At 36.3% G+C, this 60,728-nt stretch overlaps 11 protein-coding genes and 1 non-coding gene across 14 annotated transcripts; 9 read left to right on the top strand and 3 right to left on the bottom strand.

The window, feature by feature from the left end:
• Positions 1-3,498: 3,498 nt before the first annotated feature.
• Positions 3,499-8,941, top strand: LOC113707729 (glycosyltransferase BC10). The gene is made up of 10 exons (XM_027230031.2): positions 3,499-4,107; positions 4,592-4,708; positions 5,343-5,443; positions 6,125-6,196; positions 6,343-6,424; positions 7,114-7,194; positions 7,410-7,451; positions 7,613-7,672; positions 7,862-8,008; positions 8,214-8,941. Exons 1-10 carry the CDS (start codon positions 3,793-3,795, stop codon positions 8,397-8,399), a joined length of 1,203 nt encoding a protein of 400 aa, XP_027085832.1. The 5' UTR covers positions 3,499-3,792; the 3' UTR covers positions 8,400-8,941.
• Positions 8,942-9,634: 693 nt separating this feature from the next.
• On the bottom strand, positions 9,635-11,350 carry LOC113707665 (uncharacterized). Its single transcript, XM_027229947.2, has 3 exons — positions 11,082-11,350; positions 10,665-10,688; positions 9,635-10,096 (listed from the first exon to the last, which is right to left on the bottom strand). The coding sequence occupies exons 1-3, from the start codon at positions 11,344-11,346 to the stop codon at positions 9,789-9,791; spliced, it is 597 nt and encodes a 198-aa protein (XP_027085748.2). The 5' UTR covers positions 11,347-11,350; the 3' UTR covers positions 9,635-9,788.
• A 962-nt stretch (positions 11,351-12,312) lies between these two features.
• On the bottom strand, positions 12,313-15,698 carry LOC113707838 (uncharacterized). Its single transcript, XM_027230179.2, has 7 exons — positions 15,328-15,698; positions 14,897-14,963; positions 14,054-14,100; positions 13,386-13,473; positions 13,051-13,184; positions 12,856-12,954; positions 12,313-12,657 (listed from the first exon to the last, which is right to left on the bottom strand). The coding sequence occupies exons 1-7, from the start codon at positions 15,655-15,657 to the stop codon at positions 12,577-12,579; spliced, it is 846 nt and encodes a 281-aa protein (XP_027085980.1). The 5' UTR covers positions 15,658-15,698; the 3' UTR covers positions 12,313-12,576.
• Positions 15,699-18,353: 2,655 nt separating this feature from the next.
• Positions 18,354-20,068, bottom strand: LOC113708088 (uncharacterized). 3 transcript variants are annotated; one of them, XR_011821164.1, is made up of 3 exons: positions 19,813-20,068; positions 18,793-19,047; positions 18,354-18,697 (listed from the first exon to the last, which is right to left on the bottom strand). It is a non-coding gene; the product is annotated as an uncharacterized protein (transcript). The 3 variants fall into 3 exon arrangements; XR_011821166.1 differs by having other exon boundaries at positions 18,354-18,687; XR_011821165.1 differs by having other exon boundaries at positions 18,354-18,684.
• A 1,149-nt stretch (positions 20,069-21,217) lies between these two features.
• On the top strand, positions 21,218-22,290 carry LOC113707636 (uncharacterized). Its single transcript, XM_027229899.2, has one exon. The coding sequence runs from the start codon at positions 21,243-21,245 to the stop codon at positions 22,035-22,037; it is 795 nt and encodes a 264-aa protein (XP_027085700.1). The 5' UTR covers positions 21,218-21,242; the 3' UTR covers positions 22,038-22,290.
• A 5,320-nt stretch (positions 22,291-27,610) lies between these two features.
• On the top strand, positions 27,611-28,453 carry LOC113709011 (uncharacterized). The gene has a single exon (XM_027231763.2). The coding sequence runs from the start codon at positions 27,676-27,678 to the stop codon at positions 28,147-28,149; it is 474 nt and encodes a 157-aa protein (XP_027087564.2). The 5' UTR covers positions 27,611-27,675; the 3' UTR covers positions 28,150-28,453.
• A 3,916-nt stretch (positions 28,454-32,369) lies between these two features.
• Positions 32,370-35,154, top strand: LOC140014255 (uncharacterized). Its single transcript, XM_072064698.1, has 3 exons — positions 32,370-32,721; positions 33,016-33,705; positions 34,481-35,154. The coding sequence occupies exons 1-3, from the start codon at positions 32,370-32,372 to the stop codon at positions 35,152-35,154; spliced, it is 1,716 nt and encodes a 571-aa protein (XP_071920799.1).
• Positions 35,155-38,145: 2,991 nt separating this feature from the next.
• Positions 38,146-39,844, top strand: LOC113709013 (putative pectate lyase 2). The gene is made up of 4 exons (XM_027231764.1): positions 38,146-38,883; positions 39,092-39,195; positions 39,343-39,481; positions 39,617-39,844. The coding sequence occupies exons 1-4, from the start codon at positions 38,146-38,148 to the stop codon at positions 39,842-39,844; spliced, it is 1,209 nt and encodes a 402-aa protein (XP_027087565.1).
• Positions 39,845-40,638: 794 nt separating this feature from the next.
• LOC113707713 (putative pectate lyase 2) lies at positions 40,639-42,329 on the top strand. Its single transcript, XM_027230003.1, has 4 exons — positions 40,639-41,373; positions 41,645-41,748; positions 41,867-42,005; positions 42,102-42,329. The coding sequence occupies exons 1-4, from the start codon at positions 40,639-40,641 to the stop codon at positions 42,327-42,329; spliced, it is 1,206 nt and encodes a 401-aa protein (XP_027085804.1).
• A 2,830-nt stretch (positions 42,330-45,159) lies between these two features.
• LOC113709014 (putative pectate lyase 2) lies at positions 45,160-46,796 on the top strand. Its single transcript, XM_027231765.2, has 4 exons — positions 45,160-45,858; positions 45,995-46,098; positions 46,191-46,329; positions 46,578-46,796. Exons 1-4 carry the CDS (start codon positions 45,160-45,162, stop codon positions 46,794-46,796), a joined length of 1,161 nt encoding a protein of 386 aa, XP_027087566.1.
• A 1,616-nt stretch (positions 46,797-48,412) lies between these two features.
• Positions 48,413-50,155, top strand: LOC113707688 (putative pectate lyase 2). Its single transcript, XM_027229974.2, has 4 exons — positions 48,413-49,223; positions 49,366-49,469; positions 49,611-49,749; positions 49,886-50,155. Exons 1-4 carry the CDS (start codon positions 48,432-48,434, stop codon positions 50,084-50,086), a joined length of 1,236 nt encoding a protein of 411 aa, XP_027085775.2. The 5' UTR covers positions 48,413-48,431; the 3' UTR covers positions 50,087-50,155.
• Positions 50,156-52,245: 2,090 nt separating this feature from the next.
• On the top strand, positions 52,246-54,318 carry LOC113709015 (probable pectate lyase 4). The gene is made up of 4 exons (XM_027231766.2): positions 52,246-52,960; positions 53,097-53,200; positions 53,806-53,944; positions 54,088-54,318. The coding sequence occupies exons 1-4, from the start codon at positions 52,265-52,267 to the stop codon at positions 54,316-54,318; spliced, it is 1,170 nt and encodes a 389-aa protein (XP_027087567.1). The 5' UTR covers positions 52,246-52,264.
• The last annotated feature ends 6,410 nt before the right edge of the window (positions 54,319-60,728 follow it).

Here is a 60,728-nt window from a genome sequence, read left to right as displayed (position 1 = left end):
GGGAGATAAGTGCTAGTGTCAGAAACCTTAGGAGAGGTTTCTGCAATTATCCCCATATATGACTAGTATATTGTTCTTTTGTCAAGATTTTCAGTGCAACGGAGAGAAAGGTGTAATCAGTTGGCGCCACGTCCTGCCCCTTGCTTGCACAGGTGTGAAGTATTTGAAAAGATTAGTCGGTCAAACCATGTGGCGATTGATGTAGGTGTAACGCAACATGTGGGGAGTTGACATGGAGGGACGATTGGGGAATTAGGTAAAAGGTCCATAAGGAAGGGAAGATTGGCAAATTAGGTAGAAAACACACCAGAAGAACACAAATCACACAAATTTTTTTTTTTTTTTTTGGTCAATTCCCTTCAAAACGAAACCGGTGCTTTGCCTTGGCTTGGAATGCCCATTATTCTTTCTTTCTTTAAACTTTTATGTACTATCATTTTGACGCCTTCTTCAAGTCTCACGTTCTTGCTGGTGCAATGTCTCGTTTAATTATTGCGCCTATGACATTTCTCTACTTTCAATGGTTTTTTTTTTTTTTTTAAAAACAATTTTGCATCACGACCAGAACACTCAGTTAATGGTTGGAGTTAGGAGACCCAATACCAAGAATAAACATCTGGTAAATTACGCGTTCTAACGATCTTTTTTTTTTGGGCTCTCTTTTCAAGGGAGGATTATTAGATATTTTTCACTTACCCATATTTTGATGATTCAAATCGTAACCTATTTAGTCATCGGCGAAGCATCTTACCAATGAAGTAACAATGATGCATTAAACAGAACATAGTAGCAAAGAAATCAACTGATTAGCATTGGTTTGGACTCTTGGATTCTTCATAACTTGTTATGCTTTCTTTTGTTTCATCATCGTTGCTGTCCTTAGCCTTTGAGGTACATTACAATGAAATCAACTACTGTCGTGCTTTTCCAAATAGAGAATAGTCCAATCGATATTAGTGTCTTTCTTTTCCAAATGCTAATAAACATATAGGGTGCCAACTGCCAACAAACAAGTAATTGATTTTTTTTAAAAAAAACATTTAAACTCATAAATCATACTAATTCTTTCTTAAAAACAAAAAAGAAATAATTAGTGATGGCATATTGAAATATATGAGTGAAAATTTGAAAACAAAGCTTCTTTTTTCATAATGAAACTTTTTTTTTTTGGTTTTATGCACAAGTTACAGCTGGTAAAGTGAGCTTTATTCCTATTTTGGAAGTTGGCATGGCCCCTTGATCACCCATACATCTAAATCAATATGTACAATTTCCAATTTTGGTAAATCATTTCCATTAATCAAGTAACAAATTACCAATAAACAACCTGTTTGATCATGGCAAATAGACAATTTATAGAAAGAAAAAAAAATCCTATGGTACGTTCCCTATTACTATTTAACTATACCCACAGTACAAAATGCATTACTACTTGTAGTGTTTGGATAGGAGATTATTTAAAATATTATTTGAAATACTTAGTGTAGCGCTCTTTGTAATGTGGTGTATGTGAGATAAAAAAATGATTGAAAAGATAAAAAGATATGTTAAAAATTGTATTTATAATGCAAGCAAATAATTTTTGCCAAATAATGGCTAAATGTTAATGACAAATGGTCCACCCCTCTCTCTTCAGTTGCAATATAGTATCCGTAACAATTAATAGAATAATAACTACTATCGATATTGAGGTATGTTAATTTCATTTTGGTCCTCCAACGTGAATCAAAATGCCAATCCGGTCCTTCAAACTAAAAAGGTCTCAATTTGGTTCCCTACATCTATTTGGTCCCTCAAATAGAGAAAATATCAATTTAGCCCTTCAAAGTAGTATGAAATTTTAATTTGATCCATCAAAGTTAAAAATCTCAATTTGTTCCTCCAAACTCAGAAGGATGTTCTACATTGATATTCCAACCATATTTTAGTGAAGGCATTAAATATTCATTGATTATAAAAAAAATATACAAAATTCAAAGTTTGTTTTACAAGTCTGATAAGCATCCACACCATAATTTGTGGATGATAAAGGTGCAATTTTTTTCATGTTATTTTGATGTGAATAAGAGCAATTCATAGGCTTCATCAACGGTAAAAAAGAAATAAGTGCACAAAACCTTAGTTGAGTGTAAAAAGACATTAATCATTAAAACCTCTAAAATCGGAAAAACTTTTAATAGAGTGTTGAATAAATCCTCCTTAGTTTTTCTTTTTTTTTTTTTCTGTTCTTCTCTACTTATCGATCCATCATCATAACAATTTTGTAGGACCAAATTGGAACGATTTCCACGAGTTGGACCATTAACATAATCGAGGGATTTGATGAAAAATTTGAAATTTTCTCAAATCCCTCTAGATGTTTATATTATTTAGAATGTACTTGAATCTTTAAATTACCAATTATTCTAATATTTAAAATATATTTTAATAGTTGATATACTATTACGAATCCAAATGCCTAAGATTCTTTGTCAATTTAAGGGATCAAATTGAGACCATTTGCACCTTTGATGAACCAAATTGAGACCTTTTCAGTTTGAGAGAACAAATTGAGTTTTTGAGCGATTTTTAGAGGACCAAAATAAAACTAAGGGTTAATTACACTTTACCCCCCTAAACTTGATGGTAAGTAACACTTTACCCCTGAACTTAAAATATATAAAGTTTACCCCCTACTGACATCAAATTTTAGAATTTCATACAAAAATTTAGTAAAAAGTGACATTAATGCCCACATATATTGTTTGTATGGATAACTTTGTCCATTGGGTCGGAATATTGGTGCCTAAATAACAAAGCCTCATGTAACGTTAAAAAAGAAAACAAAAAAGACTAGATAATCTTAAATGTCGTCGGCAACAACTTAAAAACTTCTAAAACTCTTCCAAAACTACTACTCCTTCCTATCTTGGGCATATCACGATTCATCTCGTAAAATTATAATTGATGGCCTTTAATGGATGAAACATCAAAAAGATTCAAGATGGATGTAGATCTTTATCTCTTGAAATATTTCCCTTCTTGATTGAGCATAGTGATGAAATATGAGATAAGCATGAGGCTTTTTATGGATCTCATGCTATCCAGTTGCTTTTCTAATTTGCGTATTTTGTTTGGATTCTTAGATGTTTATCAAATTGTACAATGATTGAATGGCGTGCTTCTTTTGGTTGCTCTTTTATAGCCAAATTTGTAGAGAATATTGAGCAATAATTGAGAAAGTGATGGTTGGAATAGTAGTGTATTACAGATTGTGCTCCACGTGAAAAAATTGAGTTGGGGTTAGTTTTGGAATGAAAATTGATGATGTCATTCAGAACCCTCAAGATGTTAGTACGGGGGTAAAGTGTATATTTCCTAAGTACAAAGGGGTGAAGTGTTACTCACCCCCAAGTTCAGGCGGGCAAAGTGTAATTAACCCAAAACTGACCATGTTGCGGTGGTTCCGCAGCCATCCCCTGATTTAAATACCACCAGTAATGACTGAGTGCACATTTGAACTTTCGATTGTCAGATTCAGAACAAGCTATAGAGTTCACGAAATCCACCAAACGACAGCGTTCCGTTTCGGAGTCGGCATCTCTTCTCTCCCTCACCAGCTGTATGCTTTCCGCCATTCCGCATGTCATAACCAGAAAAAGAAAAAAAGAAAAGAGGCAGCAACCAACCAGCAAAGCACACGCCACATCTGAACCTGAAGACTTTCTACAATTTTTCAACCTTTTTCACGTCTTCCGTTGTTAAATGATTCAAAATTGATGAGAAATTTTTTTGAAATATTGAGGAGGACGTATGATGAAGAAGGCGGTGGCAGGTGGCGGAGGAGCAACGGCGGCGCCGGGGATACCGGTGAGGTACATGCTGCGGTTAAGCTGGAAACTGGTGATTGGAGTGTGCATTATTCTTTGTTTAATGGCTTTTCTCAGACTGCAATATTCTCTGTCTTACTCCGACTCGGAGCCGGGTTTGTCGCCCCCCACTTCCTTTGTTCGTCATCGGTCGAGATTTATGAGCAGTTATGAGTTTGAAGGCAATGCCAAGATTGCGTTTTTATTTCTTGCTCGGAGAAATTTACCGCTGGATTTTCTTTGGGGAAGCTTTTTCGAGGTAAATCAATCTTCCTTGTCGCAAGTGCTATTAGTACTTTATATCATTTTCTTTTTTCCTTATTTATTACTCTTTTCAACTAGTATTCTTTTGAGATGATGACAAAATTCTTCAAAACGTAGCCGTTTCTTTTTTCTCTTTGAAAATTTTATTTTACAATTGCTGATTTCTTCGATTCATTTTGTGCAATTAATGACAATTGAAGTAAAGATTCAGTTTTTTTCCCCGTCTGGTTAAATTTTCTCCGGCTGGTTCCGTTGAAAATGACTGGAAGTTGGGAACTTGTGAGTTCTGGCGTTTGTGCTATTGGCTACGCTACTTGGTTCTTAAATTGTCCTTTTTTTTGGGTTATTAACAAATATCTTTTCGTTTATTTATTCAAAAGAATGGAGGAGCATGGTTTAACTAAGTGTTTTATGCCTAGCTGCCGAATTTACAGCTTGGCATTTATTTTTTTAATTTAATTTTTTCCTCTTATTTGCAGAATGCTGATGTGGGAAATTTTTCGGTGTATATACATGCGGAACCTGGGTTTGTGTTTGATGAATCAACTACGAAGTCATCTTTCTTTTATAATCGTCAGTTAAAGAATAGCATTAAGGTAAATAGAATTGTATTCACTAGCTCACCATTTAGTTGCTTGGATGGCAGGGTATTAGTCTGCGCTTAATTTGATCAGAGAGCAGCAAATGTGAGGGATGATAGATGCCGGTATATTTTGCATGAACCAATATAAAAATGAAAAGACATCTGAAGGAAAAAGGACTTCTTTTGATAGTCAGGACAGCAGGTTTATCTGATTGTCAGTAAACGAACATCTAAACTTGGTTCATCTTTTCTATGGATATTTTACTATTATGACAGGGATGACCGAATAATATACATACATTACCCACAAAAAAATGAGTCCTTAGGAGAAAAGTCAGAGAATAGACAACAACATTTTAGTCAAAAAAGGAAGAGCGTTATATGGTCATAAACAAATGGATTACCCAGGCAGACTGGCTTTTGTTCTCTTTGATTTCTCCTGCATGTCACTGTGAACATGTTGCACATTGGATGTTCAAATACCTAAGTGTGGGTTGCAATGTTTTGATAAGCATTCATGGCAGAAGAAAAATGGAGGACTTAATTTGGAATTTAAATTATATTTTCCCATCTTCTTTTCTGTTTAAATAAATTGTCTAAGTAAGTTCTGTCTTTTCCACTGATTGACATGAAAGATGATGGTGTAGGTAGCATGGGGAGAATCTAGCATGATTGAAGCTGAGAGGTTGCTACTTGGAGCAGCTCTGGAAGATCCAGCTAACCAGAGATTTGTTCTCTTATCAGAAAGGTTCTTCTGTTTTGCCTTCAAATTAGCCTCTGTTTAGTAATTCTTGAGACTCTGTATGATGAAGTTTTGGGGTTCTTATGTAGTTTGTGATGGCTATATTGTGTACTTGGATTTTTGACCTACATGGGGTGGTCAATCCTTTATATGTACAAGTTAGCAGGAATGTTCTTCTTAGATGCATAAATCACAATGCAAAAAGTGGGACTGATACATGGAAAAACAGTAACTGTGTTTGGATCCCCTGTTTTTGGGGTGTTTTTCAAAAACTAGTTTTTCAAATACAACAAAAATTTTTAAAAAGTATCTCAAAATATATTCTAGAAACTCTTCTACTCTTAAATATCCCAAAATATTTTCTAAAAATATTCCAAAATATATTCTAAAAACTCTGCTACAGCAAAGTTTTACAAAAAACACCCCGACCTTTTTAGCTTATCAAGTCAGTTGATTCTCTCTGTCATATTTATCAGCAGCACCTTTTAGCTCATTTAATTTTTGTTTAAATTATTTTTACTTGCTAATTCATAAAATTCCTCCTAGAGACATTGGGTATAGGTAACTTGGATGTCACAGAGTGATTGAGCTGGGTGTTTTATTATTGATGACTAGAGGTTTTTACTCTCTTTGAATACAGCCCTTCTCCTGTTGCTTCTGACTGAATCTACCATTTTCGTTTTGCAGTTGTGTTCCATTGTACAACTTCAGCTATATCTACAACTATCTTATGGCTTCTCCAAGGAGTTTCGTGGACAGGTAAGTGGATATACTTGATCTGCTAGGATAAATGCTGTGTGATTGCAGATTGACTCTTGGGTTTTCTAAATCACATGAGCCTTGTCAAATCTTTTAGGCTGTCTGCCACATAACAGAACTTCCTGAGTTTCTCTTCCATCTTGCAGTTTTCTTGATAACAAGGAAGGACGCTATAATCAGAAGATGGCACCGGTTATACCTAAGAACAAATGGCGGAAAGGATCACAGGTAATTCCCTTCAATCCTGATTTTATGTTTTTCTATCTTTGACACGATTTCCATTAGTATGTTAATTGTGTACTATTTTCCGTGTTTTTTGGATGATTAGGAGAAGCAAATTATGGCTGCTTCATTCTTGTTTTTCAAGTAAGGTAGTCTGATTGATTTAGGATAACGGTTTATCTACTTCATAATAGTCAGTTGTTTCATTTATGTATTGAATTATGATAATAAGGTGGCATTTATGTTCTTGATTGCCAAATTTGCCACTGCAAAACGGACCCGTCTTCTAAGGTGGCTTCTATAGAAATACACGAATATGCTGGGTGACATCTACTGGTTCCTTCAATCTGTGGAGCTAGGAAACTGTTGTTGTACTAATTGCTAATTTTAGATATAGACTTTTTCTGTGTGTGGCTGTGTTCATATGAAACGTTTTTGCTAATTTGTTAGAACTCTCTCTCTCTCTCTCTCTCTCTCTATGAAGAAGCCAATTCCCTCTGCGGGAAAAAAAATTGAAAAGTCATATAAAAGATGAGAATGATTTCTCTTAAAGAATTAAAGGGTTGATACTTGGAAAGAATACTTCATTTTCAAGGGTAATCTGGCAGTACTAGCTGATAGCTTTCTTTTCATGATTGAGTACTTGGGTCAAATGGTTTGCAAGTAGAACTAATTAACGTGATGGATAATTGCAGTGGATTACTGTGATCCGGAAGCATGCAGAAGTTATTGTAGATGATCAAGTCATCTTTCCAACCTTTCAAAAGTTCTGCAAGGTATGTGAGAGAGAAACCACTTTATTTTATCTTCTCCAGATTTCAATTACCTTTTTTTTTTTTCTTTAAAAAATAAGCTTCTGACTTCAAATTACAAGTGCTTGAGCTACAGTGTCTTTTACATAAATTTTTTTTGCAAAATTGGTGTAATATTCTAATTTTAAGGGATTCCAATTACATGCTAGCTCACTGTGATTTTCCTATGATTTGTTCAGAGACGTCCTATGGTGGATGCCAGTAAGGGAAAGCTGAACCTTGTAAGTTAAAGAATTTTTGTAATAGCCTGCTCTAAAATGGAGAAGTGCTTCCAGTTCATTTTGGAATTTGGGTCTGAAAAACAGGCCTAGCTGCTTGTTTGCCAGCATTTGTGTCTATGTTTCTAACCTATTTCATTAACGTTTCGCAATAACCATTACAGAAGCTTCAGAAGCAGCACAACTGTATCCCCGATGAACATTACGTGCCGACGTTACTTGCTGTAAGTTATGATTGCTCTTCAATCTATTCTCTTTCACATTTATTGTTTTTGTTTCCGTACAGTATTACTACATTCTTGGTTGTCCGCTCCCTTTCTTTGTCAAGATTTGTTTCTTTGGTTTTAAAATGTTTGCTCCTGATGCTTTGGTTTCCTATAGTTTATTGGCAATCACCTTCTTATTCTGGGCAGATGAATGATCTTGAAGATGAAATTGAACAAAGGCCGGTGACTTATACTTTGTGGAACCAATCTATGAGCAACATGGAAACGAAGGGCTGGCACCCTATAACATTTAGACATGCAGATGCTGGACCTCAACAAATCCGAAGAATAAAGGTTTAATCTTGCGGCCTTTCTGCTTCTGATGGGGTGCTTGACATTTAAGCTTATGGTTAAATGAATGTTTAAACTACTGATAGACAGTTTACATGACGCGTACTCATCACTGAACTGTTTCATCCTTCAATCACTCTTTAAGACATCCATATCAAGTCCCTGTTTTTGAGTGGAGAGCTGACTCTTCTCCTATGGATGTTTACAGGGTATTAACCACGTATACTACGACACAGAATTTAGGACAGAGTGGTGCAGCAATAATGGTACACTGGTTCCTTGCTTTCTATTTGCCAGGAAGTTCTCTCAAGGAGCTGCCATGCGCCTTTTAAGTGAAGGGGTGGTTGGCCAATCTGGTACCCCCTTCATTGCCGGACACTTCGCTCTGAGTTAATTGTACTCCTGTTACTAACATCTCAGGCGTCTCAACCTCACCAAACCATCCAGCTAGTTGCTATCTTATGTAAAATGCTGATGCTACCCAGCGAGGATATACAAAGATTGATAGATATCATACATACAGATAAAAATATATAGCAAGCAGAGATGTTTTTTGGTAGTTGATACTGATATTTAGGGGCTGCCTGTAGATCGTTGTTGATACAAAGCCCAATTACATACTTAGCTGTATGTCCATACTGACATGCGCATGAATTGCCCAAAGCATATGTAGACATTAGAGTTGTTTTAAGGAGACCCACTCCAATTCGTCCACGAATGAACGGGTTTGGGTGTGTAATGAATCTTGTTTAGGTCTAAATGAGTGGTTCAAGTAGGTTTATTTAATTAGTGGGTGTTAGATGATAGCTTGACTTGGATCACCAGTGTGGACCCATTTTATTTTAAAACTAATTGTAAATTCAAACTCATTTATTAGTGGGTGTTAGGTGGAAAATTTTAGATTTTTCATCAATTCAATAACTATTTTTCATCAAAGTTTATCCATCATGTTTACTATTATATTTGTTTTCTTTGATTTTTCTTTTATTTTTGCCTTCTCTTTCTCTCCTCCGCTTCTAAAATTCAAATAAACTCTTCAACTATTGTGTTAATTGATTTCTCTTGCTATACTTTAATATTTCAACTCTTATAGTCTGCCATCATTTGAAGCTCACCATGATCATTATTTTTAGTATGTACAATTTTCATTGATTTTTTTTTTTGCTTTTTATTGGATAAAAGGATTTATTTACTAACCTTGATACTATATGTCTTTGATTTTTTCTTACCGTAATAAAATATTATCATTTCTTGTCGAACGAAAAAATTGTAAGTAAAATTTTAAATAGGTCATAAGTAGGTAAACAGGTAATTCCTATCCATTCAAGGTCATATTCATTTATGATCCGTTTATTTTGATAGGTTGACTTAACTATATCTATCACCCAATTATCACCCAATTATGACTTGTTCGAAACAGAATCACCCAATTATGACCATTCTTATACTCATTCAGGTTGTAAAGAACTTGGAAAGTTCAAAGGTGCAATTTATACTTGTAATTTGTTGGCTAATGAGTTTTATAACCATATATATACACACAATCCTTTACTCCTGCATCCAACTTCTGCAATCCATCATTCCTGCTTTTGGGGGGAAAAAAAAAAAGGAAAGAAGTGGTGTTGCAAATGAAGAAGGCTTTGTGATTTGATAATCTGGGGGATCAAATTGAAGCTCTGACATTTGATTAACTTAAATTTAGTAGGATCACAGTTCCCAACTCAATCGGGGCATTGCTATAAGCTTTGCACCATGACTCCACAATGAGCCTAAGATGATATGATCAGATGGTGGCTTCCTTCCATCCTCTTTGCCTAGCCCGCATCTCCCACATTTCACTGAGCTCTTTTTGCACTTCCAAAGCTGCTTCTGCCTTCTCCCTGGCCTCCTCACAAGTTTCCATCCCGGAATTGCACTTTTCTGCTTCCTTCTGATACTGTGACGTTACTTTTTTAGCCTCCAGCAGTGCCATGTCGGCGCGGTACTGATTTTCCAGAGCTACAGCTTCCCTCTGCTTCAACTCGTCAGACAACGAATCCACATAACTCTTCTCCGTCTCTTCACTCATTTCGGGATCATGTTTCATGCAATCTGAGTGGGGAAATAATCAGCTATTAGTAAGAATAGAAAACCATCATGTTAATCAGCAAAGGGGCACCCTAAAATGTCCTGTTCCTGTGTAAACTGATTTTCTTCCCCCGAAGGAAAGTTCTTTAAAGACGCACTTAATCAACTATGCAAGGGAATGTCAAAGCCTTCTTTCCTAGCATTGCTGCAGAACATGCGAAGTTCCGAGGCGCGGCCTCAAAGGAAATGGATTTTAATTACTGTTGAAAGCACCAAGTTGATATCAGCTAATTCAGCCGGTGATTCTGCTGTATGATGTTGCAAGGAACAGACTGGTATTTAAGTCCTCTGATTCGTTGAATTATCTCCAATCAAGAAGAACAAAGGAGGCCATCTTACACCAAGAATATATAATGATAAAATTTTAATGACAGTGCATCTTCTTCGATCAAAAAAGAATCCTAGGTCAATAATGGTCTCGCAGCAAATTGAGAGCTTGCATCTTTTAAAGTAGACTTCAATCATTCATGGCGCCAGAAATATTATCCTAGACTGCGTTCATGATACTTCATAGGGGAATTGAAGAACTAACCTGTAAAGAAACTGAAGTTCAACCCTGCATGGTAAACAACGAAACCACGTACGTTTAGATCTGCTCATCGCTATAAATACTGCAATGCCTCTAGCAAATTAATCAGACACGTATGTTCAACAAATTATTTCCACACATGGCCGACGACTGTAAACCAAATTATTTCAACAAATTTTTAATGGTTTCATCCGACTATACTCTAGGATGAACCCAGAATAAAAATTCCATTGCACGTGATAGTACCAAAAATTATTTCCAGATGACCAAATAAAAATGGCATTTACGTTCATCATACCCTGAGGTTAAAAAAATTCACTGTCCAATGGCGAAATAACTGTTGGATTTTCACATATTTATAAGATAAACAACCATCATCATTGAGGGATAATTGGTAACATGCTGTACATTTTTGTCTACCTTGTGAGCTGGAGAAAAGGGGTTGATCAGGGCAATCGCAGTCGCAAGGGGGACAAGAAAAGTGGCCTACGGAAGTCAGTGTCTCGGAGAGGTGCCAATAAATTGGCGGGACAGCTATGTAACCGGCAAGGCACATACCCATCAGCCCTGTAGCTAACCTCATCATCTTGGGACTGCATGTTCCCTGTTGTTTGTGCTGTAGATTCATCTGTGTTTCTGGAGTTATACTCGTTAGTTTGTTCCTTTTGCCTATATGTCTTTGCATGGAGATCTTTTGGGATCTGGAATAACGGCGGTTGAGTATGTTACGCTCTGTTATTCTTTACTCTTTATTGTCATCCCATCTAAGCATCTTATTTGGTTTTTATCCCTAGAATTTTGTCTCGGAGCGTAGACACCAAAATTTTACCTTTTATTTTTACTTCATTTTTATTTCTAGTTTTACTAAAAGATCATCTGAGTACCTTACCTCAGTCGCTTGAATAATGGTAAGTCCTATAATCATCATTGATCTTTTTCTTTTTTTTTTCTTTGAATAAAAAAATATCATTTCATTCATAAATCTGCACTAATGACAAAAAAATAATCATAGAATGTATCATAGAAACAACAGATTTGAAAGATTTACATATATACCAGATTGCGAAAATTATAAATAAATCTCCAACCTATTCCAAATGATATCAATCTCTTCGAACTCAATTGTTTTCTAAGCTCGATATCAAGGGACGACTCTTATTTTTCGTTAAAAACCCTTCTTAGACTATTATTTTGGGTCAAAATCGTCGCACTTTTTAAGTCTCATTTTGGGCCCTCCTTTTTTATTTTCTAAAATAAAACCAATTTCAAAATAAAAATTTTCAAATAAAATACATTTTTTCTAACACCAAAATAAATCATTTATTTATTTTTTAAAAAAATGAGAAGCGACACGGAGCAGATTTCGGAAAATTATTGCGAGGAACAAGTCACCAGGAGACGGCTGGCCAGGATAAAATAATACTCCTAAGTGATCGTCTATTTGCTTGCTGGGAAAGAACAGAGGAAGCTAAATATCACTTTTGACTAATTTAAATTGGGAAACCAAGAAAAGCCAGTCCAATAATGCAGAGAAGGAAATGTAGAATGGAGTGCCAAATTGCTAGTATAGGCTCCTCGAAAATACACTGTTGTGTATGTTGAAAGCCATAAGAAGGAAGAAAAAAGGAGAGCCAGTTTTAAGAATTGAAGATAAAAAAGAAAAAATGCACAACTCATCAAGTGCTTTGCATGCAATTTGATACATCAGCGGATATAAGTGATTAAAAACTGTCAAGAGGGCTCAAATATAAGCAACCTCAAAATCAGAGGGCTCAGTCTAGCTGCAAGAGCCTGCATGATATTAAAAAATACAACATAAATCTTGGGCAAGCTAATCAAGCAGCTGCTGGGGGCAAACGGTCTGTGATTTCTCTAATTAAACTTGCCAAGGGTGGCGATGCTGATATTTGCATTGCTAATTCGACTGCCTCTTTGGATACTCCCTCGCTCCAAATATGGTGGATCCAATTCGAACATTTGTACTACCCATTTCAATCTGCCAAAAAAAAAAAAAAACACCACACACAAGATACTTCCCGTAAGCCATGCAGGCGATGAGTAGGAAAGCCTAATACTCCAACCCAAAGACGCGAATGGGGAAAACCAACAAGAAATATGGTACATTCACTTCAAGAAATATATCTCAGTTGCAAATGAGATGCTAACAGCGAGTCACAAGCGAAAATTAACTTACAGCAAGCTCAAAGTCGCCAGACATGCCCATTGACAGTTCACATTGCTCTTCTGTAATTCCAAGTGCCTTGCAGACCTCAGTTCTGCAATCTGCCAAATTCTGCAAGTAAATCACTGCCATCATCAGAAAAATTTAAATGGCACTAGAATAAGAGCAATCCGAGACAACAATTACCGATTTAAGCAAAATTACCACCTTGAAATTTTCTGGGGTGGAAGTATAATCAGCCATTCCTATTGTCATTAGGCCACAAAATTCAAGGTTTGGGCAGCGCAAAGTAACATGTTTGACAAGCTCCACACAACCGGCAGGTTCAACACCATATTTAGCTGCAAAAGGCAGAAAAAACAACTTTAACAATTTTTTCATTTTTCTCCAGCAGAAAAAATTTGTTCATTGCAGTGTTTGTGTCTCAGTGTGTTGATCTGTCCAAGGAACTGTGACCAGCAGCAAATTAAACGTGGCTTCCCATATGCTTCTGCAAAATACTGGAGATCCTACTAAATTAGTGACATACGCTAGTTACCCACATGCTTCCCCACTTGTGTTAACTTGGACAAACACTTTTAAAGGCTTTCTTCCAATGTTTCCAGCCACACGGTCAAGAAGATTGGCAATCTACAAGATCGAAGGACAGATTTTGAGTTCAAGACAATAACAATCACAACAATGCATAAAGACACCGGCAATGATACTCATTAGCAGGTATTGGGTATAATCACAATGCCCATCACGAACCATTGACGCAAGTAAATGTGTTTGTTACTTATCCATATGATCCAGCAACATTTTCTGAACTCCAAGTTAAAAATTTTTTAAGATTCATTATGCTAAAAGTAAAGTCGTCTTTACTATGAGAAGCAACACAGTGATTTAAACTTAATTATAACTAGGACACATGGAAGAAGGGAGGGAATGCTGGGAGGTGCTTTTGCAGTAATCACCTAGGACGAACAGCTTCAACCTTACTCTCTATCAATCATGACATGTCTCAGCATGTAAACCAACCACTTTAGAAAATCTTTGGACCGACAGACTTACTACCAAAGTATTGTCAATCTAGCTAAAGCGTCTCTTAATAATGTAGATACCTTTTGACTCAGCACAATAGCAAAGTGCGAGCACAGAGCACCAAGAACTAACTCTATGAAGGTCTTCACCTATTTGATAAAATCACTATTACTGCTAACATTCATACCTTCTCATCATCAACAGTTTCCACCATGGCAAGATTTGGCACTCCAGCTGGCAAAAAAAAAAAAGAGTGGCTGAGAATCAACTGATAAGAAAATGGCACAGCATATTCAACATACTGGAGAAAGATTATAAATGGGGCAATAAGAAGTTTCAAGAAATACTAGTAATAAAATCCAGACTTCTGGATACCATAGAGCCATTTATTAAACAGATGATCAACCTGAGAGTAAACTAATTAAGCGCGCATCAGTCCGTTCCTGCTGAATTGGCAAATATAATGCTGTATCGGTCTTTCAAACTCTAGATGAATGACATTATGAACCATAAGCAATCAAGTGTCCTATTTAAAGCCCTATTAGCAAAGTACACTGCTTTCAATACTACCTTGAAATGATGAGCCAAAATGCTCAAAGCACAATAGGTTATCTGACACTTAATCATAAATTTAGGTCATCAGTCTAAATTAACTATCCAGTCAGAATGTCAGACAGTAGGTTGAATTGGAATTGCATGTTTAGTTTAAACTTGAATGGCAGGCGTAAAGCATCAAAAGATTTTGTTCAAGAAATTGCTCCAGAATAACATTTTAAATCCTCCATCCGAACATCATATCTTCCCTTTCCAAGTACCCCTTAAAAAAAAAAAAAAAGACTGAGGTCGCACTCAGCCTACATCTCACTCCAACTAAACTCATTTCCTAGAAACTCAAGAACTGTTTTCTAGTTTATCTCCATTTTTTCTTAGCACACTTGCTTTTTTATTAAACCAACGAAATCAAAACCAAGATGCAGTTGCATGTATACATACTCTGAAAATGAGGGAGTTCGGAGTTAGGAAAACATACTTAAAAGCGGCTTCACTTTATTACTCTGCAAATTCCCAATGAAACGCCACTCTATATCCTCCGGTAGCTGCATTTTCACCCAAAAAACATAAATTTTCAGCTAAAGATTCATACTTTCTGTGTACCTATCACACGAAATGTGAGCAAACAAAAAAAAAGTAGAAAAACTCAGCCAAAATACAATCCTTTTCTTTCAAGGTCTTCATTTCCACACCAAATTGGATGTTTATAGTCCATCATCTCGTATTAATCTTTTTGATAAAAATCTCATAGTTCTGCTGTAAATAAAAAATTAACGGGAAACGAACAAACTGAAATACAAAAAAAAAATTCCTCAATAACTAATCCCCACAAAAATCTGAATTTTTTTTTCAAAAAAATAAGCAAGTTAAACTTATGTATAGGGAGGAGCTAAGAAGTAGAAAAAAAACCTGAGGCGCTTTTTCTACGAGTTCCTGGACGTAGTTCTCCCCGAAGCAACGGTGGCCGGCGTCGTAAACTTGCCGGAGAAGTGAAACTGGCTTCATCTTGCTAACAGCGACTACACGGATCCTATCTGACCCGCGTCCGCACCTCTCCGCCGTCTGTTGCACGCGCTGCAGCACCGATTTCAGTGCCGCCGCAGCCACACCGTCCATGGCGGAAGCAGCCGCCATTTCTGAACTCCCACTTTCCGTTAATTTCGGTACGCTCGAAATCGGATTTTGGTTGTCCTGTTTTTCTCTCTCGGCGATTGCTGAGGCTGATTCTGCACTCTCCATTTTCTTTGGGACTTTGGAGCAAATATTGGTTTTATAGGGTCTAAATTTATTTTTTGGTCCATAAAGTATTGCTCATTTTATATTTCTACGGTTTTGATTTTATGTTGTTTGAATTGGGGCCATCGTCCTTTCTTTCTTTGGGTAACAATTACCACCTGGCATCCAAAAACTCATAATAAACCACCAAATAAATAAATGAGATCCATCGCCAATAAATATATAGTTCGCTTTTAATTTGCCTGTATGTGTTGTTTATTTCCGAGAGATGACAGTATTATTTTATCCTTTATTTGGAGGGTAAAATAAAAATTATAAAAAATGACACAAAAAATTTACACCAACCTCTAAAATGTTCAGAAACATCTTTTGTGATAATAAATAAAGTAGTGTACAAGGAAACCAGTGGACGAGATGTATAGCCTTGATAACAATAAAAATTTTGAATCACTACGCTGACCTGACATCAAATTTAACAAGCCTTACAAGCTCCAACAAAAGGAATGTAAAGACAAGTGCCCCCAGGATGGCGCCATATATCCATTTCCAATTCTTGGCTGCTGCAAAATTTTGATGGCCAATTCCTTCATACACATTTGAGATGATGAGAATAATCAGAGCATAGCCCAAAATATGATGGCTTATCACCCAATAAGTCTTCGATCCAGGTTCTTCTTGATTTGGTCTCACACACACTGCTCTAATAGGCTACTAGGGTTATTCTTATTCATGTTGATGTATTATATTTTGAACTCCAATGGCCCTAGGTGATGTAACGTCCTGTATATGAATATTTGAGGACTGATTTGGGTGAATTTGAATAAAAACAAATGAAGATAGCACCGAGAACTAATGTAGTTTTGCTTGAGGTTAGGGCTGATCCAGAGTTAAAAAAGTAGCTAACTTGTCTGAGCTATTGGTACTGCTATGAGACGAACTAGAGTGTGTAATTGTACCGTTGGAAAGCCCTTCGAGTCTAGTTTCCAACGCCGCTGACGGCACCTAATTCCGACTTTCTTACAGTGAGATATGACCATTTTTCCAAGACTGCGCAGGCACGACTGTTTTACCCGCGAAGAACATTTTGAGCTTGAATGAGATTTTTATTTTGTCCAACTTTCTTGCACTTGTCAAACTTGTTTTCTCATGAACTTTTACTGCATTTTGGGCCTAATTTACATGATGAATTGAGTGACTTTAACCACTCACTTGGTCACTTAATGGGCCTACAATTGAGTGGGAAATGAACCTATGTTAACGATTTCACTCGTTACCCTAAGATTGGGAAACGAAGGTAGTCATAACTGAGATACTTGACATTTGACTACTGCATTACTTGACAGGTGAGTGTTCCACTACCTGCTACCCGTTATGTGAAATATCTGAATATATGAAATACTTGATTTATGACTGTTGGAGCCAAATACTGTTTTGATAAAATGGAGGCGAGCGTGTACTTTATCGCATTCTATCTCCCTTGTTTTCCAATGAAGTTCTGTATACTGTTATTATGAAATGAGATTTCACTATATATATGATTGTGTTTAAGTTGTTTGGGTGATATCCATCAACTACTGCTACTGTTTGGGTACCCAATCTCTTAGGTGAGTCGGTTGTATCGAGCCACCAAGGGTTTGGTCGAGAAGGCCGATAAACCTTGGGGACTGATGTTTGGAGGCCCCTGGTGAAGTATAGCCGTTGAGCTTGCTTGTTGTGTTGCCCAACACCACCAATGGTAAAATCCTCGACTTGATCCTGTTTCTTTAGAATCTTGGATTCTTGGTATACTTGAGTATTACCAAAATACTGTTTGTGGCGTGCGGCCCCGGTAGGGGGTTGATTGGTGGACGGAGATTGGTGAAAGCGGTGTCTACGGACTTGCATTCTATGAATACAAACGTTGACGGAGTGTCAACAGATCCAGTTATGATCAAGCTCCAGTGGTGATTGGCTTTTGAAAGCCACCCGTATCTTTGAATTGAACTGTAATTAAATTACTGTCTTACTATACGGAGTTTATTTGATTATTTTGTGACCTTATTTGGCTATGTGTTTACTCGTTTTACTTGGAACCTCACTGGACGTTAGCGCACCCCACTCCCTTTGTTTTTCTTAACAGACCAGGGATGGATTTGATCAAGAGCTTTCTTAGCTTTACATTGTTTTGGACTTGTATTTGAGATTGCAACTTTTACTTAAGTAGACCTTACTTTTGACTCCTGTAAGCTTAAACCTATAGGTTCGACTCTTGTTATGTAAGTTGACTTTTGGCTATATGTATACTAAACTTTTGGAGTGTTGGTGAAGTGATTATGTTTTAAATTAGGATTACATTCCCTTGCAATGGAAGATATTTCATTTGCTTCATTTGAATTATTAGTGCTTTGATCGACTGAATCCCGGCGAGAGTTGGACAGGCAGTCCGTTGATACCCTAGGGTTTGCCCTAGGGAGAGGTGGAGCTGTCACACAATCAATTCAAAAGAGCTAACGAACAGTAAAGCAGCTTTAAAAGCAAAGATTTAATTAAAATTTCAAATATACATTCAATTAATAAAAAAATCGATAAGAAAATTACATGAAATTCCTCCATAAGGCATACAATCAGATGTAGTAGTTTTGATCGTTAAATTTGCCAACCTAACTGAATCTTTATGAATTTTTCTTCCTGATCTTGTCAAATAAATTGTACTCGAACGATTTCCAACTAAATCATTAATAATATTATTGATTTTTCGTTTTCTATAAAAAAAAAATACAGTAGTTCTTCTGATGAACTAGAATCACTACGCTGACCTGACATCAAATTTAACACGCCTTACAAGCTCCAACACAAGGAATGTAAAGACAAGTGCCCCCAGGATGGCGCCATATATCCATTTCCAATTCTTGGCTGCTGCAAAATTTTGATGGCCAATTCCTTCATACACATTTGAGATGATGAGAATAATCAGAGCATAGCCCAAAATATGATGGCTTATCACCCAATAAGTCTTCGATCCATGTTCTTCTTGATTTGGTCTTACACACACTGCTATAATTAACTGTAATATGTTATTGTCTTGTCTGCATAAAGAAAAAAAAATACCCTTAATTGACCAAAAAAAAAAAAAACGAAGGAAGGGATTTGGGATCTTACTTGTAATGTGGCCAAGGCAAAAATGATGGTGCCAAGAATTCCGTGGACGCTCATATTATGCTTTTTGGCTGCACTTCTAATAGACAAACCAAGGCCCCATCCAATTGTGCCCAAAAGGAATCCTGATGTTTGGGATAATATGTGCAGAGAGTACCAATCAGCGTTGTTCGAAGGCAATTTCTTGAAGTGTCTTGCAACTATTATACCAATAGGCAAGAGAACTCCCCATCCAAAAATGTTGACCATTCCATGGACCTGTTGGCAACTCTCACATAATCATATTCTACACTATTTTATCTATGATTTTGATGCTCAATCAATAATTTAAGTCGCGTTTTATGTAGTGCAATAGTGCGTTTTAATTTTGTTCTTTTTAAAATTTTTGGTACCAAGTTGTGCCTTAAATATGTTTATACACAACATTCTTGATTTGTCTCCAATCTACTAATTTGTTGGGTGATGACTAGTAGTAGTCTGATGATAGAAAAATATTTTGTACAATATATATTCATAATAACAAAAGTGGAGTTAAGATTCTATGATTGCATAATCATGCAAGAACAATCACTTAAGCTTAAATACTGGTTTCTTGGTATTACAAGTAAATGAACAAAGTCTATAACAAGTATAGTACGTACTTCTATAACTATAGCATAATTAGTTCAAAGGTTATATTAATCTTGAATACGTTTGAAAGCCTTTTTCTCATTGGTATATTTCGCTTTTCAAGTAGTATAGTGGAAAGTTTTCTATATCTGTTACGGGCACAATGTCAGAGTAAAAGAAAGTTTCTTGAGAGAATTTAGCTTTAGGAAGTGCATATGCGAGCTAAATTAAATTAACAAAATTATGAGCTTAAATTCTAATATTTGAATGTTGAGGGCCACATGGCTACTCCGTCAGTGACAGTTAAGTGTCAAGTTTCATTGAAGCTAAGATCAAGAATCACGAAGGAAGGAAGGAAAAGTAATCTGAAGAAGAGTACAACACTTTCTGCAAGAATGAAGCACCACCCCTTACTAATTTTAGGCGGAGAGGGTGATGCCGGAGGTTCCGCGGCCTCAAGTTCTGATGTGGAACGGGAAGCTTGTATTGCCCCTTGCTGGATTGCAACTCCATTATAGGAACATTATTAATCTTGTCATTATTCATCGTGGGAGAAAGCTTCTCGCTGAGTGCAGAAATACTGGAATCAGTTGAGGGTAGGAAAGAGATAAAACCCACAAAAATGAGACAATGAAAAATCATGGTCTTTGGCTGCTCAGAAATACTTGTGTAATTTCTTGGAGTAGATTTGGAATGTCTTAAATGATAGCTTCTTCGATCATTTATAATCGTGTATGCAGGCAAGACTAGGCACACTTGATCCTCAAAAGCTGCGGCTGAGAGGATTAGAATATGTACCTTACTTACCCAACTCAACAAGGGAAATATTTGTCGACCACTTTAATTGACAGAAGAGCTGCAAACGAAATCAGACTTTATTCCAACTTCATTTCACATCTTTTTCCTTTTTCTAGAAACTCTTTGAACATGCATGTAAGGCGTAGTTTCCGATTTAGATCTTCTCCGATGTATTGCTTTAACTTTAGGAATCGAATAGTACGTCTCATTGTAGAGCAAGAGTTAGACCGTCGGTAATGGTTACTCTGGTTTAGGGATGTGAATGAGTCTAATCAAACCTTATGTTCAAATTTGTTTGATTATTTTAACGAGTTTACAGTTGTGCTCCAGTTTGATTTATTTATTTATCAAGCCTAACTCGAGCGAATTTTTATCGAGATGAGCTTGAGTAACTTGAGTTTTGTTCCTATAAATTTCAATTCTATGCTAATCAAGTTAAGATTGAACTTGAGTCTGCAATAAGAAGAAAGAATTAAAAACAGGAGGGAAAAAAAAAAAAAGGTTCACTGAGTCTTCCTAATTAACGAGTTTCGCTTCAGAAAATTACTAAGAATTCAAAATTCTAGGCCTTAGAGATCCTTGCTTTCATCTGCAGGCTGTTGAAGGTTGACATCATGAATAAAGTAGTGGAGCAGCGAAAAATTCTGCCAATTGCCCTTCTAAGCAAGAATATACACACTTGACCGACCACATACCGTGTCACCCCTGGGCGAGTAGAGGCCAATCAAGAAGTCCATTGCTGCCATTTTCTTTAGAGTGGGGATACAGATCCTCTGGTAATCCACTTTTCTTCATTTCCAATCAAGAAAACAAGTGTTTGAAAATAGATTCGCTGATTGGCAAGTGGAAACACGGTATTTCTTAGACTCGGTAAACTGCAAGTAGTAAATTGAATCGAGACAACAGAAAAAAAGAAAGACTTGCAACTTCAATTTCCCTCAGTCAACTCTTTGCCAATTAATGCTTCCATAAAAAGCCCAATTCCTCGAATGTCATTCTCAACTCCCTGCTGCCTCCCAGAGTCCCACAACTAAAATTTCAAAGCCATGGAGGCACTAAGACTCTTCATACTCTTCCTTCTTCTATCATCAATAACAATTATCGTTGGAGCATTCAGGGCTGATGACATGATTGATGAAGACGAGGACTTGAGCAACTTCGATGATTTTCTAACCCCTGATTTTGGAGGATCCAAGCCTTTGATACGACTAAGTGGCCGCTCCCTTGCTCAGCAAAAACTTCCGGGAAATTATACCTGTGACGTATATCCAAGAGTTTGTCGTCTGAAGGGCAGTGCTGGACCAGATTGCTGCTACAAGAAATGTGTCAATGTGAAGACTGATAGCTTGAACTGTTTTATGTGTGGCCATAAGTGCAAATCTGGTGAAATCTGCTGCAATGGAAAATGCAGGAGCACGGTATCCGATAAGAATAATTGTGGTGGATGCAACATCAAGTGCAAACCTGGTGAAATCTGCTGCAATGGAAAATGCAGGAGCATGGTATCCGATAAGAATAATTGTGGTGGATGCAACATCAAGTGCAAACCTGGTGAAATCTGTTGCAATGGAAAATGCAAGAACACATCAAACGATAAGAATAATTGTGGTGGATGCAACATCAAGTGCAAATCTGGTGAAATCTGCTGCAATCGAAAATGCAAGAACAAGTTGAACGATACTATAAATTGTGGTGGATGCAACATCAAGTGCAAATTTGGTGAAAACTGCTGCAACGGAAAATGCAAGAATACATTGTACGATAAGAATAACTGCGGCGGATGCAACGTCAAATGCAAACCTGGTGATCGCTGTGATTATGGGTTCTGCGGTTATGCATAAAATTTTTGGTTACAAAGGCTCAATCAATACTTATACTTTTTCATTGTTTCTTCATACTGAATTTCCCTCTTTTCATTTTGATTACAATTACAAATTCTGTGAGAGCTATGTAACATATAATTACTTTTAAAAATGCTTTGTTGTTAATCACTTCTTACGTGAATTCCAGTCTGGAGGGTGAGAGTGATGTCAATCTGCGACTTGTGAAGATGGTGTTTATCAAATAAAGGCTTGGAAATAAAGCTTAAAACAAGACAGTAATATACTAATAAATTACAGTTAAAATGTGCCATGTCGCAAAGTTACAAGTCGTCCTTCTCGAAGAAACTTTGCAGAATTGCAAATTATGTCCCGACTGAAGTCCCAGGCCGGGTTGTTCTTTTTACCTCTACTGATGATCAGACCGCGGTGTCATGTGGCTTCAGTTTATACAATGTAATCCAGTAAACCACAGTAGATCCCGCATATTTCCTCTATTTAGTTAGAAAAATAAATTGTCATGATGAAATCTGCTATTTCTTTAAATTTGAGTTAGATGGGCTTTAAGTTCTAGTACCATTATACATATATATATATATATATATATGTGTGTGTGTGTGTGTGTGTATGAATATATGTATATGTTTATATTTATATTTATTTATTTATTGTGTCTGTTATTCTGGAATCACAAAGTTTATTTTCTTCGCATGACAGTTGTTTTAACCATTTAATTGTACCATGGTTATCGGAAGGAGATCTGAGGTTCTAGTATTACTATTGTGAGCGTAATTTAAGAATATGTTTGTAGTCATCTCCTTATATTGTTGTTGGGTACGTGTAATCTTGTTTGTTATAGTTAGACAATATGCTGGACAATAACATGTTAGTTGTAATCTTATTAGAAAAATCAGAGCAATTGGTTCCACTAATCCTACAAAGCAATAAGGCATGCAGAATTATTTTGTAATTGATAACAAAAATATGAACAACTAATAACAAATAAACTTTGACATAAAAATACAAAATCCATCATGAGTAGCATGTTTTTGACATGAATTATCGAATGCATTCTCTTTAACAAAGAAATTGAATTATATATTGTCAGCGTTAGATGAATGATAACTATGCAATATTTGAATCTAAAATTCAATATTTGCGCACGTGTCATAAATTTAACGATGATAGTGTATACAATGTCAGTGTATATATATAAGATTTACTCATTGAGTATTAGCTAAAAACGGTGATCGAAAGAATGATAATTTCGTGCCAGGTAATTGTGTTGAACAGGTTGGAAATACATGTGGGCACAAGCAAATTTTAGACTCGAAGACTAAACGGGCAACTTTCTTGTCACAATCCCATTAGTTAGTAATGCACAGGAATTTGCAGATGGACTCTGACTGAACGAACATTAAGCCTATTAAACATTGACGAGCACTGGCAACAAAGTCGTGAAAGAAAATAAATCCAACTCTTGCACTGCATGTAATTGAATATTATAGCGCAACTGGAACTGATTAAACAGTTGAAAAAAAGAAGGAAAAAAAAAAAAAAAAACCCCCCGATGAGTTGATCAAAGATGTCGGCTTCAATTCGAATGGTCACATTAATAGTAGAACATTTGGCCGCTGACTTTTGCTGCTTGCCGGCTGTAAAATGCTACAGGAATTAGAATTTGAAAAATTTGGCCATCTTGGTTTTCCTTGAAGGCAGAAAGTACATGAAACTGTCAACGCTATCAATTTCATATTCACCAACTTGATGTTGACTGTAATTAGGAGTAGGGATCAAGTTGATATAATGGAATACAACTTGATGAAATTATATATATATATAGGTACGAATATTCTTGCTGTTGGTAAAATTTAAGAATGTATTTGTCTTACTGTTCAATTTCAAGCAGCTTAAAACACAAGATTTCGATTCGATTCTAATATGGGTATTACATAGTCTTTAGCATTTGTCAGCCGTCACAGCTCAATCCAGTTTACAAGAAAACTATTTATGTTACGACTTTGAGATTCAACATGCTAGCATGTCTCAGAAGGTTTGTTAGAGGGAAAAATATATAGGCGAAGATGTGCCAAATTTTCCCAATTCTTTTTAAGATTTCAGAGATCAACTAAAGGAAATTAGGAATAAAGGGACAACTTGTGCTGTCTTGACTAGCATTTATCTATCACTTTTAACCTCACATTGGCTTTATTTATGTAGAAAGGTATTTTAGGAAGTCAATGAGTATTACTTCCCTGAGAACCTTTATAATGCAGAACTAGGGGCGGAAAAAAAAAAAAAAAAAGGATTTGGGGGCAAGACTAGTAAAGGTGTACAAGTACATAAAAGGAAGTCTAAGTGAAAACTTTAAATGAAGGATTTCTAAAAAATCTTAATGGGGAGAGGGTAAAGTCTAATTTCTAAAAGGATATAAAAAATTTAATTTTTTTTTAAGGAGGGAAAAAAGAATTTCTAAAGTCTTGTGGGTGCCTCCTTCCCTCCACATCCACCTGTATTTTAGGAATTAAAAAGAGAGAAAAAAAAGGAGGTGATTTTCATTAAGTTCAGTAAGTAGGGGAATTATAAATAGTTGACTTTTTTTTTTTTTTTTTTTGACGATGATAACATTTGTATAAACTAATCTAAAGAGCCTGTAAAAGGAGCTAGCATGGAGTGGAGTCTAAAGAGGCTATAAAAGAGGCTAACAAGAAGGGGAATCTAAAGAAGCTGTGTAAAATAGGATAGCAAGTAAATAGACATCTAATTAGACCAAATGCAGTTACAGCGTCTCCTTTGAATTTTTTTCAAATGAAATGGGTTCGAACCCTGCCCAATAAGGGGGCCACTTTGGCTCAGAGTTTAGTTCACTTGTTCATTCCTCTATATTTCATCGCTTTTTTTTTTTGTTTTTCATTTTGTCTGCAAATTGTGTGTTGAAGAGCAAGGAGAGAAGCCAATGTCGGCTTTGCTTTGAGAAGAAACTTTTTAAAATGCTTTTATTGTTAAATTTAAGAAACTAACAAGATCATTATGAATTCTTTCTCCTTTATTATTATTTGTCATCATCATTATTATTATTATTGCGTCCAGTTTCTGATCTTAAAGTAACCAAAATAAAGGAACCAGATATTTCCATTTTTGTGCTTCGATAACTATGATATATTTCAGGGCTAGATGTTCATTTACGCGAGTATCAAAACATGAACCTAGATAATAAGTCGTGAAATGCAGTTGCAAGCTTCACATACGGTAATGAATTTTGCAGAAACAATTGAGCTCCCTTTTCCCTTTTTTTGCAGGCAAATAAGCAGAAGCAATAGAATGTGATAATATATATATATTTTTTCGAGAACGAATCTTCCATTCCACTCACTGTTTCACTTTTTATTATATTTTTATTTTTCCTTCATAAAAATCATATTATAATTCCTTTTTTCTGTCTCCATAAGATTTCAAGAAATATTAACAAGGTAATTCACGAAATTCAACAAACTAAAAAGAGCAAAATTAATTGTTTAATGAAAATTTTGTGAATTTTCTATTGTAAATTTTACTTTTCTATTATATATTATCTTTTTATACTGTTGCTTTTTACTTTTTATTCTGTTAGAGTTATTTCAATTTAAGAAAATAAAAAAGAATGAAAATATAGTGTTTATGCACAAGAAATGACAATATAATAAAAAGTGGAATAAAGAGCGGAATAGGAAATTGGACAAAAAAAATCTGTTATTGCATTTTTTGCATGATTTAAAATAAAGTTTTAAGGCAACGAGTCAAATGTGGGTCTGCTCTGCTCCGTAGCCCGTAGGGTCAAATTAGGAACTTGAAATGTTAGTACTGTATAACTGTATATGATAGTCAAATCACAGACGCCAAGAACACTTTAAGTGCAAGTGTAACGAATTCCAAAATCAAAGTTCAGAAATCCAAGCACGATTCTGGTCTCATCCTGGGCTGCTTTCTAAACCTATTAAACGTTTCCTGCGGTGTTTATTGTCAAAATAATTCATCTTTCAAAATATATATCCAAAGTAATCTAATTTTAAATTTTATTACCTTTATGATCGTTTTTTTGTCACTTAGGCTACATATGTGCTAGGATGGAGATAGAGGCATATTTCATTTCTCTTTCCCAAATAATGTCTTCTCCAATTTTTTTTCTAAACCTTCCTGCATTTTTTTGTTTAATTATTTTTCCTTTGTCAAACGTAATCCTAAGAAGCCAATATTTATATTAACAACACCTAAAAAATATGCTTTTCAAATCGATAATCTCAAGGCAAATAAAAATTATTCTCTTGTCTTTTTAAGATGTAGGAAGGATAATATAAACAAATATGATCACCTTGAAGTTTTTGTAATTGCTTACAATTTTTATTGAAATTTTTGATGCAATTTTTGTATTTTAAAAATTTATTTTTTGAAAAAATATATGCAGTAGGTTTGATTCATTTTAAGAAATTTAGAAACCAATAATAGCAAGGTCAATAATGGCAGAATTTATTTTAAATAATTATAAGGAAATTATAAAAGTTATGCAATCTTCTTGTGCCTCTATAATAAAAAAAATTTAAATTTTTAGTTCATTTTGGAAACTATAAATTAGATTAGAACTTTCCTTTCTTATTATCCTGCATGGCAATTAGGTTAACTAGGTGGCAACAATAACATCGTTATGGGAATAAATTTTGAAAGTAAATCACATTGGGAATATTTTTTAGGAAGAGTGTTATTTTGGCAAAAAACTCGTTTCCTGCGAGCCCTCTGGTTCGAGTGGTTTCTAAATATAAGCAGCTAACATCCATTGACCCGCAAAATCCACATCTGACTTTTAACAACTCCAGATTTATCTGCCCAAACTTTGAACACTGTGGCTAAGATTAGGATAGCATTTGACGACTAACTCAGTACTCAAGGTTCTTGGTAAATAAATTAGGACTTAAAAAAGTTGATCAAGTCTTAACTGTCCGTGACAATTTAGCTTCATGATGTTGCCTACCAGAACTTTAGTTTGTTTTATATTGAAGGTAAGGATATCTTTTTACGAAGTTAGAGTACCTTTTTCCAAAAACAATTCTAATTTAGTGATACTTTTCTAATTTAAAATATATATGCACGATCAATGAGGCACTATTATTCCTTCTTTTTTTTTTTTTTGGGAAAAAAACGCCAACGAGGCCACTCCTTTTATTTATTATGCTGAAAAAGAGATCCCAAGTATTCAACTGAAAGAATTTTTTTCTGATCTTCAATCAACATGATGGTTTTTCCATCTTAATTTGTATCTCTCTAATTTCCACTACCTTCGCGTGTGAAAATCAAATGAGGGACAAAAACTCACGGTTATTCCTAATCTGTCAAATGTGTGGTAGCCTGCTGACTTATTTTGGTGGCAGCAGTCTTCGTTTCTTGAAGGGCTGATATTTCTTCCACTGCCTAACTTAGGTTTGCTTGATTGAAGTTTGTTCCTAGCCGTTCTAGTAGACTATCCCACTAACGATGCAGGGAATACCACGTTCTTTCCATGCAATTCTTGTCTATATAAACTCTTGTTCCTCCATTACATCCACCCATCCAAATTTCAAACTTCCTCCAACTAATCCCTCATTCTTTCGTTCTTCAGCTTATAAAATTGAAAATTGGACCAGGGATTGAAATGAAGTGCGCAAAGATTTTAGTACTACTTGCAATGGTGATGGCGATGGCCTTGGCCATTACCATATCAGCAGCAGAAGCATCTAGAGACGAATCATTTCTTGGCAACAAGGAAGGCTCTGAAGTAGCTGATTCCTCTGAAATTTCTTCGTCTGAAGATGAAGCACCAATATCACTTCGTGGGACTAACCGCTTCCTTCCCCAAAAATATAGGGCCAAAATGACATGCAACAATTACCCCAGAGTATGCCACATAAGGGGGAGTCCTGGGCCAGATTGCTGCAAGAAGAAATGTGTGAATGTTTTAATTGACAGACTAAACTGTGGCATGTGCGGGAAGAAATGCAAGTACCCAGAGATCTGCTGCAAAGGAAGGTGCGTGAATCCATTGTCAGATAGGAGACACTGTGGAAGTTGCAGCAATAAGTGCAACAAAGGTAGCTTTTGTGTTTATGGAATGTGCAGCTACGCATAGAAATCGCAGCACTGATGCCACACATCTCTTATAAAGAAGACCGAAACCATTTATAGCTAGGCAACATGCATGTAATTAACTGACCATTGAAGCACTATTACTTGGTCCTAAATATTCGTTTGTGTATAAGGAATAATGAAGGAAAGCCTTCCCATAGTCTCTCAGGTTGGTTGTCTCTTCAATTGGTTATTTGTTTTCAATTTCCTATATGGGTATTTCCGTTGTAATTGCTTGCAATTTTCAAGTCATACGTAGAACATTATTTCAGAAATTCAAAGAAAGTATGAAATGATTTATTTTTAAATCCTGAACATGATCAAAAAAGGTGTTTTTACGCAAGAATTTGGAAAATTTAGAACTAAGCATCCAAAAGAAGTACTTTGACGAATCCTGACGTTATTTGAACTCAACCATAATATGAACAGCACAAACATCTAAAAGAATAACTTCTGATCCATGGTATTAGAGTTGGGCATTGGGTTTAATACTATGCATCAAAAATTTATGGTAAATTATCTAAAATTCTCATTTTCTTTTTAGTTTTTACAATATTACATTTTTGCCATTTATGAATTTTGTTGAATAGACAACACTTATGGTAAATGACCTAAAACATTAGCCCTTATTAGTCATTTCATAATAAAAATAAAAATATAATATAAACAATATACCAATAATCAAACTACTTGACTAGTGCTCGAGTAACACAAATGGATGTCTGAACTCGACTTGGTATGTGCATTGATCTACTCGAGTTCGAGTTTAAACTCAATCAAATCGAGTTTGAGTCGAGTATTGCTCGGGAGCAACTTGCAAGCAACTTAACTCGCTAGCAACCCTAATCCTAGTTGGTGCTAACAATACAACAAAATATTTTATTTACATTAACAAATTCAATAAACACTTTTCTCCCGAATGAATTCTTCTAACAATGACAAAATTTACTTGTTAACAATCAACGCGAGTAAAAACAAGCAACGCATAGTATATACTTTTGGTTGCGTGGCACAAGTTCAAACTCTTCTTTTTCGGGGCTTGTAGTAATGCATTACTCTTCTATTTTAGAGTAAATTTCCCTCCCAGTAACCACATTTGGTCCAATTGACTTTCTCCTAGTATAGGTCACTGTAACAGAAGTATAGATATTATTGATTGACAAAAAAATAATAAAAGGAAGTAAACAAATAAAAAAAAGTAAAAAATAAAAATAAAATTGACAGGTGTCGAATCTGTGTAATAATAATTACTAAAAAGTCCTAGTTACCACTACAATTAATTATAGAACAAATTCAAATACCGGAGTAGGGACCCTAGGTGTGCAATGGGTTACTTGATTCACCCTATTCCCGAAAAGTTTGCTTAGTCCGATATACCAAAATTGTCTATAAAAGTATTAAATTTGCGTACAATAGCAAGTAGGGTCGATTTCACAGGGAACGGATAGGAAGTTGTTTCTTTCCAAATCAATAGAACAAAATTGGGGGATATTTGATGGAGTGAAAATGAAAATAAAATAAACAAAATTCAAAAGCTAACTCAACGAGCACAATTTACTAAAAATAGTAATTAATAAAATTCTATCCAAAGGATCAAATTTTCAGGCACGGTCCAATTAAATGATCATCGATGCAAAGATATTTCATTCATCCGTCACTAGATTAGTTATAGTTATCAACAAGTTCTGACAACCAGTTCTTCCTTACTTTTTTGTTAGTTAAGGTACAATCATTAACTGCTTCTATAACTAGAAAACAACCCTAAATACGACCGTAGGAATTTAATTATCCAGTTGCATTAAAGTTAGAAGAACCCAACCCTAACTAATAAATACGTTAAGAGGGTTTATTTAAACTAGATCTTACGTTTCCCCAACATAAAGTTAATTATGGTGGTTGCCACCAATTGTTAACTAAACAAATAATTACGGATTTAATTTAATTAACGTGGCAGTAGGCTAAATTAAATTAAATATCCGGCCGTTGATACTCAATTAATAAAATATCCATGAACAATTAATCCAAGAAACGCACGAATAGTAACGAATCGGAAGAAATAATAAAAATTCGATTAGATCTCACAGATGTTATGGATCGCGCCTTCGCATCAACCTTTGGGTAGAGGAGAAACCTAGCCGCTCCTCATCATATCAATTTCACGTGATTTGATTGATTCCATTCACACAAACATCAAAGAATTGGGAACGATGAAGTAACGAAGAAAGCAAAAAGAAAAGTCTTGATTGTCTCTAGGTTTTTTTCTTTTTATTCATACTGAAGCAAAGTCAAGAAAAGCGAAAGTCTAATGGAAGTCGTACAAAAGCCAAAGTAGTGAGTAAATTCGTCTTACAGGGAAAACAAAACTAAAGCTAATCTTATTAATTTGACGTGAATTTGGCTTTTCCTTTTTCAGCCGCCGCCAGCAGAAGAGAAACGTCAATCATCCGTAGGGAAGAGTTAAAGTTAAAAACTCCTAAACCCACATGAATCTGGCTTTTTAGCCAATTCACCCAAAGTGGCCGCCGAAAAGAAAACATGAAGCGTCCGTCACTACTTCCTCTTGGAAAAGGGGTTTCAATTCCCTGCACCTCCACGGTCCACGTAAACCTGACTTCTTAATTGCTCTTCTGCTGCTATCAATCTCGCGGGTCCGGCTTTTAGGTGTATCTCCTCAATTTCTGACGTGGACATGTCATGAAATAAAGAGTCTTCTGGAAATTTGCCTCGTGAGAGCACTTTTTATACCAACCACCTACACTTTACGCAAATACCAAATATGGGTAAAATCTCAACACTTAGCACCGTATGTAACCAAAATTATGACCAAATAATAGCGCAAAATGTGCCCAATAGTTATTCTATCAAATCCCCCCACACCTAGACAATGCTTGTCCTCAAGCATTGCGAAGCTCAGAAATACAATCAAGAAGACAAAGGTCATGCAGTAATCTACACTAATACAAGCATCCCGCATTCCTGACAACGTCGCAAAAGTTAGAACACACCGAACAGGTAGTTATTCAAAGAGTATGAACAGGAATATTCGTCACCTACAAGAGAAGAACGCTCAAATCAACATCACGGAATGACATTATCATAGGTTTGCATATTTATCACATCTTCACCACTCAAAAGTGAACTAAATACACAAATCAAAGGGACTTTAATAGGGTTGTAATGGGGTTTAGCTGAAAGGCGGGATAAAAAGGTAAAGATATGGTGTAATGTGTCAAGAGAATGTCCGAAATCTACTACATAACCTCATGCTTTCCCAGGAAAACTTCACAAGTAGGGCGTTTCCATTTGCTATTCCTACTATGCAAGTGTCGCCAATTTTTTTTTTTTTTTGAACAGGCGGCTTGCAAGACGTGGGCACGCCTTGTAGGCTGGAGTCTTCTATTCACGAGCTCCTCTCTCTTTTTTTTTTTTTGAAAGAGAACGTTTTGCAAGGCGTGGGCACGCCCTATAAGCCGGAGTCTTCTATTCTCCAGCTTATTGACAATTTCTCCCCCCTTTCTATAAAAAATGCAGAGAAAGCTCGAGAAGGAAAGTTAAGAAAAACCTGCCCATGTTGGAGCGCTTGTGTACATATAATGGATATGACATATATTGCATGTATATGGTGTCTTTCCTTTGTTTAAGCCTAACGCAATCTATAGACATGCTTGTGTTGGTAATAGTTTGTAATGAGTATGTTGAAATCCATTGTCCCACACTGAAAGAGGATAAAGTGCATGTTGCCTATATATGAGTCATTGTCCTATTCCTTTACAAACTTGTTCCAACAATTAGTTTGGTGGGAAACTTATTTCAAGATATATAAAATCTTGACAAGGGCACTTGGGCACTTGGGGCACCTTGGGGCTTTCTGATAGGGTGTCAATCAGAGGTAGTTAATGGCGGTTGGCGGTTACATTTTGCAGACATATCTGTTAATTGGCTAACTACCTAAATACCTATTCAATAAGGATTGCATCCTCTGATAGTGTCTTGGACAGGTGCTTCAATTCTTTTAAATAGTAGGATTTCGACAGAATTAAATCACTTTTACTTTTCATTTGATAGTTCTTAGACTTTGTTGTATCCTAGAGGTAATTTGTCTAATAGAGGCAAATAACACCTTAAGGAAAGTGCTTTCACGCCTCAAAGTTTCTGTATTTGTCTAAGTATAGTTTTGTTATTTACTACAGTTTTTCTAACAATCTTAAGGTATTATTCTCAACAATGGAGTCAAGTTCTGAATCTGCGTTCAAAGTGATGAATCAGGACTTCGTGAAGTTGGACAGATTCGACAGCACTAACTTCTCCCGTTGGAAGGATAAGATGATGTTTTTCCTGACGGCTTTGAAGATTGCTTACGTTCTGGATCCTTCTCTTCCTGAAATTCCAGAACCTAAAGATGGTGATTCTGATGAAGTCAAGGTACAACACAGAAAACGCGCAGAGGACGAGTTGCTGTGCAGAGGACACATCATGAACACTCTTTCTGACCGCTTGTATGATCTGTATACTGCAGTCAAGTCGCCAAAGGAAATCTGGAATGCACTGGAATACAAGTATAATACGATGAAACAAGGTGCGGACAAATTTTTGATTATGCAATATAGCCAAGTATAATACACTTCTCTTATGGATCAGATTCATGATCTCCAAGTGATTGTGTCTAAGTTACATGATCTGAAAGTGGAGATATCTGAATCCTTGCAAGTTGGAGCAATTATAGCTAAACTTCCAACTAGTTGGAATGACTATAAGAAAAAGTTGCTCCATACTACTGAATCATTCACTATAGATCAGATTTTGAAACATTTGCGTATTGAAGAAGATACCAGAAATCTTCAAAAGAAGCAAATAGAATCTGATGTCTAAGTGAATGCTTTAAGTGAGAAGAATTCACAGAATTTTTCTGGTTCCAAAAGAAAGTCTCCAGAAGCAAGTACATCTAAGGACAAGAAGAAGAATAGAATCTGCTATAAGTGCGGCAAGAAGGGACATTACAAGCGTGAGTGCAAGGCAGATAGCAACAAAAAGCAAAATAAAGACAATGCCAAAAATGCAAATCTGGTTGAACAAGATGTTGCTGAGATTGTTGCAATGATTTCGCATTGGAACATTGGCATGATTTCTGAGTTGCATGTGGCTGCTGCAACCAAATCGTGTGACTGGTGGTATGATTCTGGTGCCACCGTGCATGTTTGTAATGATAAGTCCCAATTCAAGACTTATGAAGAAGTTCCTGATGGTCATAAAGTATTGATGGGAAACCATGATACAGCAAAGGTCATTGGCATAGGAAGTGTAGACTTGCAGTTTACTTCCGGAAAGAAACTTATACTGGCCAATGTACTTCATGTTCCAGAAATTAGGAAAAATCTTGTGTCGGCTGATGCCTTAAACAAAAAGGGGCTAAAGGCTGTGATAGAGTCTAATAAGGTTATCTTCTCTTTGAATGGTGTATTTGTTGGCAAGGGATACTCTTGTGATGGAATGTTCAAGTTATGTATCAATAAAAATAATGTTTCTGTGTATATTGTTGATGCTTCATATTCTCTTTGGCATGGTAGATTAGCGCATACTAATCATAAAACTTTACAGTTTATGTCTAAACATGGGCTGATTTCGTTCAAAGATAACGTTGAAAAAAGGTGTGAAACATGCATACAAGCAAAAATGACCAGATTACCTTTTCCTAAAGCAGAAAGAAACAATGAATTGTTAGATCTTGTTCATTCTGACGTTTGTGAATTTAATGGGTTTCTAACAAGAGGAGGAAATAAGTATTTCATCACATTCATTGATGATTATTCAAGATATGTGTATGTTTACTTGATGAAAACGAAAGATGAGTCATTTCATACGTTTAAGTGTTACAAAAATCTGGTTGAAAATCAACTAGGAAAGAAGATTAAAATTTTGAGAAGTGATAGAGGTGGGGAATATTTTCCTGCTGATTTTTCTCAATTTTGTGAAGAAAATGGGATTATACACCAAACTAGTGCACCTTATACTCCGCAACAAAATGGTTTGGCAGAAAGAAAAAATAGAACTTTAGAAAATATGGTAAATGCCATGATTATAAGTTCTGGACTGCCTAAAAATCTGTGGGGAGAGGCCTTACTGGCTGCTTGTCACGTACATAATCGAGTAACTTCGCTTAAATCCAAAGTATCACCATATGAATTCGCTTAAATCCAAGGTATCACCATATGAATTATGGAAAGGTAGAAAACCAAACTTGAAGTATTTTCGAGTTTGGGGTTGTATAGCCTTTTATAGAGTCCCTGATCATAAAAGGACAAAATTGGGACCTCGAGCACTTAAAAGTGTGTTTGTAGGCTATGCTGAAAATTCAAAAGCATATCGATTGCTAGATTTAGATTCTAACGTCATTGTGGAATCTAGAGATGTCGAATTTTTAGAAGATAAATTTCTTTATAATTCGACAATGAGTACAGATCCAAGCCAAGAGCCACCGCCTGTTTCCAATGCTAGACCCTCCAATAATAATAAAAGGGATGCAGGGGACATTCCAAGTGAATTAAGGAGGAGTCAAAGGCAACGGAAAGAAAAACATTTATCCTCTGATTTTATAGATTCACAAGCTATTGTTTTCCTAGTTGAAGGCGATAGACAGTTTCTACTTGACAAGATTCCTGTCTTGTTAACTGTAGAAGATGATCCTAAAACTTTTAGTGAAGCTATGAAATCGAGAGATGCATCGTTTTGGAGAGAGGCAATTAATGATGAAATGGATTCATTATTGAGTAATAATACTTGGATCCTAGTTGATTTGCCTCCGGGTTCTAAACCAATTGGCTGTAAGTGGGTATTTCGAAGGAAATACGCTACTGATGGATCTGTACAAACTTTCAAGGCAAGATTAGTAGCAAAAGGATTTAGGCAAAAGGAGGGAATCGATTATTTTGATACTTATGCACCAGTAGCTAGAATTATATCTATAAGAGTACTATTAGCATTGGCTTCAATGTTTGATTTGTGTGTACATTAGATGGATGTGAAAACGGCCTTTTTAAATGGTGACTTAAATGAAGAAGTGTATATGGATCAACCAGAAGGTTTTGTTCTACCAGGAAATGAAAAGAAAGTTTGCAAACTAATAAGGTCTTTGTATGGTCTAAAACAAGCACCTAAACAGTGGCATCAAAAGTTTGAATCTGCTATACTCTCTAATGGTTTTAAATATAATAATGCTGATAAGTGTATTTATTCCAAGTTTACTAGAGAGTATGGTGTGATAATCTGTCTATATGTAAATGACATGCTAATTGTTGGTACTAATTACAAAGGCGTTGAAGAAACTAAGAAGTATTTGTCTTCTATATTCAATATGAAAGATCTTGGAGAAGTAGATACTATCTTAGGAATTAAAGTTAAGAGATATAGTGGGGGCTATTCTTTAAGTCTATCTCATTATGTTGAGAAAGTTTTGAACAAGTATCAACATTTGAAGGTAAAAGAAGTAAGCACTCCTTATGATCCTAACTTTAAGTTGTTTGAAAATTCTGGAAAGCCGATTGCTCAATTAGAGTATGCTAGTGCAATTGGTAGCCTAATGTATGCTACACATTGTACTAGGCCAGATATTTCATATGCAGTTTGTAGACTCGCTAGATACACTAAGAATCCTGGTATAGAGCATTGGAAAGCTATAGGTAGAGTGCTTGGATACCTTAAAAGGACAAAAGATTTAGAGCTTTCCTATAACAAATTTCCGGCTGTACTTGAAGGTTATTCCGATGCAAGTTGGGTAACCAGTGTATGTGACAAAGTGTCTACTTCTGGATGGATTTTTATGTTGGGTGGAGGAGCTATTTCTTGGGCATCAAAGAAACAAACAGTCATAACTCATTCCACCATGGAGGCTGAATCTGTAGCCTTAGCAGCTGCATGCAAAGAGGCCGAATGGCTAAGAAACTTACTGTTAGACATCGAGTTGTGGCCAAAACCGATGCCAGCCATTTCTTTGCATTGTGATAGCGAAGCCACTATGTCTAGAGCGTTAAATAGAATATATAACGGCAAATCTAGACATATAAGTCTAAGACATGAATATGTCAGACAATTATTGAATGATGGCATAGTCACAGTAGTGTATGTTAGATCATTCAACAATTTGGCGGATCCATTCACTAAAGCTCTCTCGAGAGATGTAGTGAAAGCAACGTCATTGGGAATGGGGTTAAAACCCATTGTCTAAAACCACTAGTAATGGTAACCCAACCTCTCTTCTAGCACTAACACTAGGTGAAAGGTTTAAAGGGTAATAACAAGTTACTAATAAGTGGTTGTGAGCACTAGAAATTGTATCATACCATTCCAAGGTACTAGTGCAGTTTGATACATAAGAGGCTGAGTATCATACTCTTAATGAAGTTAAATATGGTTTCATAGTGCCTTGGTAATAAAAGCTAGAAATGTACTTCACCTATATGATCATGGGAGTGGTGCCGCTCCCAGCAAAAGTGGGGGTTTTCTTTTGTAAATGATCATGAATCTAGGATGGAGCACACGGCCGGTAAAAGTGCTAAAATCATTTCGTGAACTATTCTCCGAAAAGATTATAATCTTGTGTGTGCTATTTCTGTTTTAACTTTAAAGTTATGGTTTAAGCAATATAGCCACCATAACTTGTTAGAACAAGTGAAATATTTACACTAAGAGAAGGGTTTAAGTTCACAAACACCTTTCTCTATGCAAGATAATATGAGTACTGATTTGATTTCATTACAAACTAAGTGGGGGATTGTTGGTAATAGTTTGTAATGAGTATGTTGAAATCCATTGTCCCACATTGAAAGAGGATAAAGTGCATGTTGCCTATATATGAGTCATTGTCCTATTCCTTTACAAACTTGTTCCAACAATTAGTTTGGAGGGAAAGTTTGGTGGGAAACTTATTTCAAGATATATAAAATCTTGACAAGGGCACTTGGGCACTTGGATTGGCTAACTACCTAAACACCTATTCAATAAGGATTGCATCCTCTGATAGTGTCTTGGACAGGTGTTTCAATTCTTTTAAATAGTAGGATTTCGACAGAATTAAATCACTTTTACTTTTCATTTGATAGTTCTTAGACTTTGTTGTATCCTAGAGGTAATTTATCTAATAGAGGTAAATAACACCTTAAGGAAAGTGCTTTCACACCTCAAAGTCTCTGTATTTGTCTAAGTATAGTTTTGTTATTTACTACAGTTTTTCTAACAGCTTGTTGAAGAACAAAAGGAAAATGGATGTAAAAATCGATGACCAAATTCGTATTATACTAAGTAGATTTTGAGTTATAATGTTCCCTTCTTATTCAAAAACTTTTCCTTTTTAACTTTGACAAAAGAAGATCTTTTTCCTTTTATATTGTTGAAGGTGGCATTATTCTGAAGTTCATAAAATGACGTACGAAGTGGATTTCTTCTAATAATCATATTTACTTTTTCAACATATTTGCAAATAATTTAGTCGTTTGAGGAGTACAGTCCTTTCTATATAATGCTTCCGTTTCGCTACTTGATGCACCTATACGAATAAATGTAATTAAGGTAAAATCTAGGGTTATTATGAGTTTCAATGTACGTATATAACATATAAGCAAGCATATATCATTTTATTGAAAAAATTTAATAATATGACGTCACTAAGAAGCATAAGGCTGCTAGAAGAAGACATAAATAAATACTTAGATATTAGTTTGGTGAGTCAAATAGAGTACCTTAATTTGAGGGATGAGTGATGAAGATTTTTTTTTAAATAAACTTCTAATCTTCCTGCTAGGTATATATATAAATGCCATGACGTTTATATGCATCGCATGATATATATGTGTGTATATGCGCTTTTGGCAACGAAGTCTTTAGAAATCAATTCATAATCTGCCCAAAAAGATAAATTATGATTATTGGATTGAATAACATGCATTTTAAACATGGGAACATATCCTATTTATTGACCCATCCATCTCCCAAATTCTCAATTTCCTCGGCAATGGCCAAGTCTGGTGCATTCTTCCTAGCGGTTTCATGGACAATCTTGATAGATGGATTTTTTTTTGAGGGTTTGGTATATGGATTTCAACCCCTTCAAGCTCAAAAAATACATAGTATTCCTCAAAATAATACCAATTCCAAAACTCAGACCCTTAATGCAATTGATTCTTGTTGGAGATCAAACCCAAAATGGGATTCAAATCGCCAAGCTTTGGCTAATTGTGCTAAAGGTTTTGGAAGTGATGCCCTTGGAGGGAAGAATGGTAGGATATATGTTGTCACCGACCCCTCTGATGACCCTATAAATCCCAAGCCAGGTACACTCAGATTTGGTGCCATCCAATATGAACCGTTATGGATCATTTTTCAAAGAGACATGGTCCTTAAGCTGGAGAACGAGCTGATAATGAATAGTTACAAGACTATAGATGGAAGAGGAGTCAAAGTTGAGATTGCAAATGGACCGTGCATCACAATTCAAAATGTCAGCCATGTTATTATTCATGGGATTAGCATCCATAGCTGCACGCTAGGGAAACGGGGGCTGGTTCGAAGCACCCCAGATCACGTCGGCCTCAGATTGGGTTCTGATGGAGATGCAATTACTGTATTCACATCTTCTCATGTTTGGATTGATCACAACTATTTAGCTAATTGTGCGGACGGCCTCGTGGATGTAGTCAGTGGTTCGACATCTGTGACTATCTCCAACAATTACTACACTCAGCATGAGGAGGTGACGAATGTAGTACTTCATGGCTTTTTTTTTTAATTCTTTTTAAATTTGGGTTCAATTATCTGAAATTGATGGTTTAGAAATCGATGATACATTAGATTAAGAGTTTGAAATTAATGGTATCATCAGTTAGATTTCAGTTGGGCTCAGCTTTTGACATTTGTTCCCAAGGACCATGCTATGAGCTTACATTGAATATGATTTTCAGGTGATGCTTTTTGGACATCGAGATGGCAATATTGAGGACCAAATTATGAAGGTGACCGTTGTATTTAACCATTTTGGTTATGGATTAGTTCAAAGAATTCCAAGGTACATTTTAGAGGGATAATGCGAATAATGCAGTCATTTGCAATTTCGCAGGAAGTTATTGATAATTTATCCTATAAACCTTCCTTCCGTTTGGTAACTGATCCACTCTCAATGGCCCAATGGATTGCATGGACAAATCATGTATAGGGTTAGGGTCGGCTATGCTCATGTAGCAAACAATTTCTACGAGCCGTGGCTTTTCTACGCGATTGGTGGAAGCTCAAATCCAACAATACTTAGCGAGGGGAATTACTTTATAGCTCCAAACCGTACTGATACCAAACAAGTACGCAAATTACTACTTCATAGCAACTTATCGTTTCAACCCAAAAAAAAAACCCACTACTTCATAGTTTTGTTTTGTATGACAAATGTTTTAATAGTAATAGATTGACGTAAGATTATGCAATTATTTTGGTAGGTTACCAGGAGAGACAATGCTGGTGGTCCGAACAACTGGAAGAATTGGAATTGGAGATCCCTCGACGATGTGTTTGTGAATGGGGCTTATTTTGTTCAGTCTGGAAATGGAAGCTGCTACCCTAATTATAATGGATCTCAAGTATTTACTGTGGCTTCAGGAGATTTGGTTCCTTCTTTGACATCGGATGCAGGTCCCCTCAAATGTTATCCTGGACTGGCGTGCTGATTTTTGAATCGATTACTTAGATCAATAGTCATATCAATTATAGGCCTTTTCTTGGCTGTGATATACCATGAGTCAAAACAAAAGTTACAGTTATGTTAATTTGAGGGTGCAAGCAAACAGCAGCTTAGCTAGCCATAGAATTCAAAGAGAATTGGTTAAGAAGTCCGTGCTTCAACCAAGAATCAAATATAATATCACATGCAAATTATCCCCATAAAATTATTTCCTCCTGTCGCATTCGCGTTCTTGATGCATATACTGCAACGGACTCGAATCATTGAGTACTTAATATGAATTAAACACTCAAGAAAATAGTGTGTTGGTACTTGTTACAGCCCAATTTGAAAACTAGAGTTGTATTTTGCATTTGATTCACTAATTTTTCTTTGCGTTGCTGCATCTCAAAAGAGCGTACTGTGGCACATCTATTGCTACTAGACATGCTACACAAAACCTTTCCCAGAATTAACACTTCCAGTCATATACTACATCATGGTTTTATGATAGTAAACAAAAGAACAAAATAAAAATGGCTTTGAATTAGCTAGAGTACCTGAAGATGTTGCAGTAGGCAGTAGTGCTTCGTAATCTCTAGGTCAACTTATCTTTATATCTCGTGCCATCACGTTCATCTAAAGCTTTAGAAAATCAAGCCGAAATCCTCCTAAACAACTTATTAATCATTTCCTGACGAATGCTCTAAACATGGTGACCACCTCCTTAACCATTTCGCAGTTGACATGCTAGCTATTTGTTCTCCTTCCATCTCCCAAATTCGATCTCTAACCTCAGCCATGGCAAATTCTAGTTTCTTGCTACTGCTTTCATGGATCTTAATCTGTTGTTTTTCAACCTTTCAAGCTCATAAAATTCATATCACTCCATATAAAACTACTCCGACAAATTTTAATCCCATAAGTCCATATTATCCCCAAAAGAAAGCCATGAACATAATTGATTCTTGTTGGAGATGGAACCCAAAATGGGCTTCAAATCGACAAGCCTTGGCTGATTGTGCTAGAGGGTTCGGAAACGCTGCTTTAGGAGGGAAGAACGGCGCCATATATGTTGTCACTGACACGTCCGATGACCCAATAAATCCTAAACCAGGTACACTTCGATATGGCGTTACCCAAGATAAACCCCTATGGATCATTTTCCAAAGAGACATGGTCCTCAAGCTGGAGAATGAGCTGATGGTGAACAGCTATAAGACTATTGATGGAAGGGGTGTCAAAGTTGAGATTGCCAATGGACCTTGCATCACTATTGAAGGTGTCAGCCATGTTATTATTCATGGGATCAGCATACACGACTGTAAACCTGGAAAACGTGGTATGGTCCGAAGTAGTCTGAATCATGTTGGAGAGAGAACGGGTTCTGATGGAGATGCAATTGCTGTATTTGCATCTTCTAATATTTGGATTGACCACTGCTATTTGGCTCGTTGCACCGATGGTCTTATTGACATAATCCATGCATCAACTTCCATTACTGTCTCAAACAATTACTTCACTCAGCATGACAAGGTGATCAAGAACATCTTTTATCATGATTTTCTTTTTGCCTTTTCTATTTAAGTACTTTAGCTGGCATGAAAGGAATTAAAATATCATGTTAAGTATATGATGAAAAGTCTGAGAATGGGAAAGTCTATGCTAGGGAGTCCAGTAGCTTGCCATTTCCACCAAAAAAGAATGGGGCCATTCTCACTAAAAATTCTTTAGCATACACTTCGAAAATGGAATTTCATTAATTGATCATCGATGAGTGAGATGTTGTCGTCTGGATGAATTTCAGGTGATGCTGCTTGGGCATCAAGATGGCTATACTGCAGACAAAGTTATGAAGGTGACAGTGGCATTCAACCATTTTGGTCCTGGATTAGTCCAAAGGATGCCAAGGTAGACGAGTTCCAGCCATCCATCAATTCGAAGTCTTCTAAAAGCATTTAAATGGATTAGTCAATCATTGCATGTTTGAGAACTGATTCAATTTCTTGGACCCATTGCTTGATTTCAGGGTTAGGTACGGCTATGCTCATGTAGCAAACAATAGGTATGACCAGTGGCTTATGTATGCAATTGGTGGAAGCTCAAATCCAACAATATTAAGCAACGGAAATTACTTTATAGCTTCAAAAAATCCCGACTCTAAACAGGTGCAGAAAAGTCTAGCTCCCCAATTTCGTAAGTAGCTCTGTATGAATACATCTACTAAAAAAATGATGCAATCTGTTGTGCAATTATTTTGATAGGTTACCAAAAGAGACATTGAAGGGGGTCCAGGAGTTTGGAAGAATTGGAAATGGAGAACCTCTAAGGATGTCTTTCTTAATGGGGCTTACTTTGTTCAATCTGGACTGGGAAGCTGCTCTCCTCTTTATTCTGCGTCTCAATTATTTTCTGTTGCTTCAGGATTCTTGGTTCCTTCTTTGACTTCGGATGCTGGTCCTCTCAATTGTCATCCTGGAGAGGCATGCTGATTTAGACCGATTTAAATTTAAAAAATCATATTATTGAAATATTGCACCCTTTTATTTTTCCTCCTTTAAAAGTAAGCATCTTCTGTAATAGACGAAAAGAACTCGGATTGTTGTGGGAGGGTTCCAAGGAGATTAGAAGGAGAAAAGAATGAAAGCTTATAGTATGGATTATAAAAATTATGTACCACATGCATGGCATTTGCTAAATATTACAAACCAAATCTTTAAAGAAAAATGATAATTCTTTTATATCTCTAATTACTTTGTTCCATCAAGTATCACCTGCTTCTTTTGCTAGCCTAGCAAAAGAAAAGGAATGAGCAATCGAGATTCAGAAATGTCATGAAAATTTGAAGTACAGTATACAGAATCTGGAGAAAAAAAACTAAATATAGAAAATCACAAAAAAAAAAAAAGAAAATAGGTACAACAAAAGTCATGTGGGACTATATTGATGGTGAAAAGAATTTTTTCGAAAGCATGCATCCAGTAATTTTGTGATTCAAGTAACCCAAAAAAAAAATTTGTGTGACTATGAGAATACTAATCAATGACAGAGAGACAGAAAAAAAGTAGAGAAAAAATAATCAAAAGCGAATTAGAAAAAGGAGGTACTCGGATAAAGATTAAAAGAGAGGAAGTTTTTGATGGTCAAGAAAATGAAAAAAAAATTCTATTTCTTGTTTCTGTAAAATGTGGAAAATATATAATCTTATAATCATCACATTGAACGATGATAAATGTCAAACAATCATAGATTTAAGATACAACTATCAAACTGGAGGAGTTTTAGGAAACTAATAAACTAGAGAGGAGAAAAAATATATGGGAAAGAAAGATGATTATCATGGTTTTAAGAATTGGAGAGAGAAAAGACAGAATTGAACTCAAAAAATTTTAATTCATAAGATCTAAACTTTAATCATTAGACCAAAATATTATTAATATTTATTGATTGAATCTATCAACAGCGTAGATAAAGATTAGAAAAGTTGGTGCAGCTAACTCTTATGAGGAAGGGCAAATTCCACTCTATCCCCTTGTGGTTTAGTATTTTTTTACATAACCCTCCATGGTTTTCAAAACTATATATAACCCCTTTATGGTTTGAATTAAAGTATCAAAATGACGGGAATAATCATTCATAACGGAATCACCTAAAATGTCAAAAATATCCTTATGTAAAGTTGAACATTATTTATTAATCAAGGGGGGTTATGTGTATATTTTTAAAACTATAAGAGGATTATATGGTAAAGTATTAAATCATAAGGGGGTTATATGGTAAAATATAAAAATCATACGTAATTAGTGTGTCATGTATTTATAAGGGTAATTTCGACATTTTTAGAAGTTCCGTTACGAATGACTATTTCCGGTACTTTGACACTTTAATCCAAATCATGAGGGGGTTATGTATAACTTTTGAAACCATAGGGGGTTATGTAAAAAAATGCTAAATCACAGGGGATAAAATGTAATTTGCCCTATGAGGACAGCCAACCTCCTCTAAAGGAGTTGGCCAATACATATTTTGTGAGGTGAGAGTTCAAGAATTCAAATCTTGCCCCTCTCTCATAAAAAAGTTGTTACTTAATGTGGATTTTTTAAGATCCATATGGGTACTTAATACATACGGCGATCCATATGGGCACTTAATGCATATGTATGGTCTGATGGTGGTTCAGTCCCTGTCGATTTCCGATGATTCTATTGGACCACTTTCCGTACGTAGTATAGGTTAGAATAGAACTAGAAGTGGGAGTAGGTATAAATGGTGATAATAGGAAAAAAAAAAAAAAACTCTTATGAGGAAGAATGAATGTATAGGTGATAGGAGATGAACAGCTTTAGGACTTTGATACTAAAAAATACAAAATAAACAGAAGAAAATAACATGAGAGAAGTGCATTTATGGGCGTAAAAAAAAAAATCACTGTCATACCAATGAAAAAGAAAAAAACCTTTGTCGTACGAGATAAAATGGAAATAATTTGACATAGCAAGAAGATATTGAAACAGAACGAAGAGTTAAAGGGGAGCGGTAAAATTCAGGTCATGTGAATTCTAAATATGTACTTGTCACTGTCCAATGCATAGGTTAGTCCTTATCTTTCAAAATAAAATAAGAATTTGTGACTAGAAATTAATACTAAATATGAACTTTTATCAATTCAAAAGAGATTCCAAATTTTACCAAAGAGAAGAAGGAAATGGAGGGATTTGGTTTGGTTAGATATTAAGGACGGTATATAATATAAGTGTACAACTTACCTTCTTGCTTTTTATTATCCTAAGCCATGCTCAGCTTCACTTTTCCGACTACCAGTTACTAGTCTCATTTTCCTACCTTTGCATGAACATTATTATATTTTAGTTTACCAAAACTATTCCTAATGCACATCTGAATGGAAAGAGAGAATCTTAGTAGTAATATATTATGTGAAAACATTCATCCTCCATTCAAAATTGGCTAATATTCAATGATCAAGAATTTAAAAGTCAATAGCTTCTTCTCCTAACTATTTTCCCCCTCGCACCCCTCCAAGGGGCAGAGGGAGAGCGGTAGGGAGCCTAATGTATAAACAACATCTTTGGTGGTCAAATAATATAGAAATGCCTCATTTCTATACTCAAAACTTGGATTCATAAGAAAAGTCAATGAAACAACCTGAATTCGTGCAATCACATCTTTTGCGTCCCCTAAATCTTCGAGAAAACAATACCACGAGAAAGTCGTCTAAGTGAATCGTGTGTGCCACCTTGTAATCTTGTACACAATTGACATATTACATCTTATAATCGCCAGTAAATTATCACTTCCCAAGCCATGGCCTCCCAGGGTTTTCATTTGCTACTGATCATCATAACCAGTCTTCTAAGCATCACTTTCTCCACCTCCCAAGCTGCTGGCCCTAGTGCATCTAAGCCCGCCAGAAAAGTCATGAATATCATAGACTCTTGCTGGCGAAGCAGGTCTAACTGGGCAGATAACCGGCGTGCATTGGCCGATTGCGCTATAGGCTTCGGCAAGAATGCAATCGGTGGAAAATATGGTGCAACATATATCGTCACAGATCCATCCGATAATCCGGGACACCCAAAATCGGGCACTCTTAGACACGGTGTTGTACAGACAAAACCATTGTGGATTATATTTGCTAGGGACATGGTTATAACTCTGAAAAATGAGCTGATAGTAAATAGTTTTAAGACCATTGATGGGAGAGGGGTGAAAGTGGAGATTGCTTATGGACCATGCATCACAATACAACATGTTAGCCATGTGATTATTCATGGGGTTAGCATTCATGACTGTAAGCCAGGGAAGGCTGGCATTGTCCAGAGCAGTTCAACTCACACAGGCCGCCGGGGTGGCTCGGATGGAGATGGCATTGATATCTTCGATTCTTCCTATATATGGATTGATCATTGCTTTCTTGCGAGGTGCAGCGATGGCCTCATTGACGTTATCCATGCTTCCACTGCCATTACCATTTCCAATAACTATTTTACTCAGCATGATAAGGTCAGCAAAATGCTTATATATTTATACACATATATTTCCAACTAGATTTCGCTAGAAATTACACAATATTTGTGAGCCTTTCATGTAGTTTAGTTTCGTAGGTACCGCAGATTTTCTCACAGGGTTTCATTGGCAGGTGATGTTATTTGGGCACAATGATAAGAACACAGAAGATAATGCCATAAAAGTTACGGTAGCCTTCAACCATTTTGGTCCTGGTCTTGTGCAGAGGATGCCAAGGTTTGGGAATTCTTCAGTTTTATTTTTGTCGGAATATATATGTGTATATATATATGACTTATGCACATCAGTTTAACGTATAATCCTCTCAGGGTTAGGCTAGGTTATGCGCACGTGGCAAATAACAGGTACGATAGATGGGAGATGTATGCAATTGGTGGAAGTGCCAATCCAACCATTTTCAGCGAAGGGAACTATTTCATGGCTCCGGACAGTCCTGATGCTAAACAAGTAAGGCCAACTGATTTCTTGGTGAGGCAAGAATTGCCGTTGTTAGAATCTCTTTGGATGCTATCTGCATTCTAGATGTTCTTTCACCTAATCAGCTTGCCAATCCAAATTATATGACCAACAACATTAATTCACCAATCTTGTGATATCACTTAATACCTTTAGAGCAGAGAGATCTTCTAATCATGTAACGCTTGCAAGATTTATAGTTTCTTTAATACCTAGTAATTACTAGCTTGATTGAACAGGTGACGAAGAGAGAGGCTAAAAATGGTTGGAAAAATTGGAAATGGAGATCCTCCAAAGATAAATTCATGAATGGAGCATATTTTGTTCAATCTGGATATGGAAACTGTTCCCCTGGTTACAATAGATATCAGAATTTTCCGGTGGCCGATGGTTCGTTGGTACCTGCTTTAACAGCCGATGCAGGCCCCCTACGCTGCACTACGAATAAAGCTTGTTAGTTGATGTCTGCGTTAATTCCACCATGTATCATAATTAATTAATCTCGAGGAGTTAGATTTTTTTTATGACTTCTTTAATCAGAAGAAAGATCCAGTCTTCAGCACCGGTTTGGACTGGCGCCTGTGCCTTGCACCATAATGTTGGTGCCATCATGATAACCTTAAAATTGTACACCTACAACCAGTGGCTAAATATTTAAGGTCTTTAATAAAATAAAATAAAATAAATTTGAATGCCTTACGAGGAAGCAAGTGATTTATGAAATACATATCTAGTACCTTTTGGAATGTTCGTGCAGACTGTTTAAATCATTTCCATTTCGAATCTTGGCATGGCACAATGCAACTACAGAGATAATATATAATTTGCATATTCTAATTGATTTTATAAAATTCCACTGGAGGCCTGTAAATTTAATGCAAAACTTGAAGTTAAACTAAATACAAAATGGGGTACAACAACTTTAGCAGTTAGGATACAAACTCGGTTAAAGGTTTTTTCTGCGGTAAGATTTTATTCAAGACATCTAATGGTTAGGTAGTTACCAGTATACATTTTATCAAGGTGTAAGAAACACTATATGAGCCGGACACCACAGTGTGTAAGGATGTTTGATATTCTGGTATAATGGGATGGACATTTGTTTAAATTTGGGTTGATTAATTATTTTTAGTTTGAAAGATGTTTTATGAAGGCCTCATTTGGGGTTGCGTGCATTTAACAAAAAAAAAATCACTTTTAAGTACTAAAAGTACTTACAAAATGTTTGGTAACTAATTTCCAATAATTTAAGCAGTCCAATTTTTTGATAATTTAATAGCACCTTTTATAAAAGTATTTGTGTCAGAAGTGCTTCTTTACAAGCTATCACAACTCTAAACGGGGCCTAAATCTAATGAGCTTAAATGCAGCTTATATCTGTGTTTATTGAGTTGAATCAGTTTGGACTTCAAGAATTAACAATTGCTAAAACTTGTTTAGGCTGGATGTGATACAGTTAAGCGTACCATTGTTGGATGAATGTGAGGATAGCTTGCCTAAGTGCTCTGTAGCTGTATATATGTTTCATCCCTACGTTTGTAGCTATACAAATTCTAAATGTATAGGCCACTTTGAAATAATCCATCTAAATGTATAGGCCAACTCATTCTAACAAATCTCGATTTTCAGGAACTGATACAAAACAGTTCCATGTAAAGTAACCGAAAAGAACATTGAAGAAGTTAAAAATCTGGGACATTTCTAAATTTCAAGCCACTGTGACACGAGGGATTTGTTCATAAGCCAAGTGTGCATTAGATCATTTAAGAAACAATGCTAATGCGCTAAAGAATGATAATACTTGAATTCTCTTTCTGTAGAGTCTTTAATATTCTGCAATTGCTGTAACAAACTAATAAATTCTTTTTTTTTTTTGGCAACTAATAAATTCTTAATTATCCTTAATCTTTAAGATTATCATAACTGCAGGATTTAAAAGTACGGGACAAAAGCAATTTAAATTATCAGGGCACTACGTGCCAAGCTTGCAATTTACGTTCTCCACCAGCTCCAGCTTATATAAGGAATCAGAAGCTCTAGACTACAAGTGCAAGAAAAATCAGTAATATTTGTTTAGAAGTAAATTGATCAACATGAATAGCAAGTCTAAAAATGTTGATCATCTTCCCAAATGCTATTCAATTTTCCCTTTCATCCCAATTTATCAAATCTTTTCCATGGCAAAATCAAGTCATTTCCTAGTGCTTTCACGGATGCTAGCCATCATTTGCTGTTTCTCGACATCCCAAGCCCTTCAGATAAAAAGTACCTCAAATCAGGACATTGGTTTCAATGCGATCGATACTTGTTGGAGAAAACACGGGGATTGGGCTACCAATCGCCAAGCCTTGGCTGATTGTGCCAAAGGATATGGAGCTGGTGCCCAAGGAGGTAAAAATGGTGCCACATATGTTGTCACTGACCCTTCGGACGACCCCATCAACCCCAAAAAGGGGACACTCAGATATGGGGCAATCCAGAGGGAACCTCTTTGGATCGTCTTTCAAGGGGACATGAACCTAAAACTGAAAGATGTTGAAATTTTTGTTAATAGTTACAAGACTATAGATGGAAGAGGTGCTAGAGTTGAGATTGGAAATGGACCTTGCCTTAGAATCAATGATGTGGAGCATGTTATTGTCCATGGAATCAACTTTCGTAAATGTTTGCGTGGGATACCTGGATTGGTTCGGATTGATCCTGATCATCTTCTTAACACAAGTTCTAATGGAGTACCTGACGGAGATGGCATTAGAATACTTTCATCTAGCCACGTTTGGATTGATCATTGTCACTTTTCTAATTGTGCCGATGGTCTTCTTGACATATCCCATAAATCAACTGCCGTGACTGTGTCCAACAACTATTTCACTCAGCATGACAAGGTAAAATGCCAAAAAAATCAAAAGCCACAGAAACTAATTAAATATATGGTTCAATATCCAGACCAAAATGGGAAAGTATAAACATTAGAAAGGTTGATCTTGATTTCAGCTATTCATAACGTTTGATGTGATCTCTTTACAGGCAATGCTGTTAGGGCATTCGGATAAGTCTCCCCAGGATAACAAGATGTATGTCACCTTGGTATTGAACCATTTTGCTTCTGGACTAACCCAAAGAATTCCTAGGTAAAATCAAGCTCTACTCAGAATTTATTTCAATGGTTTTAATTTGTAAACCGTCTATCTATCTATATATATATATATATATATATATATATATATTTCTTCTCAACTTGGATGGATTCTGGTCTTTTGAAATAATTACAGAGTCAGGTACGGATATGTTCATGTAGCAAACAATAAGTATGATGAATGGGGAATGTATGCTATCGGTGGCAGCTCGTGTCCAACAATACTGAGCGAAGCCAACTATTACAGAGCGAAAAATGATTCTGATGCTAAACAGGTGCTCAAATATTGAATAATTGCTCTTATAATTTGACCATGTCCCATAAATTCTATAGCAAGAAAATGTTTGCATCTCAATTATCTAGAATTTCCTGGGGGATTAACAACGTCGGAGATCTGGCATTTTTTGACAGGTTACCAGGAGAATTTCAAACGATCCGGGGTGGAAAAATTGGTCATGGAATTCCAAGGATGATGTATTTCTTAACGGTGCATATTTTGTTTCATCCGGGAATGTTTGGACGCCTAATTATGCTGCATCCCAAGCATTTGAATTGGCTCCAGGAGGAAGTGTACCTATTTTGACTCTTCATGCTGGTCCTCTCCAATTATAATGAATGTCTCCAACGTATGAATTCAAAGTGATATAATTGATTCCAGATTGTGGGCTTTTGTCTTCTTTATATCTTGTGATCAGCTCCCCATTTTTGGTTTTTACTTTATATCATTTTCATGCATTCTCGTTGCAATATAGAACTATTCAAAATAATTCATAACAACGTACGTCCAACTCAAGATTAAGATTTAATTCTACAGCTGGGCTAACTGCATATTTTCTTGATTGGAAGTGTGATTTTAGTAATTTTGTTATTAACTAAACTAAAAAAAACCCCAAAAAAAAAAAAAATACTTCACGCTTTTGAGAAATTTACATCGTCCAAATGTGCATAATTTTATTCCTGTGCAACTGGCTGAAGTAATTTCGCAAAGGACAAAATTTTTGCAATCTGTTCCTCTCAGAAATTCCAACAACACTAATGCCTCTTATTTGCTGCTTAATGGAATATGGTTATGTAGTTAATGACTTTCCCAGAAAAAAAAAAGGGGGAAAGGAAAGAAAAAGAAATGGGAATAACAAGAACTCAGAAAATGTAAGAGCACCAACAGTGCCCAGGAGCCTCAGTTAATTAATAGCCGCCTGTGCAATTGTTTAGAAAGTGAAGGTCAACATTTCGTCAAAATCTTAGTGCTAAACTTGAATGATTGAGATTCATTCATGTACATATATATACTCTTAACTCATTGAGAAGATGTACGTTTCATAAATTTTCTATAGATCCCCATTATCCCAACTATGGATGCACAGCACAGGACTTGTCAATGGGATCAAATCTTAACCTTGGTTCACAACGCAAATTGTCTCCATACAAATGTCAATTTCAGAAGGCCAATTAAGCAAAAAAACCAATTAACATAGTCCAAAAAAATGAACTCTAATTTGTACCATGCAATACCAATTACTCTATACATGGCCTACTATCACAGGCATCTGAACAATCTAAGAAAATAACAATCTCCTGAAACAAAAATGGAGCCTAGAAATGGTGGTGCAACTGTGACCATACGCCACAACTACTATGTAGTGTAACAACTTTGATCGTGACTGAGACTACAAATTCGACTTTCAACCATGATCCCATTTGGATATTCTTATGAATGCAGAAGTCATTTTAGATATGGATTAAGGATGCAAGTTATTGATAGAGAGCTAATTGTGTATTTTATTTATGAATATTTTCCTTGATTGAAGCAAAATGTTGTGTTAGTTGGTGGAATCTGCTCATATTTTGTATTGGGAAAATCGTCCAAAACGTCCCTCACATTTTGTAAAATTACTTTTTTCGTTTTTCACTTTTAAAAGTGTAATTTTATGTCCCTTACATATTCAAATCGGTCAAATTTAGTCCATAACTAGGTTTCCGATCATTTTTTGGCCGAAATCCATCACGTACAAGGCACATGATCATTTTTGAAGGGTAAATTAGTCAAATTATATTTTACATAATCTAATCTATAGTTCTCCACATTTTATAAAACAAAATTTTTCGTCCCCCACATTTTATAAAATGATTTTTTCATCCCTCATATTTCACAAAATGAATTTCTCCATCCCTCACATTTCAAATATGCAATACATAGTTGGTCGGTTAGCAAGTCAAGCAAAATGAGAAAATAGAAATTAACCCGGTTTGCAGGTTCACGGTTCAATCCGATTTTTGACCGGATCTGATCGAACTTTTTCCAACATGGTTTTTGGCATAACTCGGACCGGATACTTGATCGGTTTCTGGTTCGATCAATCGAACCGACCGGTCCGGTCCAAGTCTGAAAACAATGCTGTAACCAACTAATAAATTTTTTTTCTTCTTTTTGGACAACTAAGAAATTCTTAATCATGCTTAATCTTGTAATACGAACACAACATCAGGCTTTGACAGAATAGGACAAAAGCAATGTAGATCAGCGCATTAAGTGCCAAACTCTTGAGTTTCCTCATCTACCTGCCTCAGCTTATTATGAGCAATCGTCAGCTCTAGTATAGACTACAAGTGCAAGGAAAATCAGTGGTATTTACTTGAAACTAAAGTCAATACAAGTAAAATGTGAGAAAACGCTAATCTCATCCGCCGAAAAATTCTATTAATTCAATCTTCTTTTTCATCCCAATTCATCAAATTTCTGCCATGGTAAATTTAAGTCCTTGCCTAGTGCTTTCATGGATACTAGCCATCATGTGTTATTTCCATATAATAACTCAAGCCTACCAGACAAAAAGTACCCAAAACATATCCTCTTTCCCAAACTCCTATCCATCTGAAGTCGGCAGCGGTTTCAACGTTATCGATAGTTGTTGGAGAAAAGACAGCAAGTGGGCCTCCAATCGCCAAAAATTAGCTGATTGTGCCAAAGGATATGGAGCTGATGCCCGAGGAGGCAAAAATGGCGCCATATATGTTGTCACTGACCCTTCTGACCACCCGATCCATCCCAAAAAGGGGACACTCAGATATGGTGCAATTCAAAAAAGACCTCTTTGGATCATCTTTAAACGGGACATGAGCATAACCTTGGAAGGTGGTGAACTTTTTATTAGTAGCTACAAGACTATCGATGGAAGGGGTGCCAGGGTTGAGATTGCAAACGGACCTTGCCTCAGACTCGATAATGTGAGCCATGTTATTATCCATGGGATCACTATTCATAATTGTTTGCGTGGGAGACTTGACTTGGTTCGTCGTGATCCCGATCATCTTGTTAATACAAGTACCATTGGGCAATCTGATGGAGATGGCATTCGAGTGACTTCATCTAGCAAAATCTGGATTGATCATTGCTACCTTTCAAAATGTGGAGATGGTCTTCTTGACATAACTCAAGGATCAGCTGCCGTCACCGTATCCAACAACTATTTCACACAGCATAACAAGGTAAAATGGACAAGTTAAAAACGGATATATACAGTACAATATCCAGAATAAATTTAATAGGAAACTCGGAAAAAAAACCATAAAAAGGATTTTCTTGATTTCAGGTAGTCATGACTTTGATGTAATCCCTTTACAGGTGATGCTGTTAGGGCATTCAAATATGTATCTTAAGGACAAAAAGATGCATGTTACCGTGGTATTCAACCATTTTGCTTCTGGACTAGGCCAAAGAATGCCAAGGTAAAATCAAGCTCTAATCAAATCGCGATCTTCGCTTCTTTTGCTTTGAAATATGTCTTGGTGATTATAAACCCATCTTACTGTCCTTGTTTTTTTTTGTTGGACTTGTCAATGTTTACGTATTTGTTGAGCTCGTTATAAAGCATCAAATGTTTAGTTTGTTAGATCAATTTATTGCGGTGGTTATGAACCATCTAATGTTCTTTTTCAATTGAACGCCGATTTTGTACATGTTAATTTTTTGGGCGCACTTAGTAGTGCCCATTTTAATCAAAATATCAATTGTTGGTTGGTCAAATTTTACCTAAATAAATTATAAGTGCTTTTGGTTAGAAACACATGTTTAAAATGTGAACATCAATTCTTTAAATTAACTAGCTAGGTAGCACATAGTTCGTGATATGCTTGAATGTGTTGGCATTTTCTTTAAGCAACTTGTAACTTGAAAATGGGGAGGAGGCTTATAAATTAAACCACTTGATATTTCTTGTTTGGTCAGAAATTCGACGTTTTCATGTTTAGGATTTATTTTTTGATGTTCCTACATATTTGTCTAAATATTTTCTCAACTTGGATGCATTTTGCAACTTTTGATAAAATTACAGGGTTAGGTATGGGTATGCTCATGTAGCAAATAATAAGTACGATGAATGGGGGTTTTATGCTATCGGTGGGAGCTCGCATCCGACAATACTGAGCGAAGGCAACCACTACACTGCACGAAATGATCCTCGTACTAAAGAGGTGCTTGAGTATTCATATAATTCTCTAATAATTTCCCATAAATCCACATCCAAAAAAAAATGTTTATATATATATATATATTTCAGTACGTTGTTTAGGGTTACTGGAGGATGAGATGTTTGGGTGTGGCATTTTTGTGGCAGGTTACTAAGAGAATATCACATGATCGGAGGAGGTGGAAGAAGTGGTCATGGAAATCCAAGAATGATTTATTTTTTAACGGGGCATATTTTGTTTCATCTGGGAAATTTTGGAGACCTAATTATTCTAGATCTCAAGCATTTAAGGTGGCTTCGGCAAAAGGAGTTCCTACTAGTTTGACTCGTGATGCTGGTCCTCTCCGCTGTGTTGAAAATCTTCCATGTAGAAATTGAAAAAAAATGATCAAATAATAGATTCCGGATTTTAAGCTTTTATTTTTCCTTATTTAATTCATAATTAGAGAATAGAAGATGGCCCTATTAAAGGTATATGCAGAGCAAACAAGGGAAAAGTTGACAGGCAACTGACATTTAAGAAATATTCCTACAGCTGGGCTGACTGCGTAATTTGTTGATTGAGAGCGATAGTTTAGTAATTTTATTAGTATAAAAAAATATTTTTAAAAAAAAAAACAGAGCGATACTTCAAGGTTTTGAGAAATTTATCTTAAACAAGTGTGCATAATTTACTTATATTATATAAAAAGGAGTTTGTGATAAACTCATTCTTTGACCTTCATCCGCCTCATTTAGGGGTCAGGATAGGTATTTCACACATAGGTAAGATGCATCTTAAAGTTGAGTACAAATTATATATGCAAAGAATTTGGTGGTATGATTACCTTTTCATCCTATGAGGTGTTTAATTAGTTCTGTTGGCGAGGATTAATAAAGGGCAAATTCCACTTTATCCCCCTGTGGTTTAGCGTTTTTTCACATAACCCCTCTATGGTTTCAAAAACTATACATAACCCCCTTATGGTTTGGATTAAAGTGTCAAAGTAACGAAAATAGTCACTCGTAACGGCGTCATCTAAAATGTCAAAAATACCCTTATGTAAGGCTGAAATTTATGTATTAACCAAGGGGGGTTATGTGTATATTTTGAAAATCATAAGGGGGCTATATGGTAAAGTATTAAACCATAATGGGGTTATATGGTAAAATATAAAAATCATAGGGGGTTAATGTGTCATGTATTTATAAGGGTAATTTCGACATTTTTAGAAGTTCCGTTACGAGGGACTATTTCCGTTACTTTGACACTTTAATCCAAACCATGAGGGGGTTATGTATAGCTTTTGAAACCATATGGGGGTTATGTAAAAAAAGGGTAAACCACAGGGGGGTAAAATATAATTTACCCATTAATAAAAGCTAGGCAATCCATTGTGCAATTACTTCCACCGTTAGGTTTCCATTACTTTAGAATTGGGATGCTTATTTTCCTTCTTTTTCCGTTACTTCTCCTTATATTGAACTTTATTTATTCGTTTCCGTTACTTCAATCTTCATAATACTTTACCATTCTTCTTCCTTTACTTTAATTTATTTTTCCCCAATTGATTGTCATATTAAGCTTTTCATTAGTCTGCCAGGTATTTCTTTGTTGCTTTAAAGTTTTGGAATTTTCTTCTACTATATTTTATTACTATGGACAAGATTTTAAGTCTATTTTTCTTGATTAATATGTTGTATATTGGATTATCGTTAACTAGTGAGGTTGTTAATGACTTATTTGATTTTGCTAATTTGGTTGTGAATTTCTTTGTCAAATAGGTTGAAGAATTTACTCAAAATCTTGTGGAAAGGTAAATGAAATTGGTGATTTTCCTTGCTTTTGTAAATTTATGTTTCATTGTAAATTTCCTTCTACACTCCTTGCGTTTATTCTATATATTCTGATAGGCTGCAATTTATCTATTTATTTTATTATTATTTTCCCCTATTACCTGACTTGATGTGGATTAATTGCTAGATTCTACTCATTTTTCTTAATTTACGTATATTTCAGGGAGTAGAACGAAAATATGATAACAGGTACCAAATTGACAGGAAAAAAATTCAGATGATAAAGCTTGTCCCAGGGGCACTTTTGGAACAGAAGATGTCACGCCCATTTTGGTAATTTTCGCAAAGGAATGACGGACGGAGGGCTCCTCTTCCTGCTGTGAGCCGCCACAATAAAGAGAAGAAAAGAGGATCAGAGGAGGGCTGGCTTTTACTCTTAGCTTTTCCGTCTGTAGCTTAGGAGAAATGCTTGACTTTTCCCTTGGACCTATTTTTAGCTTTAGAAACTCATGGCTGTGAAGAGGAGGCATTTTGTTAGCCTTGAGCTTTGACTTTTCCTTTTTCTTTCTTTTGAATCCTGCGGATGGCAGGAGCATTGGGGAGTTGCTTCCTTTGACTTTTCTTCTTTAGCTTGAGACGAAGTGAAAACTATGAACTTTTGTAGCTTTTAAGTTGTTCTTTTTTCTTCTTCCTTTCGTATGAGCGGACAAGCGAGGACAGTAAATGATACTCTGAAACTTTGCTGTGCTTTATTGTTTTGACCGAGTTGAACTTGGGCATTTTCTCAATTGATGGCCGCAGCTCCTTTTTCAATTTTCCGTGGATTTAGTTCATCAATTATGAGCTAACTTTTCAATCCTAGTCAAGGAGCGACGAAGGCTCTGGCTCGCCTAAAAATTGTGAGATCGTTTTAATTCAATTTTTTCCTTTTATTTATTGGTATTCGCATATTTCCTGGTTACAGTGCTTATGATTGTTTAATTAATTGATTGTCTTGGATCCGGATAATTAGTTAATTTGGTAATCTATTGTCAATTGGGACGTTAAATCCGTAATTGTTTAATTATCTCAAAATAGTGATAACTGGCATGATTAGATTTGTGTCAGGGGAATACGCGGGCTAATCTAAAATAACCCTGGTAGTGCGTTATTTGGTTAGAATAGAACTTCTCTAATACGTAAGACAATTGGGGAATTAAATTCTACGGGCGTACCTAGGATTATTTCTCAATTAGAGCAGTGATTAACAGGCGTACCTTGATCACCGACACAGTAAGGAGGGGTTGATTGCCATCGCTTGTTTGGTAGTTATAACCTATTTATTGATAAATAATTGGAATTGGCTTACATCAATGATCAATTAGGTGAACCATTGCTGAAGTTACTTCTTGGCTAGCTCCTTAATTAATATTATCTTGGTTTTAGTGAATTGCCATTTGATTTTTCGTTGCCTACTTGATTTTATTCTTAATCGTTTTCTTGTTTTAATTGATTCAGGCCTTTAATCATTGTTACTCTGAGTTCAGTGAATTATTGTTTAATTTCTAGTCAGTTATTTATTTTTATTTTCATTTTCTTATTTGAATTTATTTGCTTGTTATCATTCCTACAAAATCACCCCCTGTGTTACTTTGGATTTCTTAAGAAACAAATATACCCAATCCCTGTGGATACGACCCTACTTGCCCTGTCTACAAATTCATAATTATTTGTGAAAAAAAATAACCATTCCATTCGGGTATATCGGATCAAGCAAACTCTTCGGGAACAGGGTGAATCAAGTAATCCATTGCACACCTAGAGTCCCTGCTCCAGTACTTGGAATTGGGTCTTGGTCATTTTAACTGGCAATTAGGTTTAATTTTTATTATTGCACAAGCTGATGACCTGTCAATTTTTGGCGCCGCTGTCGGGGACTGGCGTTATTATTTGTTTCTTTTTAAATTCATTTTTTTTGTCCTAATTTTCTGATTTTCTTCTAGTGTATGCCTCGATCTTCTCGTACAGGTGATTTGATTTTTGACCCTGAGGTAGAGAAGACCGCACGTAGAACGAGAAAGGAAACCAGACAGCTCAGAGAAGAGCACTCCAGTGCTACATCTTAGAGACCCGAGTCAGAAGTTGAACCAACGGATTCGTTTGGTAACACTTCGAGTGACTCTGACCAGGAGGAAGGCACTATGGCTAATGCACGAACATTAAGAGAGTTGGCTGCCCCTAATTTAAATCAGCAGCCTCTATGCATTACCTGTCCCACCTTAAATGATAACATTCCATTTGAACTAAAATCTGGTCTGATTCAAGTTTTACCCTCTTTTCATGGTTTACCAAGTGAAGAGTCGTATAAGCATCTGCAGGAATTTGATGTCGTGTGCAACAGTATGAAGGCCCCGGGAATCACAGAAGAGCAGATAAAAATGAGGACATTCCCCTTCTCCTTGAAAGATTCTGCGAAGGACTGGCTGTACTACCTGTCACCAGGTAACATCACCACGTGGGACCAATTGAAGAAAAAATTTTTGGATAAATATTTTCCTGCGTCCAGGGCTGCAAGTCTAAGGAAAGAAATTTGTGGGATCAAGCAGCATCCAGGGGAGTCACTCTATGAGTATTGGGAACGATTCAAGAACTTGTTGCACAAGTGTCCCCAGCACCAGATAAGTGAGCAGTTGCTCATTCAGTATGTTTATGAGGGGCTCCTTTTTAGAGACAAGAGCATCATTGATGCTGCAAGTGGAGGGGCACTGGTGAACAAAACCCCTCAGGAAGCACGGGAGTTAATAGAGGGGATGGCAGAGAATTCACAACAATTCAGTACAAGAGAGGATGTCCCAATACGTAAGGTGAATGAGGTAGAGACACCCTCTATGCAGCAGCAGCTAACTGAGTTGACCGCGTTTGTTAGGCAACTGGCTGTGAGAAATGCATCACAAGCCAGGGTGTGCGGGATTTGCACTGATATGGGTCATTCTGCAGACATGTGCCCAATGATTCAGGAAGAAACTGCAGAACAGGTGAACATGGCCGACCACGCGCCCGCGCCAAGGAAGCAGTACGACCCTTACTCAAACACCTACAACCTCGGGTGGAGAGATCATCCCAACCTCAGTTATGGAGGGAATAGGCAACCCAACTTTACACTGAACAGGCAGTCTAACTTTGTGCCAAATAAGCCACCAGAGTACCAGCAGCAATACCAACCCCGACCACCTCCGCCCCCAAGCTCTGGTCCATCTTTGGAGGAGATAATGAAACAAATGATGACAACCATGGCGCAAAATCAGCAAAGGACGGAGGCACCATTATGCAAAATCAGCAAAGAACGGACCCCGAAATGCAGGATATAAGGAATCAGATAAGTCAAATGGCCACATCAATCAACCGTTTAAAGTCCCAGAACCAGGGTAAATTACCATCTCAACCTGAGTTGAACCCAAAGAATGTGAGCGCCATGACATTGCGAAGTGGCAAGGAGATTCAAAGGCCTGAGCCTGTGATTCCTAAGGACAAGGATGAGAAGAAGATCGAGAATGAACTTAAGAGGGAGGACAGCAGTGGTGCAGATCCAAAAGTACTTCCTGACCCAATAGTTACAGTTAAAACTAACCCGGCTCCTTTTCCTAACAGGTTGGAAAAATCAAAGAAACAGGACAAGGAGAAGGAGATCTCGGAGGTGTTTCGCAAGGTGGAGATAAATATCCCCCTCTTAGACGCCATCAAACAAGTACCAAAATATGCCAAGTTCCTAAGGGACTTGTGTGTCAACCGAAGGCGATTGAGGGGAGATGAACGGGTTATTGTTGGGGAGAATGTGTCAGCGGTCCTACAGAGAAAGCTCCCACCAAAATGCGGGGACTCAGGTATGTTTACTATTCCCTGTAGGATAGGTAATACTGTGATCAGAAGGGCCATGTTGGATCTGGGAGTATCAATTAATGTCATGCGTAAATCTATCTACGCTTCTCTAAAATTAGGTCCATTGAAAGAAACTGGAATAATCATTCAATTAGCTGACCGAACTAATGCATATCCTGACGGGTTGGTTGAAGATGTGTTGGTAAAAGTTAATGATTTGGTGTTTCCAGCTGATTTTTATATACTTGATATGGATGATGATCACTCCCCTGATCTCTCACCTTTGTTATTGGGTAGACCTTTTATGAGCACAACACAGACGAAAATTGATGTTAATAAGGGTACCTTGTCATGGAGTTTAATGGGAAAATTGTGCATTTTAATATTTTTGATACTATGAAACACCCTTCGAACTCCAACTTTAGCTCAGTTTTTTCTATGAGTGCTATTGACCCTGTAGTGCAGGAAGTGTTTGAAACTGATGGCAGGGATGAGCTGGAGGTGGATTTAACCAAGCACCTCGAGTTGGAGACAACTCCTAAGGTGGAGTGGAGTGAGAATTTAAAATGCACAATAGGTACATTACACTCATTGCCGACCACCTCAAAAAGGTATGAAGTCTTGCCTATTTTTACTCCCGAACCTCACTAGAGGGTGTTGCCATCTGTGGTTCAGGCACCTGTACTGGAGTTGAAACCTCTACCAGAGCACCTGAAATATACATATCTGGGTGATAATGAGACACTCCCGGTGATTATTTCATCGGCACTGTCAAAAATCCAGGAGGAGAAACTGATCCGGGTCCTTAGAGAGCATAAAAAGGTGATAGGTTGGATAATCGAAAACATTAAGGGGATCAGTCCGGCCATCTGTATGCACCGGATTAGACTGGAGGAGGATGCTAAACCTGTTCGGCAGGCTCAAAGGAGGCGAAACCCCCTTATGATGGATGTTGTAAAGAGAGAGATTTTAAAACTGCTAGATGTGGGGATCATCTTTGCAATATCTGATAGCCCTTGGGTGAGTCCGGTCCAGGTGGTCCCATAGAAAGCAGGAGTGACGGTAGAGGCTAACCAAACGGGTGAGCTCGTGCCAGTGCGCAAACCCACTGGATGGAGGCAGTGTATAGACTACCGTAGGCTAAACGCCGTCACTAA

Source organism: Coffea arabica, chromosome 9c, assembly GCF_036785885.1.
Source record: "Coffea arabica cultivar ET-39 chromosome 9c, Coffea Arabica ET-39 HiFi, whole genome shotgun sequence".
Classification (NCBI taxonomy): domain Eukaryota; kingdom Viridiplantae; phylum Streptophyta; class Magnoliopsida; order Gentianales; family Rubiaceae; genus Coffea; species Coffea arabica.
This window is presented reverse-complemented; position numbering and strand designations above follow the sequence as displayed.

Excerpts from the sequence above, each read along its gene's own strand:
- LOC113707729 (XM_027230031.2), top strand. The coding sequence starts at position 3,793 with ATGATGAAGAAGGCGGTGGCAGGTGGCGGAGGAGCAACGGCGGCGCCG. Across the intron at positions 6,197-6,342 it reads CCAAGGAGTTTCGTGGACAG|TTTTCTTGATAACAAGGAAG; the intron begins GTAAGTGGATAT and ends TCCATCTTGCAG. Across the intron at positions 7,452-7,612 it reads GTAAGGGAAAGCTGAACCTT|AAGCTTCAGAAGCAGCACAA; the intron begins GTAAGTTAAAGA and ends TAACCATTACAG.
- LOC113707665 (XM_027229947.2), bottom strand. The coding sequence starts at position 11,346 with ATGCAAAGACATATAGGCAAAAGGAACAAACTAACGAGTATAACTCCA. Across the intron at positions 10,689-11,081 it reads CCTTTTCTCCAGCTCACAAG|GGTTGAACTTCAGTTTCTTT; the intron begins GTAGACAAAAAT and ends TTTACCATGCAG. Across the intron at positions 10,097-10,664 it reads GAACTTCAGTTTCTTTACAG|ATTGCATGAAACATGATCCC; the intron begins GTTAGTTCTTCA and ends TTCCCCACTCAG.
- LOC113707838 (XM_027230179.2), bottom strand. The coding sequence starts at position 15,657 with ATGGAGAGTGCAGAATCAGCCTCAGCAATCGCCGAGAGAGAAAAACAG. Across the intron at positions 14,101-14,896 it reads TAAAGTGAAGCCGCTTTTAA|CTGGAGTGCCAAATCTTGCC; the intron begins GTATGTTTTCCT and ends TTTTTTTGCCAG. Across the intron at positions 12,658-12,855 it reads CTGGCGACTTTGAGCTTGCT|ATTGAAATGGGTAGTACAAA; the intron begins GTAAGTTAATTT and ends TTTTTTTGGCAG.
- LOC113707636 (XM_027229899.2), top strand. The coding sequence starts at position 21,243 with ATGGAGGCACTAAGACTCTTCATACTCTTCCTTCTTCTATCATCAATA.
- LOC113709011 (XM_027231763.2), top strand. The coding sequence starts at position 27,676 with ATGAAGTGCGCAAAGATTTTAGTACTACTTGCAATGGTGATGGCGATG.
- LOC140014255 (XM_072064698.1), top strand. The coding sequence starts at position 32,370 with ATGGAGTCAAGTTCTGAATCTGCGTTCAAAGTGATGAATCAGGACTTC. Across the intron at positions 32,722-33,015 it reads GTATAATACGATGAAACAAG|TGAATGCTTTAAGTGAGAAG; the intron begins GTGCGGACAAAT and ends CTGATGTCTAAG. Across the intron at positions 33,706-34,480 it reads TTCATATTCTCTTTGGCATG|GCTATGCTGAAAATTCAAAA; the intron begins GTAGATTAGCGC and ends GTGTGTTTGTAG.
- LOC113709013 (XM_027231764.1), top strand. The coding sequence starts at position 38,146 with ATGGCCAAGTCTGGTGCATTCTTCCTAGCGGTTTCATGGACAATCTTG. Across the intron at positions 39,196-39,342 it reads TTAGTTCAAAGAATTCCAAG|GGTTAGGGTCGGCTATGCTC; the intron begins GTACATTTTAGA and ends AATCATGTATAG. Across the intron at positions 39,482-39,616 it reads ACCGTACTGATACCAAACAA|GTTACCAGGAGAGACAATGC; the intron begins GTACGCAAATTA and ends TTATTTTGGTAG.
- LOC113707713 (XM_027230003.1), top strand. The coding sequence starts at position 40,639 with ATGGCAAATTCTAGTTTCTTGCTACTGCTTTCATGGATCTTAATCTGT. Across the intron at positions 41,374-41,644 it reads ACTTCACTCAGCATGACAAG|GTGATGCTGCTTGGGCATCA; the intron begins GTGATCAAGAAC and ends GATGAATTTCAG. Across the intron at positions 41,749-41,866 it reads TTAGTCCAAAGGATGCCAAG|GGTTAGGTACGGCTATGCTC; the intron begins GTAGACGAGTTC and ends GCTTGATTTCAG.
- LOC113709014 (XM_027231765.2), top strand. The coding sequence starts at position 45,160 with ATGGCCTCCCAGGGTTTTCATTTGCTACTGATCATCATAACCAGTCTT. Across the intron at positions 45,859-45,994 it reads ATTTTACTCAGCATGATAAG|GTGATGTTATTTGGGCACAA; the intron begins GTCAGCAAAATG and ends TTTCATTGGCAG. Across the intron at positions 46,330-46,577 it reads ACAGTCCTGATGCTAAACAA|GTGACGAAGAGAGAGGCTAA; the intron begins GTAAGGCCAACT and ends TTGATTGAACAG.
- LOC113707688 (XM_027229974.2), top strand. The coding sequence starts at position 48,432 with ATGAATAGCAAGTCTAAAAATGTTGATCATCTTCCCAAATGCTATTCA. Across the intron at positions 49,470-49,610 it reads CTAACCCAAAGAATTCCTAG|AGTCAGGTACGGATATGTTC; the intron begins GTAAAATCAAGC and ends AAATAATTACAG. Across the intron at positions 49,750-49,885 it reads ATGATTCTGATGCTAAACAG|GTTACCAGGAGAATTTCAAA; the intron begins GTGCTCAAATAT and ends ATTTTTTGACAG.
- LOC113709015 (XM_027231766.2), top strand. The coding sequence starts at position 52,265 with ATGTGTTATTTCCATATAATAACTCAAGCCTACCAGACAAAAAGTACC. Across the intron at positions 52,961-53,096 it reads ATTTCACACAGCATAACAAG|GTGATGCTGTTAGGGCATTC; the intron begins GTAAAATGGACA and ends ATCCCTTTACAG. Across the intron at positions 53,945-54,087 it reads ATGATCCTCGTACTAAAGAG|GTTACTAAGAGAATATCACA; the intron begins GTGCTTGAGTAT and ends TTTTTGTGGCAG.